This window comes from Lytechinus pictus, chromosome 1, assembly GCF_037042905.1.
Source record: "Lytechinus pictus isolate F3 Inbred chromosome 1, Lp3.0, whole genome shotgun sequence".
NCBI lineage: Eukaryota > Metazoa > Echinodermata > Echinoidea > Temnopleuroida > Toxopneustidae > Lytechinus > Lytechinus pictus.
Genome location: NC_087245.1, coordinates 11,756,526 through 11,828,614, shown reverse-complemented (window position 1 = coordinate 11,828,614; position 72,089 = coordinate 11,756,526). Strand labels below are relative to the sequence as shown.

Sequence of the window (72,089 nt, the reverse complement as noted above, 5' to 3'; positions counted from 1 at the left end):
TTTCGGCTTCATAATAACAGGAAAACCTAATTAGTCTGTGGTGGACTGAGCCAAAAAAAAATGAGGGGCATAGCATGTGGGAAATTTCTACACAAAAATGGTATAGCGAGCGAAAATGTTAGCCTTTTAAATGGAAATATAATTTTGTGATAGATTTTGACACAGTATTAAATACTACATTCCACTGTTTTCCTTCCCCTTTTTTTTGGTAAAACCCTTTTGGGGCTGGGGGCTGCCAACAGTCCCCAACTGTATACGCCAGTTTTATTAATGTAGCCTGTATAATCACCCGAAATGAGGAGAGATTAACCCAATTCTGTATAGACTTCTATTTTTTATGTAACATTTAGATTTAGATTTATTCATACATTAATGTAATGTACGACCGCCTTACAAGCCTGCATCTTTTCATTCTATAAAAAAAAACTATAGTGAAGAAACTTGAGATGGGCCTTGCATTATAATTCTTTAGAAACAACATGAAAAGACTTCACAAACTGATTATTTCCATATTTCCTACATTAACTTTCCCTTTAAGCGAATCGACTGTGTTTTCATCATGCAGTAATTGGTTACAATGAAATCCACGTCATCATTATCATAAAATATGATATTATTATTACTATAATCACGATTGCTATCATCATTATGCAATAATTATGACCATTATCATCATCATTATTCATATTAGTGTAGGTCGTAGCTCTATTTTTATCATTGTCATCAACAACTTAATTATTTTCATTTAATGCAACATAAAATTTTACTCTTAACTCCGTCATTACCAGCCTAATAGCCACCTTTCGCAATCATCACGGACGCTAATATTAGGGTCCCCTAACACAAAATTTAACGCTAAATCATACACTTGATTTTTAAGATTGATTGTACATTATAGTCAATAGAATCAAACGTAGAAAACTGCTCTACAATCAATGCTAAGCTTTTAATACATTGGGGTTACAGGCCCTACAGATCTGCTTTTCGTGTGCAAAATTCTTTCCCGCGACACCCGCACCATACATGTAAGGACATTACGACTGATGGCTGGAGATATTCGAAATGCAGGACCTACAATAGATTATGACATGGATAAGAAAGTGGTTTTTCAAACAAATCGAGTACATATTGAGTGAGGAAAAACTTACTGAATTAAGGCTTAGATATAGATCATTACAGTCCATCGAATCGATATTGCATTTAATGTGGAATATTGGTGGATCTCTGGCAGTTGATTCCATGGGTCAAATCACCTCTCCGGCCGAAACCATTTCGCATGCGTTGATTATGTACACAGCATGTATACGTCTGAACACGTACCAGCCGAATTTGCGGGTTTTTTTCTTTTGTTTACTCCTATATACACAAACGATATGCCCCTAGCAAACAATGTAATGGGCATTATGTTTTACTTTCCCCAGAAATGGGGATTAGATTCGAATTCCCGGGGGGACCACTTCCATTGATGAGTGGATACCAGGCACGACCGTGTGGTTTCGAAAAGCACCCTAAACAAGGGAAGCAAGGCTTTTCCAGATTATAAAAATGCATCTCTTAACAAGTATAGCTTGTGAAACCCTACAAGTATTGAAAACATAATTTTTATCCTCCTTTTCAGTATTTCAAACATCGTTTTTGACACCCTTATAACGTTACATAGGCCTATACGTAATGTACTTGCCCATTCTTTCCCTTTTTATGCGTGGTCGCGCCTGGTATCCACTCTTTTACGACCATGACGACAGGCCCAAAAGTCTCTTCCAAAATCAACTACCGTCGCAAATAAGCGTTCGCGTTCTCCAACGAAAGGTCGGGAATATTCGCTTAAATGCACTCACGTTTTATGTCTATCGTCTATACGTTACGTAATATAGGTCTCATTGAAAAGCGAACCAAATAATGAAGGCCGTGTCTCCATTTCTCTTTTGTAATGTGAATGGATGGACAATTAACAATATACCCGCATTTTGTTAGGACAAGAAAAAAAGGGTGACCTGACCAAACTTTCTGGCGGAATGGGTCGTATTCAGTGACTAAATGAGTCAAACATTAAGGGGTCGATTTATTGGACACTGTGTGCAATGTGCACTATTCTAGAAAATGTGCAAGCTATCAAAACGAGCGAAAATTTTCATCTAAAAATAGCAAACGTTTATTCAATATGTCCAAATCAAATCATACAGATACGTTATCTTTCTATTTACTCTTTATCTTTTCTTTCATTTTCATTATCGGGAGTTGGGGGAGGGGTGCTTCCGATGTTCCGACTCGTATTGATCCAAGGTCTCTTTTCATCGCTCAAGTTTTCGAAAGCATCCCTGGATAAACTACAATTTTCTGATGTATATCAACAGTTATAACTCAGTGGCTCTTTGTATCACGCATCCATTTCCAAATATCATGGATCCTCCTAGATTGAGCTAGCATAGGGTTTGCATGACCTGTAGTGCCTTTCCGAGGGGTTTACCGCCCAAACAAACGAGTGTATACAATGAAGGAAAAAAATATTTAGGGCGTTGCTTTCTGTCTGGTTAATGATACCAGGATTGTGAAGCTGAATAGGATATTAAGAATACCAGGAAGCCTGTCAAATGTTTCGAGTAACACTTCCTCAAAGTCAGGATTGCAACCCTATTCTTCTTGAATTACATATACGTGGGTAGATAAAGATTGATGATTCTTCCTCATTTGAATTTTCAGACAGCGAGCTGGTATAATTTTGTTGGTCATTTCATTTTCAAGAACTCAATTCCATTTCATTCACGTATGTGTTACTTTATTTATTTTCTTACTGTTTAATTAATCATGAATTTGATGAATATGTATGTATTTATAATATTGCATGTATTTATTCTTTCATTTATTTATCAATTATCACTAATACATATATATATATATATATTTATTTATAATTTTTTTTTGTCTATCAGTCATGACCCTCCTTCATGGTATCATCAATCATTATTTTTTTCTTCTTGGTCATTATAAACAATGGAAGGAATACTATTTCTTTTCAAAATGTGTTTTTCCAATTTCATTTAATTGGGGGAAACATAAAATCATTTGCCACGGTGCCTTTATAAGGAAAGGTACGTCCATGGATCTATGAAAGTAATAACAGAAAGTAACATGTTTTAATGACCTCTTTTATTCTGTGTTTGTCATGAAAACTAATCAACGTCGGTTATACCGAGTATCATGACGAGGGATGACTATAATTGCATTGTATTTTCATAGCTTTTACTTTCATGAGGTTTTGTCGGATTCATTTTGTCTTCATTTCTCTCTTCTCCTCTTGTCCCCCTCCTCCTTCATCTTATCCTTCTCCTTCATCTTCTTCTCTCCCTTCTTCTTCTCCTTCTTTTCCTCCTCCTCCTTCATCTTCTTCTCCTTCTTTCCCCCCTCCTTCTTCTTCTCCTCCTTCTTCTTCTCATTCTTCTTCTTCTCCTCCTCCTTATTTTACTTAAAGGGATGATCCAGGCTGGAGATATTTATATCTACATAAATAGAGTAAAATTCAGAGCAAAATGCTGAAAATTTGTTCAAAATCGGATAACAAATGACAAAGTTATTGAATTTAAATATTTGCATTATTCCGGTGAAACAGTTAGGTATGTCTTCATGAATATTCATTAGGTGGGTTGATGATGTCATATCCCCACTTGTTCTTTTGTATTTTATCACTAGTATATGAAATTAGGTTTATTCAAAAAATTTCTACCAAGAACTAAAACAATTGGATTGACAACTGATTAAGTGCATTAGTTATTTATTGCTGCAGCTTATTTCATCACAATGGAGACACATCGTTGACACATGTATGAACAAATGAAGCAATTATGATTTAATGTAATAACATAAGAAAAAGGAAAGGAAACTAATGAATATTCATGACGATGTGCATAACTGTTTTCACAAAATATTGATAAACTTTAAAATTTAATATATCTTCGTTATTTGTTATCCGATTTGGATGACATTTTCAGCATTTTGCTTTGTGAAATTTACTCTATTTATTTAGATATATTTTCAGCCCGGATCATCCCTTTAAAACACCCGCTTAACTCCCAACCCCCGCCAGTGATGGATCCAGGGGCCAAGGAGTGCGATCTATACACACTTTTCAATAGCCTTAAAGAGATGTTTTTTTTTTTCTCGAGAGGGGGGGGGGGGGGTATAGCTGGATATGCCACTGACCACCACCCTAAAGATTATTGCCAATAGTCAGGAATACACGTACATACTATTATTTCTTTCTTGTGAAGGGGGATAGCTAGAAACCAGGTTGGAAGTCTATGACGTCCCAGTAAAAAATGCGACCAAGCATGAAAATCGCCATTTTCTCCAGTTTAACCACATCGTGAATTGCAGCTGATGGGGTGATTGTGTAGAAGAAAGTGCAGCGAGAATATATGTATATATATATATATATAATCATTTCGAGCAGCACGGTATTGGTCTACTTGCTTGTAATTTAGTATTACACCCATACACAGTTTACATACAAGGAAGAAGGAAGTTCCAAGTTCACAAGTCGCATACTTTGGCATGGATACCCTCCAAGCTTCAAAGCTAATCCCCATGCACACAAGTCACTGACAATAATTACCTCAAGGCCTTTGTCATGTCTATGCCTTTACTCAAGTTCCATTTCATTCAATGATGTCAAGGCAATGTTTTATGCAGCCCAATAATAAATTGCTTGCACTGTCTTTAAATTTTTAACCTATGTGAATTTGAATAAACAAAAAGAAAAAAAAAACTGTCTGAAAGAAATTGTTTATTTGATTATAATTTATTTTATTTTATTAAGTTATTGGTATGTTTTATTTATTCATTCATTTGTCTGTTTATTCATTTACACGGAAGGCAACCTCGAATACACAACCTCAAACTCTGCTTTTATGATTGAATTCAAACATCAGACAAGCGCGTGATATAAAGATTAATGTGCAATTATTTTCCGATTCAGCTTTCTGTTTAAACCATGATGTATATAAAACTACGCTATTTTGTCAGTGTGTGGGGTGGGGCAAAGAGGTATTTTAGACAGGTCAGGATTCCCTAAATGGTATCGAGTCTCTTCTTCACAGGAACTCCTGGGCAGCAGAAATTTGATTTACGAACCGCAATTGGTTCAGGCACGCCGAATATCTCATGACTTTTGTCAGAGAGATAGGACACCAAACCAATTAATGATAGATTAAAATGAAATATTTCAGTTTTGGAAAGTTTGAAGAATGAATAATAGACACATTTACGTTGTGGTTGCGGTAATTTATCAAGAATGCGACGTAAAATGAGACGTGCACTCGTGTAACAATTGTGAATCGATGATAGGGAATAATGAACGCTGCATTAATTCACATGATAAATTGCCAATTCGTCCACTCACCACATGGTCTACTTTCATTTGGTCTAATGCCATTCCGTCCATAAACATTTCGTCTACCAACCATTTGGTCCAAACATCACTTCGTCTAATAACCATTTCGTCTATGACCAATTCCTATCATAACCAGTTAGTCTAATATCCATTTCATTTTCATTCATTTTGCACAATTAACACTGAGTCCAATTAGACCAAATGGTATATGGACTAAATGGCTATTGGACCAACTGGATATTAGGCAAAATGGTGAGTGGACGAATTGGCAATTAGACGATGTGGATAGTGGACGAACTGATGGTAGACCAAATGATAGTAGACGAGTTGGCAATTGGACGAATTGAATTAAAGGGGTACTCCAGGCTGAAAATACTATGATTTGAACAGATAAAGAAAAATCAAGCACACAAAAAACTGAAAATTTGATCAAAATCAGACAAAGAATAACAAAGTTATGACATTAATAAAGTTTTGCTTTATTCCGGTGAAACCGTTTTAGGCACGTCTTCAACGAGCAAACTGATGACGTCATATCCTGACTTGTTCTTTTGTATGTATTGGTATGTTCATTCAAATTTCTTCCCCAAGAACTTTAAAAAAAATAGATTGACAACCAATTCAGTGCATTAGATATTCATTGCTGCAACTTATTTCATTATACGGGAGAAATATAATTCACGCATGGCTTGTAAGGGATAATGAAATATGTAATTATCATGTAATAACATAAGAAAAGGAAAATGGGGATGTGACACCAGAGGCCCACCTAATGAATATTCATGACGATGTGAAGATAACTGATTTCACAAATTCGTTGTTTGTTATCAGATTTTGATCTGTGTATGTTACCAATATCTAGATAAATATTTTCAACCCGGAGTATCCCCTTCAACCCTTTTAAAGGGGAACCGTCCTTGGGGGATTAAATCGTTCAGTGGGCATCCTGCCATAGAGTCTACACTGTATTCTTTATTTTTAATTCTTTTATTTTTTTACTACACATTCCAACATGACGATGTGAATATAACCGATTTCACAAATTCGACAACTTCGTTGTTTGTTATCAGATTTTGATCTGTGCATGTTACCAATATCTAGATAAATATTTTCAACCCGGAGTATCCTCTTCAACCCTTTAGAAACCTTTTAAAGGGGAACCGTCCTTGGGGGATTAAATCGTTCAGTGGGCATCCTGCCATAGAGTCTACACTGTATTCTTTATTTTTAATTCTTTTATTTTTTTACTACACATTCCAACATCTATAGACCATGGAAATGTTTGTAACAATATTTGTGGTATTGATGTACCATTTCAGCGGTCAAAATTTTCCCGAAATGCGCATTCTGGGTAAAAAAAATTCGGGAACGGTACATCATGCAGTTCAGGAGGACCACTTTGCCTTTAATAGAATCATCATATTAATTGAAAGGTAACGAGTAGGCCCAGAGGCGTCGATCCTGGGGGGGCAGGGGGGGCGATCGCCCCACCAATGAAAATATTGGGGGGGGGCAAACATATCGTTTTGCCCCCCCCCCAATAATTCCGCATGCATGTGCAAAAATAAAATAAGATTGCAGTGTTACACAGAAATCAGCAAGCGAGATTGAGGTACACAACTCGTTCTTTATTTAAATCGTGCTCAAAATGTCAGTTTTTCAGATAGGAATATAAAAATTTTCAGCTCGCGCTTCGCGCTCGCATCATTTATGTACCAAAGCCCATACTTTTCATGATTAATTAGGTGAACAGAATGTCACGTTCTCAGTTCTAAACCTAAAAAGAACTCCCGCTCCGATTCGCAATAATCTTTTGTTGAATATATATCTTGTTCTTTATTAAAAACGTCCATTAACCTGTCATTTTTTTCAGATCGAAATATCAAAATTTTCAGCTCGCGCTTCGCGCTCGCATCTATTGTTATTTTAGATACCCATCCTAATCATAGTACCAAAAATGAATCTTTCAGGTCAGAATATAAAGAAATTTCAGCTCGCTCTCGGTACTCGCATTATCTGTGTAGTGAGATATGTATCCTCCACATGAGTTACTGGTACAAACAGTCCTAAACAGGTACCATTCCTGTTTTCAGGTCAGCATTCTAAAAAAATTCAGCTCGCGCTTCGCGCTCGCATTAATTTGTTGGTGAGATATGTGTCCGAGTCTCTTTCTCATATATATATATATTTATATATATATATATATATATATATATAATTAGGCCTGTGTGTGTGTGTGGGTGAGTTTGTTTGGTGTGATCGAGCGCCTTTAGAACGAGTCATGATTTTGCCCCCCCAATCTGAAAAATGGATCGACGCCCCTGAGTAGGCCTAAAAATGGAGATACGATTACGAGATAGAAACTCCTTGGGTATGGATTCAGCGGGGGCATGTATTCCTTAGCGTGGGACTGGTAGACAATGGTTTATGTAGGGAGGATACTCCCAATCCATATGGGAATGTGATAAGACGGGACTGAGTGACGATGGAATGTTTGATAGGTCAATTGGGATTGCTTGGTATGAAGAGATAGTGAATCAAGGCAAACATTCAAGGCACTGGCCTACGGATGGGGGATTGTGGGTCATAAAAATGGCCCCAAACAGTTCAATGACCAAAAAAAAAAAAAAAAAGAGGGGAAGGAAAGGGACATATTTCAAGTAGGATCTCATTTTCTCATCTAAGTGTGCTATAATCATAGAGATGATACGTAATTAGTATACATCTCTATGGCTATAATATATCACAAATCATAATTTTGTATTTAAGAACAAAAATAATTTAAAATTTTTGCTCGCCCGCAGCTTTTCAAAATTTGGCCTAATACAACATACCACGCCTGGCCCCCTTAATTTTTGACTCATTACACCAAGTTAATTGATATTGCCATTATATAGTATAATTTATTACTCTGATCATTCTCTTCTGCTGACTTATACATTCTTGTATCACACATGACTTATCCCCCTCCCCCCGTTGTCCCCATAAGTAAGATTTTATCATTTTACTCTGACTTTCAAGACGTTCAGTTGAATGAATTGATCATCTATTTCATTTCTTTTATGGTATGACGGTCAAGATAAATTGAATATCTTTATAACCAAAATATTGACAGGAAGGAAGGAAAACTCTTAGGCCTTGGTGCTTTATATACACACAGGTACATGTACGTGCAAGTGTGTACCACATTGACCAGTCACCATAGAGCTATTATGCTGTAGATCAGAGCATGGTAAATAACACACATAGTTATCAGTCCAGTTCTCTTTTTAGTTTAAAGTATTATGTAACAAAGGTAACTATGTGTTTAGTGGGTAATTAGAAATTCCAAAGTTGACAGGATATCAGACTTGGGGCCTTTTCACATGTGAATCTTGAATCATCATTGTAATGATGAATGCTATTGTAATCGAGACTATGATCAGCGTTCGTGATTCTTAATCATGTTATAGTTTGGTTTCACACGTGCTAAATATTCGTCATTAGCCTTATTTTTCATTGGAATAATCATTCAAATTACGTTTTTTTTTACCATGTGAAAGGGCGGTTAGTCACTCACCACCACTTAAATTTAGAACATTATTCGATAGCTGTAATAGCTGGCAAACTGAATTAAGGAAAACAAATTCAGGATGTAGGCCTACATGTAGATTGTTCATATTCCAGTACATATGAGCATCAATTCAATTACATTTTTGTCCATTTCAATCATCTTGTCTGGTGGTCCTGACTCATGTTTTATTTCAATATTAAGAGGGCCGAGTGTTCGAACCAAAGTAATATTTTTTCCACATTGTACTGCACTTTACTAGAGTGTAGTGAATGGGTACCTGACAGGAAATTCCTTGCAACGCCTGTGCATCTACTGTAGGATTGAAAGTTACATGTGGGCCTACATGTATAGCCAGGGCAGCAAAGTCAATCAGTACCTCGAGTAATTTGCAGAGGTTACATGTACATGTATACAAGTGCTTTATATTTTGCATAATATGTAGGCATATACTATAGTCCTAGAATACGTATTGTAAGAAGAATTAACACATATTACCAAATACAGAAGGTTCTTGGTCCAAAACTTTTTTTCTGAAGGGATATGGGGAAAACCTATCCTTAAAAATATAAGGAATAAATATTAGACATTCTTGATTCTTTTCTGATTTTCTGTGAATAGATCATCATGCCATTTGTCAACTTGAAACATATGAAATAGGCCTACATCAATTATACAAGGGAACAAGAAAAAAAAAACTACATGCACCACCCCCCCCCCCTCCAAGGTAAAAAGCCCTCATAACCAATAATAAAACGTATACACCCTGTACTTTAAAGCAGTTAAAACTAATATAAGGAGGAGGAAATAAGCTGAATTACATGTACACACAAATATAACCCACCTTCATCCACACAGGATACCATGCAGTTGAAGCATGGTGATCAGGTGTTCAAGCAAGGAGTTACTGCTTGGTTAAAGCGAGGTCTACCATACTTGGTATACATGTACATGCACCTGGCAGTCGAGTGAACAGGGAATTAAAGGGGGTAATCTAGTCTTCAGACCTACTACATACATGTATATGCAAGGTCAGTTGTAAAATCTTACAATGAAAACAGAATCAATTCTTGTAAGTCTGACTCTGACGAATAAGCAAGTAATGCAACATTTATACTTAACGCACTGTATATTGTTTCTCAATTTGTATTTAGGCACTCAAGACATTTTGTCCATCTTAGTAGGCCTACTGTACCAGGGTGAAAAGTGAAAACTAGCCAAAGCCCAAAGGATGCGAGTGCTGCAGTAGGATTTGTACCTCAGACCTCATGGGCCCTGAAAGTTAAATGAATTATTAAAATATCAAGGTTTCGGCCTGCAGAAGTTGTATTGTTTGACATATCGAAACACACTATCAACACTGGAAGCAATCTATGTCCCAGTCATCGAGCCCACCAACTTGCATGTTAGCCTACCTCTACATAAAGGCCATATATACACACATCGCCCTAGACATGTCATGTAATGGTATCCTATGCACTCCTTTTAACACACACAGAAAAGCAAAGAACATGTTCAGCGAAGCATACAGGGCCTATTATTATGGACATTTTGAGCGTGAAGTCAAAGAATGCCAAACCTTCACCAACAAACACTACACAGAAAAGAACAATACATACAGATCCTGAGAATTTGCCCTGTCCAGTACATTGTGTAGCTTTTATTTTATATCATTGCATGTATTATTGTTGAAAAGAATAAAAGACATGTTACTGTATTAATAAAACCTAAACAAATGCATACAAGAGTACAATGAATGCTTCAATATGAACGATTCTTATTGTTGGTGACAACCAAGAATGTAAATTGAATACGTTTTGTTGATACTTTATAGAAAAACAAACATCATGCAATTAGTATCCATGGCTATGATATAGGCCTACAGTATACATTCTACTGAACATATGAACAGAAATTGAATCATTCAAATCTCTCGGTATTTCGAAAAGATGTATGCACTAATTTATTAACAAGGATCAAATCACCAAAGTGGCCTATTCAATTGAATGTAAACAATTTTTTTTTTTACTATTAAAGAGATATCTGTAAATGAATGATAACATTTGCTGTCACATGACTGCATTCCCCATGTCTTGCCGAAAAGAAACCTTTATTATTATGTATAAGCTATAAGGGCTTTCAAACCATTGCATTCCTAATGCATGTAGATACAAGTATCATAAACAATTATTTGGATGACTTTCATAAATGACATAACAAAAATACATACAAACTTATCTCTTGTTTACAATACATACATGTGGTGTTGTTGTTTCTAATAACTAAATGTGATTTACCTACAAGGCTACAACAAATAATAAAAATAAAGATGAAAAAAAATATAGCAACACAAAATTGGTGAATAAATAAACAGTAAATAAATTATTAGTATTTGACTAATTGCCCATATTATCCTACTTCTAAATGTACATGCATCATTTATCGAGCAACCTCCATCTTCTTATAAATGGTTTTATTACCAATTCAAACTGCAACTCTCTTATTAGCATTTCAAAAATGTCTTTCAAATACGGTACACACGTATTTACATCATACACTGTTTAGATTAAAGTGCAGTCATTACCCGATGATAACGATGCACACATAAGTTTTAAAACTATTTGAACATCTATCCCTAAAATTAATATTTTAAAGGAAAGTATAAAATTAGGAAACCTATATAAATCACCATCAGTCAATATATTTTTGTCATGTAGGTAGTACATTTTCAATACAGTTCAATTTATATGAAACTTAAATACTTTTCTCTATGCTCGATATCACCAAATAGTCATTTTAATGATAATCTTGTAATCATAAATCTCAGTACACACATTAACGAAAAAATAGTGTGAAGAACTCAAGTCTAAATTTGCAGGATACCAACATTTTGTATGTAAAATACCTACATGTATATTACACAGGTAAAAAAAATCCCATCATTGGCAAATCATTTACTCTAGAATGTGTAATAATACTAAAGAAAAACAGCTTCTTTTATCTTACCCCACTATCCCCTTCACACTTCAGTGTTTGTAATTTTTAGAAAAAAAAAGTTATGTTATCACTTTTGTAAAATAAAATAACATAAACTACAATATGCTGATCAAGAATAAGAAGCAACTGATTCCCTATTTGCAAAATATGCCCTCAATATAAATGTTAGGTTTTTCGTGATGAAAAAAGTTAAAACCAGTGTTTTTGGAGGATCTCTGAAAGGAAGGTCAACCTGGTCCCCGTCTTACAAAGAGTTACGATTGATCCAATCAATCTCAACTGTATGGAAATCCATCCATACCATATTTTTTTCTACATGAAATTTGCACAATCTTCTTATTAAAGAGAATCACATGAATCTTCAATAGAATGATAAATGTACATCGTATCTACAAATTTTGAACAAATTTGCATTTTACATGTTGATGTTGCTGGCCATCCATAGTTCTGGTTGATCAATCATAACTCTTTGTAAGACTGGACCCAGTACTATTGGTCCCCGATTTAATACATACTGGTCAAATTGAATTTGTTTCTACTAACATTCAAATTACTTTCTTTGAAGAGATGTTGTTTTTTGAAGACCTGTAGATTATCTAGATTGCCAAACATGGCAACAATGCAAACTGAATGAGGACATGGTTCTGTACAAGAAATTTATGCCTTGTGACTAGCTCTCAGGGGATTATTAAAAGTTACACACTGAGAAAACGTTCAATATGATTTATGAACTTGAAAAGATTTTTCTTGTTTGAAATGGTAAATGAGCATCTTGCATTTATTCAAACGAATGGCTCAGTTATTGAAAAATAAAGAGAACAGTTGAATTTGACTGCACAAAGGTTAAAGACTGAAACGGAATATACAGTACAAGTTAATGCACTGTGTATAGTATATCGGGCAGGACAATCCTATAAAAAACATAATGGGATGAATGCAATTTTCTCTCCGAGACATTCAAACCTACTTGTATTGTGGGGTTTAGCACAAGTTCAATGTAGCTACTAACTAACAATTTAGCTCAAGTCATGTGCAATTCAAAGCTTATTGGTATCTGTACTGTAATGAAATACAGTCCTCAAGAGAAAATTGCAAACCCCAGAATGGAAAGTCAAAGGAATTCTTGCAATGTTTTTAATGATGGATTCAGAACAAACACCTTGTACAGTATATTTTACTCTACATTTTTAAGCAAGAATTCCAAGGAAGAATCTATCAAGTGCTTTTTAATACTTGAAATGGACAGCTTATCCATCTGTTATGAGTGTTAATATTATACACGGGGAAATAGTCATTTTCTATCTGTTCTTTAATACTACATGTAACAACCATTCACGCTTAGCTTCATATCATCAGATGTAGACTCCAAGCCTCACAGAATTAGCAAATTATGTGTAGCCTAAATGTATACTGTTGTCACACAGCTGTAACATCCCAACACCAATTTCATGCATGTGCACTGTGTGAAAACCGGTGTGGCTCATCAATTACATGTACCTATCCCAAGTTACTTTCCCCTCTGAATTTTATCCCCGAACACCTCAATCAAGAGGGGAGAGAGTTCCCTGCAACCGCAACATGAGTTCTCGGAGACCAGGAAATTTTCCGGTTTGGAGACCAGTGAGAGTACATTATGATGATTCTGTACTGATTTCCCCATATGGATCTTCACTTTCGGCCCTTTGCAGAAAGTGTTGTCAGTAAAAGCGAACTCCGAAATTAAAATGAAATGCAATCAGGGGTGCATGTTTGGGATTCCCCCTTGATTTTATGAGCTGCATTTTTAATGGAACCCCTTCTGCGACAGGCCTGAGGAAACACATACCCAACATAGAACAGACAACTTTACTCAAATGTGTCAAAGGTTGATCTTGACAAGAACCTGTTGATCTTGCAAAGTTTGAAAAGCATGCTGTATTGCCTGTATGGATGCAAACTCACAAACCAGAACACTCTTATTACATGTATGTGCAATCATTTTTGAATGATAATTCAAATTAGATTCGAAAAAACCTCCACTTTCAGTAGGTTCATGTTCTAAAAACACAAATGTCATTTGATCCTTTAATAAAAGATGAATCATTTTACATCAATAGTACATGTGTTCATTACATCTTGTAACATCACTTCATGTTGCACAGATACATGAATCTGCTGACATTTTCTCTTAATTCTGTGTATCAGACTTCGCAAAAACAACAAATCTTTTAATATGTACCCCATATTTCAAAGTCATCCCTCAAAAGGCCTCACTAAACAACATTAAAATTTAGACCAAAATAATTCACCGCTGTAGCTGGTAACATTTCCATTAAATTGATGTAATGATATTCATGAAGAGTGCAACATTATTATTAAACTTGATATCTTTAACCAACCTTTCAAAGATCCAAAGTGATAGAGAAGCCATGTTGGTACTCAAAACAGTCCTTGATTTATCTTTTCTCATGCTCCTCAAATGATCAAAATTCAAGTAAAATCTCCTTTCATTTACAAAATCCTACAGTTGGGCAAACATTACATACCGAGGCTTTCCAAATATTCTGCTATTACTGCAACTCCTTTATTTGTATTCCCTTGCTGACTTCCTTCCGGACAATGAGCGAGTACTATACCTGTAAGGTAATAAAGGCAAAACAGAAAATAATTGTGTGTTAAAATAAGTTTGGGTTTAGTGAGATGGAGGTTTCCAGATGTGCGGGTTGGGTAGGAATGAACAGACCTGTTAAACATAAACATACTAAAGGACAAGTCTACCCCAACAAAAAGTTGATTTGAATAGAAAGAGAAAAATCCAACATTGAAAACATTAACAAGTGGAATGCCTATGACAGTCTCGCCTGCATTACGCAATTCGAAACAGCTGATGAATAATTATTCACAGAAGAAAACACTAATATGATAATAAAATATGTCCAATGACCCAAAATGACCTTTGACCATGATCATGTGACCTAAGACGTGCAAAGCAATCATTCATACTTGATTACCCTTATGCAGACCTGCCAACCTCTGGGAATTAAAAACTGTATTCTGTGATTAAAAAACTTGTATTTTTCCCCCAAAAAGTGTATTTCATAATAAAATGCTTGGCGCACTCGCTCATCGCGGCGCTCAAGCTGCATGCAAGCTAAAATGCGCACTGCTCTTGCAGTTGAAAAAAAAAAAAATTAAAACATGTGTATATCTTCACCCTGGTTTGAACAAAATGATTGAAAAAAAAAACAAGTTACCTGAAATTACATTGATCTAATAACCATATTAGAGACATATAGTGATTATTTTTCTCAATAAATTATGATTTAGTTAAAAAAAAAAAAAAACATATTTTTCAAAGAAAAAACGTACTGCCGTATTTTGGTTGCAAAAACGTACTAAATACGGCTAAAACGTACTGGTTAGCAGGTCTGCTTATGTTGATGTTTCATGAGCTGGATCCATAAACTTCCCAAGTTATGATGCCAATTCAACACTATACTCCCAACATGGCCAGGGTTCATTGACCTTTAAATGACCTTTGATCTTGGCCATAGGCGGTGCTGCACCATCCCGAGTTCGCTCAATCTCGAGATTTTAGCCCGATCGGCCCTCTTCGCGATTAATCTCGAGATTCAAGAAACCCCGTCTCCACCATCGCACGAAGAGCGATTCCTGCTCGAGCGAGGCAACAGGCCCGATATTCCGAGCATGCGCACTTTTGGATCTTGGTGTTTCAACGGCGCGCGCTTTTGAATAACTTCCCGCGATATGCATTCGCCGAATTCGACCGCCGGTGTTATGCAACAATCCTCTCAGCTCAGCCGCGCTCAGCGAGTGAAGACTGAAGTGATGTATTCTTCGTTAAATATGATGGTTTTAATGTCATGGCGGAGAAGGAGGCAACGACCGTGACAGAGAGAGAGGAGGAAAGAAATGCTAATTGCTCACATTTTGCGAAGGGGGGGTTAACAAACGAACAATCACAATTACTGGAATCTGTACAAAAACGAGCAATGTGTATAATCAACCCACAATTATCGTATACTGAGGCACTCAAAGAATTAAACTTAGAATTGTTATCCGACCGCAGGAGAATCATGTGTGAAAAGCAATTCCTCCAATTGCAAAAGTCAGATCATATCTTAAATAACCTCCTTCCATCAAAGAAAGAGTATAAGTATGATTTTAGGAAAAGAAAACAATTTCCCTTGCCAACGTGTAAAACAAAGAGGTACAAACAGAGCTTTATCCCCTGGTGTCTGTACAACCTTTAATAACAAGAATTAGCGCATTAGACAATGGGTTTGTTTATTACCCAGTTGAAAGGATCGAGCAGTCTCTTGATGTTATACATACATTTTTATATTTAAATATTGCGTATTTCCAGATTTGCTATCATGTTAAGTCTGTATACTTGAAAGTGATACAATGTGTAATATCTTCCAGGTTCATTCTTTATGCTCCCTTCCCCTTTTCCTCCTCTTCTCTCTCTCTCTCTCCTTCTTTTCTTTCTTTCTTTCCTCCTTCCTTCTCCTTTTTGACCCCTTATCCTTTTTCATACTCCCCCTCCTCTTTCTACTTCCTTTTTTTCTCTTCTTCTTTTTCTTCTGCTGCTTCTCCTTCATATTCATCTTCTTTTTCTTCTTCCTTTTATTTATTTTCTTCTTTTCCTTTCTTTTTTCTTTCTTACTTTCTCCCCATCTCTTTCTCCTTCCCATCCGAATTACCTATTAACTATCCTAATTTATTCTGAATGATCTGGTTTGACCATTTATAAAGAAATGCGGATCAGGTTATTTGCCCCCCCCCCCCCCCTGTTTCATGTGAGTATTTTTTCAAATTTGAATAGATATTCTTGTTTTCATTCCCTGCTTATTCTTCATATTCCGTTTTCCTTTTTATGCTGGTTATTTCCCTGTTTGTTTTGGTATTAATGTACAGTGTATATTGTCACATATTTCTCACCAGTTTTTAAATATTTCTTTCAAATGTAATTGGGTATTTAATTGTACTACTTTGCATTGTCAATAATCCAACTGTCATGGTTCCAATGAATTAATAAATAAATGAATAAATAAATAAGATGACACTGCTGTCAGTGTTTTGTTATTGACTATGACCATCGTCGATAATGAGCGCCTCCCCCCATCGGTCTGGTCTCTCCCAAAATCCATTCACTGGTGGGACACCATAGTTGCTTATTGGGGAAACGATGAACGCTATAAACTTTGCGATAAGGTCTATTCGCGTGTATAAAGTGCATGTGTTTATGTTTTGACCAAGGCGGAAGTGGAACGCGAATTGCATTATGGACTGACGTCATGAATAAATTACCCCGAGTCCAATCTCGAGTGCGTCTGCACCTACGAATTAGCGGGATAATTCGTAAAATAGCGCGCTATTTTGCAAATAAACACGAGTTGACTTGGGATTGCAATCTCGAGATTAATCCTGCGAACTAGCGCGATAATTGCGTCTCCACTGCAAACAATCTCGAGATTTTTCAGATCAGGATAATTTGCCGGATCAGAAATAGCGCGCTAATTTGAAAACTCGGGATGGTGCAGACGGCCCTCATGTTTCTGAAAAGCATACAGGGTATTCAGGGATACATTGCTGCTCTTAAGTCCAAGTTTCATGAACTAGATCCATAAAATTTATGACTATTCCTCTAATAACCCCAACATGGCCAAAGTTCATTGACCCTAAATGACCTTTGACCTTGGTCATGTGACCTGAAAGTCAAGCAGGATGTTCATTAATACTTGATTACCCTGATGTCCAAGTTTCATGAACTAGGTCCATATGCTTTCTAAGTTATGATGACATTTCAAAAACTTAACCTTGGTTACGATTTCAATGTTGACGACGCCGCCGCCGTCGGAAAAGCGGCGCCTATAGACTCGCTCTGCTATGCAGGCGAGACAAAAATAGGCACATCCTGGTCAGTATGCAAATGGGGAGACTGATGACGTCATTCACTAGGGCTGTTATCAATAGTCTTGTCAATAATCGCTTGTTTTTGCCACTTAACAATGATAACGTTTCTCTGGTTGTCGATAATACCTGCTATTACATGTATGTTGGGACAGTGATTTTCCTCGATTTCACAGAATTCACGGAAACGGCCTTTTGAAAGTGGCTTTTCAAACGGAAAATCATGTATTACATTCAGACCTGCATTTTTTCAAAATTGTCAAATTATTATAACATTTACTTGTTCCCTGCTGTTAAACTGCCTCTAAATATGAGGCTGACAGTCATATTACATTAAGTTTAATTGACATTCTATCATTCACCGCATCCACCTGCTATGGTATTTGTTAAATTTCGTCATATATTTGAAGTAATGCTAAGTCTGTTGAATAACTTTTCCTAAAACCATATTGATAAGAAAAAGAATTTAGAATATTGTATTTGTTGATGAATTTATCGAGTCTTTTGTAAACTATTTTTTCTAGAATTAAATCAAGTCAATGAAATTGACTTGATTTAAATTGTTCTGAGTAGATAAAAATTGTTCTGAGTAGATAAAAATAAAACTGCCACAAACAAAAATAAATGTGATTCATTTTGTACATGTTTCAAATAAATGGAAGTGATTTAAATCAATGATTACAAAAAAAATTGTGATTTAAATCTACCAACACTCATTCTGTTGTATTTTATTACAAGAAATTAGGTTTATTCAAATTTTTTCCTACAACATATGACCTTTGACTTTGGTCATGTGAACTGAAACTCGCACGAGATATTCAGTGATACTTGATTACTCTTACAGTATTGCTCGGAATAAAGTTGACACCCTTCCGAAGGGTCACGCATCTACCGCGAGACAGGCGTGACCCAAAAAATTACCACCAGCCGATTTCGCGCGTGAAATTCACGCGTCAATTTCACGCATGCAGCTGGCAGAAGAGAGGCCCAATGCTCACGTAAAACACGAGATTTTTTCAGATTTGATCTCTATTTGTTCATGTAGTTTGCGCCTCAACTCTAGGCACTTTTTGGTCAAAACACGACGCAATCCCGATGCAATCCCGTCGGTTTACTGACGGATGGTCTATTATCACTTGGTCTAATCATCAGATGGGCTAACAACATTCGGGCTAAACCCACTTAGTCCTATTCTCTTTTAATTCACCATCCCGTCATTTGCACTTCAAGATATTCAACCCGATAGACAGCGGGTTGAAAATCCTAAATTCCCAATAGCTAGACAGCGGGTTGAAAAACTGCCTCAAGCGCGCGCATCAGACGAGTCCCCGCTAGAAATCCATGTGCCCAGCTCCTGACCGAGTGACCCAGTTATAGTTACATCTTTGGCTTAAAGGACGAGTAGATTATCTTTCCACTGTTTATTTGTGGAGCTAGCTCCATGGTTTATTTTTCAGTGTTTATGTTATCAAAGACGTCTTCCGTTTAAAGGACAAGTCTTGCTTTTTATGCAGGTTCCCTCATATTTCACTCTTTTAAATTGTCTTTAATTCCAAATCGCTATTTTCTTTAATTTGAATTAATTGTTGTCTGATTTGTATTCTCATAAGTTTTCTGATATTGTTTTCATAATTTTGTTTGTACTTGTGAAATATGTAAAATAAAGTCAAATCAAATCAAGTAGATAATCTTTTTCTATCTTTTATTTTTTATCTTTTGTTCTTCAATTCTGTAATTTTAATCAGGTACGTATTTCATTCAAAAGAACGAGTATTTTCATCATTTTTCTATTCATCATTCAAAGAAGAAGATTCGCTTTCCATCATTTTCTGTTCATTGTTTTTTTTTTTGTTTTTTTTTAATCAGTAATACATCGTTCATTTAAAGGACGAGTTGATTTGCTAACCATCATTTTCTGTTTATCAATTCTGTTTTTTTTCAATTTCCTCACTTACGTCTTTTAATCAAAGATTCGCTTTCCATCATTTTTCTGTTCATAAATTCTGCATTTTTATTTTATCAGTTACGTCGTTCATTCAAAGGACGAGTAGATTTGCTTACCATCATTTTTCTGTTCATTGATTGACCCTTTTTTCATTTAATCAGTTACGACGTTAATTCAAAGGACGAGTATAATTCAGATTTGAGTTTTATTATGAAGTTATGAAACAGAGATTTAGAATCAAGTTAGAATTAATCATAGTTATAGAACATAAAAAAAAAACACAACCAATGAGATGTGAAATCCATTAAGAATGGAACAGATATTACTAGATTTGCTAACCATCATTTTCTGTTCATCAATATTCTGTGTTTTTTTTTTCGTCACTGACGACTTTTATTCAAAGATTCGCTTTCCATCATTTTCTGTTCATTAATTCTGTATTTTTATTTCATCAGTTACGTCGTTCATTCAAAGGAAAGTAGATTCGTTTTTCCCAATTTCTGTTCATCATTATTCAGTTTTTTTTTAATAATTTCATCATTTACGTCTTTTATTCAAAGAAGATTCGCTTTCAATCATTTTTCTGTTCAATTCTGTATATTTTATCAGTTACATCGTTCATGGCAAGAACGAGTTGATTCCTTTTCCATCATTTTTTGAGTTCCATCAATTCTGTGTTTTGTTTTCATTGTTCATCAGTTACGTCTTTTATCTAAAGAAGAAACGCTGTCCATCATTTTTCTGTTCAACAATTCTGTATTTTTATTTTATCAGTTACATCGTTCATTCCAAGAACGAGTAGATTCACTTTCCATCATTATGACGTTCAGAGCACGAGTAGATTTGCTTTCCATTTTCCTGTTCATCAATTCTGTGTTTTAATTTAATCAGTTTCGTCTGTTTATTCAAAGAACGAGTAGATTTGCTTTCCATCATTTTGTGTTTATCAATTCTGTGTGTTTATTTTATCGGTTACGTCTTTTATTCAAAGATGATTCGCTTCCCATCATTTTTCATTTTTTCGCTATCAATAACAGTTGATTTTATACCCAAAGATATTAATTAACAATATCATCATCATCATTTGTATATATTTATTCTCCTCATTCAATTCTTCTTATGTCTTTCACTTCTTTTTGTTCCTGTTCTTCTTTCTTTACCTTTATCTTTACCATGTTCATTCGTTCATCCACCATATCATCTGTTGCTTCTCTCTTATCCTTATCTTCTTTATCCTTTATTTCTTTCTCTTAGCCGTCGTCTTCTTCCTCTTAATACCCTTTTTACACACGCTAAAATTTCCTTAACCCCGTACTATAGGTGGGGCTAAATTGCCATTTAGCCCCACCTATAGTACGGGGTTAAGCTTAGCCCACTTTCTTTTTACACAGCATTTTTGCAAAGTGGGCTAACCCCACCTTTAGTACGGGATTATTTGGCCCTGCAAAAAAGCAGGGTTATCCCAGCAATTGCGGTGCTAAGAGCGATAGTACGGGGTTAAGATCGCTAGTGTAAAACGAAAGTGGGCTAAGCTTAACCCCGTACTATAGGTGGGGCTAAATGGCAATTTGGCCCCACCTATAGTACGGGGTTAAGGAAATTGTAGCGTGTGTAAAAAGGTACGAGTGAAGTACTTGTACTACGAATGATCGACAAAACCACTAGTCCGGGGTTAGCGAGTTTCGTGTGTGAAAAGCAAGCATTCCTTATCCGGGGTTAGCAATCACAATTTGGCATGTGTAAAAAGGAAAAAAAATAGTACGGGGTTAAGGATAGTACGGGGTTAGCGATAGTCCGGGGCTAAGAAAATCCTGTGTAAAAAGGGTAACTCCGCCCACTTTTCTCTTCGATCGGCTATCTTGAACCCCCCCCCCCTTCCCGGAAAAAGAATACCCGCAAGTGGCCCTGCTTTAAATGCCTAGCATCAGCACTTTCTGAAAAATCTTATTCAGTCCCCCCCCTTGTATCTTCCTTAAATATTTTTTTTTGCATATTGTGTTATTCTGTTCCCTTTCTCTCCGTCCATCATTCCAGCAACAGCCTCCCCCTACAAGTAATATATCGTCTTTTTACGAGACGTAACTTTGTATCACGCTCGGTATCCGTCTGTCCCTCCATTCGTTAACATTTCCTTATAAACATGATAACTCCAGTTTAACTTAACCCGAGGCTTATATTATTTGGTGTGTATATGATACAAGCGTCAAAAGGTCAAGTCACCACCTTCCACTTTTTTTGCTTGACCAATATACTCCATTTTCCGTGTAACCCGAGCGAACACAAAAAACATTGACAAAATATCAAAAAAATGTTTGGTAAAACATGAAAATGTTTAAGGGAAATGTTAAAATCATATAAAATGTATGGTTTTCTCAATGCTATAATACATTTTCCTAACGTTTAGCATTTAAAACGTATTTCCCTAATGTATTTTAGTAATATTAATAAAATGTTGCAATTATATATTTTTACGAATTGACTCGTTTTAATCCATGTGCATATTATCTCTTGCTATAATTTGTTTATTTATATTCATTTTATGTTGCCCTGTGTACTGTTCGTCTATATAGAACAGACAACCTGGACTTATTGTAACTAGGTGGTTTCAGACCGCCTCGAAGTTCGCCAGTTCCAGGTATTCTCTGATCGGGAAATTTACCCCGATCAGAAAATACCAGGTATTTTGGCGGTCTGAAAGCAAACTACGCGTAATATCCCCGAAAGAAAATACCCGATAAATAGTAGGTACTTGGCGAAATTACGAGAACTTTCGCGGGGATTTTTCCAAGGTCGTGGGTATTTTGGCGGTCTGAAAGCAAATTACGGGAACTTTTAGCCCAGCGTGTCGTTGGGTGCGGCGCCGTGCATGGGTTGCTGCTGGGTTAGTGATTTTGAATTTCGCGCCTTGCTGCTTATCAGACCATACTGCGCATGCTCGTAACTTCAGGAACTTATCCCGAAGGGTATGTTTCAGGGCGGTGTGAATGCAGGAATAATTAATGGGTATTTTTCAGCCTAAAAAAGTTCTCGTAATTTAACGGGGATTCTTGTGATCGAGGCGGTTTGAAACCACCTATTGTTTCTCTTTTTATCAAGAACAGGTGATTTTATACAAAAAAATATAATTGATTTTCAATATCAACATCTTCCTCCTTATCATTTTTCTCATGGCCATCATCGTCACTCTCATCACCACTCCGGGCCCCCAAATGCCGACTATATTGGACAATTTGGGGGTGGGCATTGATCATAGACTGGCTTAATCACTGATCAGTGGGCCGGCTTAATACATGTTCTATTCAAACAGTTACACAAAAGATCATTGTGTAACTTACAGTCTTCTCATTGTTAGCTGTTCTATAATCTTCACACCTCTATTCATTGTCCACAAAATGCGCCAGACGGTGTAATTAATTGACCCCAGTCAAGTCCACATATAGCTAGGGTTGTTCAATTCAACCACGTTTCAAGAGTAATTAATATACGAGTAGACATTCCTGATCTTATCTAATATCTGTATAAAATAATGTACACATTAGATAGGGAAGATTGATACTGAAGAAATAAAACAATGTAAGAGTCTTGTACCGTCATATTATACATGTATGACTGATGGAACGATTGAAGTTAAAGAGAAATGCGAGAGAAGAAAGGAAAGAATGATCTGAAGAAATAAAATAATTAAGAGATTGAACAAGAACGGTAGAAGAATAAAAGATAAGACAATAACAATTGATAGTGAATAAAATAAAGGGATAGACGTAGAAGATATTCAACAAAAAATTAAGAGCGATAGATCATAGAAGAAAAGAGGACCGGAACTATTGATATTGAATAATAAAATAAAGGGATTGACTTAATAGAGATTAAGAGAAATTAAGATATATATATATAGCAGGCGTATGTGTACGTGTAGAACAAGAGAGGTTGATACTGACTAAATGAAAGCAAATGATGGATAAATTTGAACGACTGATAAGAAAAGAAATACATGTAACCCACCCCCTCACCCATGCTGATGCCAGGCCGTCCTCGACTATACCCGATGTTCAAACTATAACTATGTTGTGCATTAAATGAATAAGGTAAGTTTGTCTTTCCACATTTCTAGCTGATTGTTTTACTTTAATCATTTTTCATACACATTCATGAAAAACGTACTGCGCAATTTAATGTCATTTAATTGGATATATTTCTTTTTTTGATTTAAGTAAACTGCCACTTCCGGACATATTGTTTCCATTATTGTTTTATTGCTTGGTTTTCCCTCATTCGCTCCCTCAATAATTTTAATCACATCATATCACTACTGAAGTTTAGGGGTGGATCCAGCTTTTTCAACGGGGCCCGGGGGTTGTATGCTTATTCAGTAAAATCTTACAAGTTGATAAAAAATGAGTTTCACTCCCAAATAAAGGTAATATATTCCACGAAAAATCTGAACATAAAAGCAAAAAGAAACCTAAACGAAAAAAAGTCAGTTCATGGCCGTATGCAGCGGGGGGGGGGGGGGGGGGGGGGATATTGAAAACTTAATTTTTTTTTTTTTTTCAAAATTAATTAAAGGCATGCACGAAATGCTTCAATTGCCCTTTACAGAATGGAAAGACGCAATGACAAGCTCGGTCACTTTTCTCACTTCCTTTCAATTTTTTTTTATTTTATGCATCTTGCCCACCCCCCCCCCTACCCGCGAAAAATGTCTGCATACGGCCATGGGTCAGTTCACTTATGTATGTCCGATATTTACCACAACAAATATTTTAATGACTCTCGATTGAAAGGGGAGGGTGCTTATGCCCCCCCCCCCCCATCCTCTACGGCTCAAATTCACATTTTTTTTTAATTTCAAAATTTTGCTTGTTTCGATTTCAAATGGGATTTTCAATTTCAGAAAAATTTTCCTTAGTACTTGTTCCCATTCTTTATAAAGTTCTCGCTATGCCTCTTAGAACTTGTTTTTTGTATTTCTCGTTGATATTAGGCATAATCTATTCATTTTATTTTACTCCTAAATCATACTATAATTAAAAGAAAAAATCCATCTCGTGCGAGTACTCGTTTATGCTTTTGCAGATACCGTACCAGAAATGCACGAGCTCGAAAGAAAATCAGATTGCTTGAACTAAGTTACAACAAAATCACCAAATAGAAAGTATTTCGTGCTTTTTGTGCTATCCCGGTGATTGTTACTGAATCTAAACTCATTCTCTTCGGTAAAATGATACAGGTATTGTAGTTTTTTAATGATGGACGTCCATTTTAGAGACAAAATCGGAAGTATATGCACTGTCACTGTCCTCTCTGCCTCTGCTCACATGTACCGCCTACTGGTACGGTACCGTAGTGTACCGTACGATGACTACCTAGCTTAGCTACCGTATACCAGGGAAGTGTTATAACACTTCCCTGGTGTGATGGTAGCTAGCTAGCTAGTACTTACTACTTAGTAGTACAATTCTTCAAGACTTAAGTTTAGCCCAGGCCTAGCGTTGATCGTATACCCATATATGCTTACTTTGTCTTTGTGGCAATGCAGATATCGACGAGTGAGGGATATGTTAAGCACATTAGTCATTACAATTACAAGCCTTCACAAGGCACAAGCAATTTTAATAATGTTGATTCTACTCGATTGTCATAATGTGAATGTCCAGTCAGATCCTTTTTATGCCCAGTCGCCATATTATTACCAAGTTAGTAAAGATCTAGTACCACTAAAGATCTATTTGAGAATATCGACTAGGAGTAGGATTGTAGATCTAGTCTAACCCATGCTCATGATTATGACAGTGCAGAGCTCCGATTTACCTCTATTCTGGAGCTATCATAAAGAAATACGAAACCTGCATCATTGGACTGAAGAAGAGTAAGTCTACAACATGCACATACTAACGTTAGGTCTACATTTTTTAAAACACAGACAGCAAATTAACAATTACAATGTAAATGTTAATTTGCTGTCTGTATTTTAAAAAGATGTAGACCTGACGTTAGTACGTGCACATGGGCGAATTTGTAAGCAAACATAACCGAAGATATAATACTTACAGTTAATTGACCTGATGTTAATCAGGCCAATGTGATCCATTGTCTGACTTCAGTGGTTCATCTTTGTGCCTTCAGGCTAATCCACCGTTGGGTCTTAGTTAAGACCAAATCTTTACTTATATTGACAAATATACATCTATATATCAAATCAAATGCATGTTTCTAAGGAATGATAAGGGGAAAAAATGAGTCGAGCAAGCATTAGCGTACCTACGGGGGGGGGGGGGGCAGAGGGTACAGACTGCCCCCCCCCTGATGAGTCACCACCCATGCAAGAGACGTATCCCTGCCCCCCCCCCCCTAACGAGCGAGCGAGATACAGATGGCCCGCTCCTTGAACTTGACCTTTTTTTTGGTCAAATTTTTTTCTGATATGATCATATGAAATCCGTAATTTGTGGTTGAAGCCCTTTATTTTTCTTTTTCTTGTCAAAATTTTTCCTGGTATAATATCTTTTATTTCTGGTCGAAGACCTTTCTTTTTTGCTTGTCAATTTTTTTTGACGAATTTGCCCCCCCCCCCCCCCCCCTTTGGAAAATCCTAGGTACGCCACTGCGAGCAAGAGATGACAGCAGAGGTGACGTGATTCAGTGAAAGGAGAGAATATAAAAACAATTATGAAAACTACCATTCGAACAATGAAGATTAATAAATATTGATAAAGATATATATATGGTTATGACAATCGGGTGACAATAAATTGACACTTAAATTTTTTTTTTCTTTGTTAATTCATAAACACCAGATTGAGCGTCGCATAACAAAAAAAAAAAACATACACACAAAAAAAGGGATTCAAAAGGATTGAGAAGAGTGGAGTAGAAAAAAAGGGTAGGGATCGAGGGAGAATTAGTGAGCTGAGATAGCGATAGAGTAGAAATTCAAGAGTGAGACATGGGTCAAATGGAAATATATCAACATAAAAAACGATAAAAAATAAAATATGAGGAAACAAGGGAAAAGAACACTGATTGTAATTAAGCATGAGTCAAGGACATTCGTGTTGCAATCAAATAAAGCCCTGTACGTCCTGTGTTTGTGTGACTGGATCGAGTGGTGGGAGAAAAAAAGGAGTTTATCATTCCTTATATCATAATGGCGGAAGAATGTTTGGCAATAATGCACTGAAAATATGATGAAATTAAATCATTCTGGTTGCAAACAAAGTAAGAGAATGACGATAAAGGAATGTAAGGAAATAAACAATAGGTCTGTTTTTTCCAGCCTCGGCGTCTCTTGCTTAATCTAGCCACCCCGCCCCCCTTTCTCTCCATTTTCTTTTGCTCTCTCTCTCTTGATCATTTCCCCCTCCATCTGTCTTTCGTATCTTTCGCTCTCTCCTTCTCTTGCTCGACTCTGTCCATTCTTATCTTGGATGCTCCATTTTCTTACTTATCCCAGAAAGTACGTGATCTCATCTCGACCCGACTTTCATTCAACGAAGTTCAGAAAGATGTAAATTTGAGGGCGATGACACGAGCGTGCATTAAAATTGTGCACTCGCGCCAAGCTCAACAGCTCTATGATCTTTTTTTGTTTGGGTTTCGAGGAGACCGCATCTTACGGCAATAAGTTGTTGCTGTACATCGTAATTTCGAGAGAGACATCGCGGCAAGTCAGGAGGGCTAATTCGAGCCATGTGAGTTGTCCAAATGGTGACATTTTATTAATTATCAAATCAATATCTCTTCGACAGAAGATCGTCCCTCCTTCTGCGGTATTATCGCGGTAATACACGAGATTTTCAATTAAAAATCTCGTGGTACATTACCGTGGTAATTTCTCTCAGAGCGCGACTCCCGCCGATGGAAATTTGCTGGTGGTAATCGCGCGCGACCCGATTTCACATCGACTTACGCGGTACTGCGCGGTAAAGCGTCAACTTTATTCCGAGCAATACTGTATGTCCAAGTATTATGAACTACATCCATAAACTTTCAAAATTACGATGGCAATTCAACAAATACCCCCAACATGGCCAACGTTCATTGACCCAAAGTGACCTTTGACCTTGGTAATGTGACCTGAAACGCAGGCAGGATCTTTAGTGATACACTATTACCCTTACGTGTACCTTGGTTAAGATTTCGATATTGATTCCCCCAACATGGTCTAAGTTCATTGACCCTAAATGACCTTTGACCTTGGTCATGTGACCTGAACATCTCGCAGAATGTTCAGTAATACTCGATTACCCTTTTGTCCAAGTTTCATGAACTAAGTCCACATGACTTTTCAAAAACTTAACCTTGGTTAAGATTTCAATGTTGACGACGCCGTCGTTGGAAAAGCAGCGCCTATAGACTCACTCTGCTATTCAGTGGAGACAAAAATGGAAAGTGGAGATGTGACATCATCACTCGTCCAACACAATGAATATTCATAATGACAAGCATATATATCTGTTTTCACAATAATAATAACAATAAAAGCTGGATTTATAAAGCGTTTTTTGCCAGAGGATACAAAGCGCTGCTATTATTACCCTGGCTTTAGCTCGAGCTACCATCCCCGGCACTCAGTGCATGCGAGGAATTACTCCTGCCGGGAACCCATTCACCTCACCTGGGTCGAGTGCAGCTGTTTCAAAGGCGAGAGTCAGAACCACTAGACCACGATGCACCCACAATATAGGCTTATTGGCAAACTTTCAAATTTAATAATTCACTATTTGTTCAGATTTTGATGAAATTTTCAGTGTTTTACTGTGTGAATAGTATATAGATATAAATGTTTCCAGCCCAATCTACCCCTTTAAGGTTGGCTTTGAATGATTCTATAGACTTGGCAGGACGCGACAAACCCGCTTGCCCGGGGAAAGTGAAAATGACGTGCGGGCAAGCATTTCTCTAAGTCAATTGCCCGATCGGGCAAGTGGTTGTTTTTGAAATAAAATATCAGTAGACCCTCTAAATTTCAATATCTTTTGGATAATCACAACTATCTCTCAGATTATGTCAAACCAGTAAAAAAAAAAACAGTGGAAACTGATGTAAAATCAGCGCCAAATACCAATAATTTATCGCCAGGTACCTCGTTCGAAAAGCCGTGCCATCGCATCTTACGTTCTATGTGTGCAATGACTGCGCATGCGTTACTTGAGCAATTTGCTGATGCAAAAACCACCGAAAGTGGCTAAAATTTCACATTTTGCAAAAATCCATGAAATGGCCATCTATTTTCCATATTACCTTGAAATTGTTTTGATTTAGTTGGAAACTACTGAAAAAATGAAGAATATTCAGCTCTTTCTTGACTCTGATTTATGATGATGTTAAAGTACACACCCGAAGAATCAAAAGTATTTTATAATGACTTTTTGTGGTCATTGTAAAAGGGAAGTATTACTAATCAGATTATATATTTTTGATGGTGAGACTTTAAATGATGATGTCCAGACTCTTTTTTGGGGTGCCAAGTGTGACATCCAAAATGGTAATTTTCAGTTGAAGATATCTAATTAAAAGATAAACTTAGTCAAATTCAAATGGCCATGATTGATAAAGCAACATTTGTTTAATAACAAAACAGTAATGGGATAGCAAATGAAAAGAGGCTTCATATCATTATTAATTCCTACAACATCGCATACCACCGTTACATGCGATGTCTGCGTTTATTATTTTTTTTCTGTAACGGCGGTAAAGTGGTAAATAAGTCAGAAATCATTCTTTCCAAAGTTATGTGTCAGAAATAAAGGGCAGGCAGTAAGCAACTTTTCATAAAAAGATTAGCTTTGAAAACCAATGTTATTGTCATGTAAATTAATTGAGGGTCGCCGATGTTTTGGGCGATGTCCGGCCTGTCCGGGCCAAATTTGTAACGGTGGATCACATTTCATCGCGTATGTAAAAAGGAGAGACCGGAGAAGAGACCGTCGTTGTATCAGACGGACGGGATGTTAGCCGAAATCCACGTGCACATGAACGGCTATGATATCGGGTGTTTTGCAGCATTGCAATTGGGAATCTTCCCGCAATGTCCGTGTAACGGTGGATTGGATCTCCACGATGTTTTCCCTTTCAAAGCGACGTAAGTATGGAGATTTATCCCGATACTCGTATTTTTAAATCAGTTAAACCTTATCTTAAAAATGTGAAACTATATTATCATGCAGAAAGTGTTTTTAAGTTTGAAAAATCTCGCTAATTTTCCATAATCTTTTACTACAGTCCCACATGTATCTTTTCGTGTAAGTGAAATATGTGATTGAGACATCGCCGTGTTTGGTCCAGATTTGCTAAACGGCCACAAAGAAATAATGTTTTTATTACTGTGATTCCGTGCAAACATGTTTTGAATGTTAGCTGACATGATTCAATCGCAATTTAGTTGATTTTTTTAAACACCGAAATATGTTATTTCAATAGGCCAATGGATACTGAAAACTGCTCTATCACCGATGATCATGCTGACATCTCAGATTTGGTACAAAATCTCGCCTTGTTTAAATTGGCTCCTACTGATTCTACGTAATATGGGTATCAAAGACCTGATGATCAAATTTGAATTTCCCCCCAAAAATGAGAGTTTAGAACCAGTGGCAGCGCCACGGGGGAGGCAGGCCCCCCCCCCCATTTTTTTTTTTTTGCTTGTCAGCTGATCCCAATCCGAAAGAAGGGGGGGGGGGCAAAATAATTTTTCTGTTACTACCCCCTACACATAGTACATGTGCTTTGTGTATGATGAAGCATGGCCATAATCCAATTACTAGTAATTCTTGGCTGTAGGCCTAACCTTCCCAAAACTTTTCATCTTGTTGAATGTTATACTTTTCAGCACATTCTTTTTTTCTCTCAATATTTTTTCAATATTTTGTATTTTGATTTCTATATATTCAATTGTAAGGAGAGGAGGGGGGGGGGGGTTAGTTTTATCAGAAAGCAAAAGCCTGTGTGATTGTTTTCAATGTTATTTTTTTTATTGCAATATAATGAGATTTTTAAAACATGTAAAAGTGAACAAAAGAAAATGTGACACAATCAAGTTTGTTTCACAAGAGTTTATTTGCTGTATCAAAAGGTAAATTGCAGATTTGAATTCCATTAATTAATTTAATTCCAATAAAACATACATATATTATGTAATTGCTTGAACAATTAAACTTCAGCGATGAAAATTGAATAGGATGGTCATAAAAAACTAAATGGAATTGTCTAGATAACCACACTTGATTAGAATGCAGATTAAAATTAGATTAAATTAATCCATTGAGAAATGAAATTGAAGTACAGATAATTTATGAAAAGGTAATGGGCAAGTATTTGTATTGTGAAAACAAAGTAGAACACAACAACACAAATACAAAAACCTTCTATAAAACGTAACTATATTTAATTTATGAACTATGAAATGATGAATTCTATTTGCTATGAAAAAATACAAAGTGAAGGTTCCTGTGTATTTTGCAAGAACAGATCAGATTCATTGTCCCTAGTAATCCACCCCCTTTAATGAGAAAATGTCAAGACATAAATAAGTAAATGATTTGATATAATATAAAAAATATTTGCTTATTGCTTAAAAAATATAGTCAAACTTCCAAATACTATTTTTTCTCAACTACAGGTAGCCTCTGTTCAAGGTGAAAATGTATATCTTCAGTACATGAAGTGTCAATCTGGTGACCTGTACTCCTGACCTGATGGCGAGGCACAATTCTACCTCCATCAACTTTGTGACATTGACAGAATCTAGGGACAGTGATTTTCCGTTTCAAAAAATTGCCTTTTCCGTTTCAGAAAATCTCAAATTCCGTTTCAGCATGTCAGAAAACGGAAATTCCGTTTCCCCATAGACTTTGTACACACGGAAAAGTGACAATTCCGTTTGTAAAATCACAACACGCACTCGCACTGGTCAAAATTTGTATCTGCTACTGTACCAACAACACAATAAAATCCGTTCTAATCCGATCTATGCGGGTGCATAAAATATTTTTACACACCCATTTTGCATGCATACATCCTCACCTTTCATATTATTAGCATTATTTCACGGTGAAATGATATTTCATCGATAATTTTGGGGGTTTTTGGACATCGTTATCATCAGTCAACGGCTTTTCCCCAATCTTGGATTTTAAGACCACGATATCGTGCTGTTACATCTTCAAACGTAGAGGGCAGCAACACACGACCGTGTACATGTAGTTGAACGATATGTGTGCATATGTGAAGCCCAACGTTCCCGGCCGGCCGGGTACGGTGCGCGCGGGGTACAAACGAGTGTGCTGATGTCGAGTGCAGTCACGATGTGTGAATTGTCATGATAGTAGCGAAGTGAGATCGTGTTTTCTGGGGTTTTTTGGCCATTTAATATTCTCATTTTGCTGTGATTTTGGAGTAATTTCTGTTGCTATTCTGTGTATTTTGAGGGAAAATACGTTTTCCGTGATTTTCCGTTTGAAATGCCACTTTCCGTTTCAAAAGGCCCTTTCCGTGAATTCCGTCCGTTTTCCGCGATCGCGGAAAATCACTGTCCCTAAGAATCCTCTTCCAAACTGAAATTTCTTATTGGGTCACCAGTCTTCTTGTAGTTCATAAAATTGTAACCTGAATGCAGAGAGAAATATTGCAAGTTAATTTTAATAGTCAGGTTTAGTGTACAGTGTAATACATTTTTTTGCATTTGCCAGTAAGAAGTTTACCAAAGAGTTCTTGCAGTTTTATTTTTGAACATTAGAATAGCTTAGTACATTTTACTTTCTCGCTTACAACTCTGTTAAAAAAACAGAAGATATAACGGTGGTGAGTTTTTTAAATTAAATTTGTCCACTAAGTACTTTACAATTGTCCTTTTCGCATGTTGGAACTTAATGTTTTATCTAATGTATGTAAGTTCCAGTGATGACATGATTATATTTTACTTAATGTCACTTCTACACTACCATTTTGAGGACATGATGTCCATGTAACTGAGGTAAAACAAATTAGAGTTAACAAATTAATAACAAGTTTATATGTGTAAGGTATAAATGCGTTGTCCATGTCTTCCATGCGAACTTTGTCTTGTTTTGTCTTGAAAAACCATAGCTTAGAAGAACTAAACTAGTACCTTTTCCCTACATATTTTTCACCTGAATATTGTATCAAAGGTATCAAAAAATTTTATAATTGTGTATGAATAAAAAAACATTTTACCTGTTCATTGATATGAATTACAGAAGCTTGCTTGTAGATGTTGTATTTCTACACTTGAGTAAGATGAGTTAACTTGCATTTAGTGTGTTGATACTAGAAAAATATGTCAAAATATTCAAGTAATGCTATTCAATATGACCATTACAAGGACATGATGTCCGTGTAACAGAGGTATCTACATTTGAAAGTAATATCTTGAAGGAGATATTTTCAAAGTAATAAAAGATTTGGAGATCGTAAGACAGAAACATAAATGTTTCCAGAGACAGACGGAAGTGGAACCTTGAGGATTAGTATGATTTTAAATATAATGTCAATAATTTTGTACATTTTTCCTTGTTTAAACTCTAATTTAAAGTGCTTTTACTTGCAAAGAATTTGACATGCAAAATGTTTTTCTTCTAGTATAATCAATTGAACTTGTGCAAATATTCTAAGGCAGAAAGGGTAATTTGGTATGTAATGACCATTAATGGATATTAACTTACAATGCTTCAAATTATACCTCTGTTACAGAGACATGATGTCCATGTAACGGTGGTAACACCAAAAATAGAAGGTTAGGCCAGAGAGAGTAGTTGAGTTTTTCCAAAGAGAATATTCCATTCTGTTGAGGCATGACTTCTCTCAACTATTTAGTTCTACATGCCATCATAAATTGAATTTTCTTGACTGGTGAGAAAAAAGAACGACACATAATTTGTCAATAATTTTGTACATTTTTCTTTGTTTAAACTCTAATTTAAATTTCTTTTATTTGCAAAGAATTTGACATGCAAAATGTTTTTTTCTAATATAATCAATTGATCTTGTGCAAATAATTTAAGGCAGAAAGTGTAATTTGGTATGTGATGACCATTAATGGACCTTAACTTACAATGCTTCAAATTATACCTCTGTTACAGAGACATGATGTCCATGTAACGGTGGTAACACCAAAAATAGAAGGTTAGGCCAGAAAGAGTAGTTGAGTTTTTCCAAAAAGAATATTCCGTTCTGTTGAGGCATGACTTCTGTCAACTATTTAGTTCTACATGCCATTATAAATTGAATTTTCTTGACTGGTGAGAAAAAAGAACGACACAGAACATGGCACTGGTATACACACAGAGCATCAAGTTCCATTTATTGATACTAAATCTTTCAAAATATATATGCCATGTTGGAAAATGTGGAATAAAGTGACTAACAAGTGGAACGCCTCTGGCAGTCTCGCCTGCATTACGCAATTTAATATAGCAGCAGTGCTAACTTTGAAAACTACTATAAAATAATCATTCACAAAAACATCATTCATATAATGACATAATACCACGTTCATTGACCATAAATGACATTTGAACGGAGACTTAAGACTGTCAACTACACCCATGTCCACATTTCATTCACTCTATCCATACTCTTTCAAAGTTATGATGGCACTTCAACAATTACCCCAACATGGCCTAAGTTTATTGACCTTAACTGACCTTTGACTTGGTTTTGTGACCTGAAACTCACAGGGGATGTTCAGTGATGCTTGATTACTCTTATATCCCAAGTTTTATGAACTAGATCCATAAACTTTCAGAGTTAGGATGGTAATTCAACAAATACCCCCAACACGGCCAAAGTTAATTGACCTTTAATGACCTTTGACCATGGTCATGTGACCTGAAACTCGTACAGGATGTTCAGTGATACTTGATTACTCTTATGTCCAAGTTTTATGAACTAGATCCATAAACTTTCAGAGTTAGGATGGTAATTTAACATATACACCCAACACGGCCAAAGTTCAATGACCCTAAATGACCATTGACCATGGTCATGTGACCTGAAACTCGCACAGGATATTCAGTGGTACTTGATTAACCTAATGTCCAAGTTTCATGAACTAAATCCATAAATTTTCAAAGTTATGATGGTAATTCAACAAATACTCCCAACTTGGCCAAAGTTCATTGACCCTAAATGACCTTTGACCTTGGTCATGTGACCTGAAACTCGAGCAGGATGTTCACTAAAACTTGATTAACCTTATGCCCAAGTTTCATGAACTAGGTCCATATACTTTCTAAATTATGATGTCATTTCAAAAACTTAACCTTCGGTTAAGATTTTGAAAATAATTTTCCCAACATGGTCTAAGTTCATTGACCCTAAATGACCTTTGACCTTGGTCATGTGACCTGAAACTCAGGCAGGATGTTCAGTAATACTTGATTAACCTTATGTCCAAGTTTCATGAACTAGGTCCATATACTTTCTAAGTTATGATGTCATTTCAAAAACTTAACCTTAGGTTAAGATTTGATGTTGACGCCGCCGTCGGAAAAGCGGCGCCTATAGTCTCGCTCTGCTATGCAGGCGAGACAAAAATGTTGTTAGCAAAATATTTATTAAGAATAATTGAGATCAACCCTTTTATTTTGACAATGGGAGAGTATAGTCTAAGTAAGGATGATAAATGATGTCCGTGTAATGGTGGTATTTTGTCAAATCTTGTTTCGCAATTTACTCAAATATGCAGGGTGGTATGAAATGCCTGTAAGTGGATTTAGTTGAAGAATTGTCCCATGAAACATAAGAAAAAAAACTTTTCATTTATTACATTTCTATTTTTTGACCCTGATGTCACAATTTTTGCCCCAACCCCATGGAATGACCCAGAAGTGTGTTTATTATGTAAACATGTGTTGGTATGCATATCCATACCCAGCGTTCTGCTTCGGTACCCGGCCCGAGGCCCCAGCCCCTGGATGTGAACGTGCATACACACCCAGTCATAGTCATACGCCGGTTTATAAGACAACTTACTATCTACCGTAGACAAAATGGAACGTTCCTAGTACTAACACACAACGTCTTCGTGTAGAATTTGACACAGGGAGCGATTAGGCATGCCTTCAAATTTTTCAATAAAACTTAATTTCTATTTGGAATTATTCAAAATGATTCCGTGTGATTCGTAAGGTATACTTCTGTTAAGATGGTAAAATATTTAATTTAGTTTCTCTGAAAAAAACAATGCAACTCACCAATAAAATTTGACAAAGCTCGGGCTGCAGCATAAGGTTCGATCACCGAGCTGCAACTGTTACACACACACGCATATTATGCATGGGTTGTCCTTGGCAACCACAGGTACGGGTTTACTCTGACCGGGCAAAATGTCAACATTTTTAAACGAACAAAGAGATTGGATTAAAAAATGACAGTACTTTTTTTAACTAATCAAAATGGATGTTATATCATTGTAATCACATTGATCTGAACTTTCAGATGTTTCACTTTCTTACTTAGCTTGATTTGGCGCGAAGTTATCAGAGCAAAAGATGTGTGAAGTCCTTGATTTGTAGCCCTCTCTCACACAAAATTGGGGGAAACTTGAAAAATGTAAGTCTAAAATGACGGTATCTTAAATTCTACATATTTGATATGATTAATATGATAACAAGGCAAACGCCAAGCGTTGTCTCGCCTGCATATTGCAGTCATGAAGAGACTGCATGTCAAAACTACATGTATGCTATATGACTTAGATGGACCTCTGTTACGAGTTTGGCGATCCCACCTCGAAGCTATAGAAAGTTATTGTGTGTACAACACAGCAGTGCCAGTCATGGAAAGTTCATTGACCTTTGACCTTAATCAAATTCGACTCACATTCGAACTTGACCTGCACCTTCAAGAGATGGACCTCTTGTTTGAATTTGGCAATCCTACCTCGAAGATATAACAAGTTATTATGTGTACAACAAAGCACAGTGCCAGTCATGGAAAGTTCATTGACCTTTGACCTTAATCAAATTCAACTCACATTTGAACTTGACCTGCACCTTCAAAAGATGGACCTCTTGTATGAATTTGGCAATCCTAACTCGAAGATATAGAAAGTTATTGTGTGTACAGCACAGCACAGTGCCAGTCATGGAAAGTTCATTGACCTTTGACCTTATTCAAATTCGGCTCACATTTGAACTTGGCCTGCACCTTCAAGAGATGGCCCTCTTGAATGAATTTGGCGATCTCACCTCGAAGCTATAGAAAGTTATTGTGTGTAAAACACAGCACAGTGCCAGTCATGGAAAGTTAATTGACCTTTGACCTTATTCAAATTCGACTCATATTTGAACTTGACCTGTACCTTCAAGAGATGGACGTCTGTTATGAATTTGGCGATCTCACCTCGAAGCTATAGAAAGTTATTGTGTGTAAAACACAGCAGTGCCAGTCATGGAAAGTTCATTGACCTTTGACCTTATTCAAATTCGACTCATATCCGAACTTGACCTGTGCCTTCAGGAGATGGACCTCTGGTATGAATTTGGTGATCCCACCTCGAAGATATAGAAAGTTATTATGTGTACAACACAGCACAGTGCCAGTCATGGAAAGTTCATTGATCTTTGACCTTATTCAAATTCAACTCATATTCGAACTTGACCTGTGCCTTCAGGAGATGGACCTCTGTTATGAATTTGGTGATCCCACCTCGAAGCTATAGAAAGTTATTGGGTGTACAAAGTTATTATGTGTACAACACAGCACAGTGCCAATCATGGAAAGTTCATTGACCTTTGACCTTATTCCAATTTGACTCATATTCGAACTTGACCTGTGCCTTCAGGAGATGGACCTCTGGTATGAATTTGGTGATCCCACCTCGAAGCTATAGAACAGCCATTCTCAATTACTTTTTTTGAAGCGCCACATTTCTTGTTGAGAATCTGTAATGCTCCACTATCCCCCACACTATCCATTACGCAAACCAGCAATGTATCAGCGGAGGGGGTCCAGAGGCCCCTGGTGGGGGTCAAGGGGGCAGAGCCCCCAGAAGTTTTGGAATATGAGGCCTTTTAAATTGCCCAGAGGGGCTCTAATTAATATCAACAGAAGAAATACAAATGCCAACAAACTACACAATATGAATATTAAAAGAAAAATTACCAGTGACTTTTTCACAACATACCAATTAATGATACCACTAGTTCAAACTGTTTTGCACCAGACCTATTGGCTGAAGAAAGTGGCGTAATGAGTAAAAAAAAATGAGGGGGCAAGATATGGCAGCTGAAGCAAAAATATTGAACTTTTCAATACAAAAATCTATATTTTGACATAATATTAAGAAAATAATACAATGTTCCTTTTCTTTCCTTTTCTCCTTTTTTTTCTTGGCCGTGAAACACTTGGGGGGGGGGCCCCAATCCCCACCCCCATCTGTACGCCAGTGGCTGAAGTTACGTTCCCCGATTTTGCAAGGGCTGAAAATTAGGCGTTGCACTGCACTAACGCCCCAAACTGCCCCTCTCTATAGATCTCTCTCTCTACAACTCATGTTAAGCAAGAGTGCATGCATGCAATCACGGCAGGCAATACATCTGACCATACATGTATTTCACTTTTACAACTTCGGATTTTAATCGGCTCCGGAAACAAAGTTTCTGCTTGTTATGTCCCAAATTCATAATCTTTTATGATCAGGATGTACTTTGAATATCATATTATTTGATGTTTAACTCTTAACCAAAACGTATACTCTGGAAATGGAAAATTAGTTTGAAAGAGAAATCCTACAAACGGGGTTTTCAAATCACTTGTGTGGAACATTAACTTTGTACAGCATAGAATAAATAAAAAGGAGAACACCATCGACCCTCCATAATAGGGGTTATCGAGTTCTAAATTGGACAAAATTTGAGGAAATCAATTAGCAATTAAGGACGTTCCACAGTTAAAGTGAAATCCATGTAATTTTCACCAAACTTTGCACATAGATACTTTAGAACCTTAATATTCCAAATATGCAAAAATCAACATAGGTCCATGTGCTTGATTTGTTGCTATAGAGCTTCAAAGTTCACCCAAATTGATGTTTGCGCATTCAAAAGAATTTGGCATTTTTAGACCGCCCAAGATTACTACAATGAGTTTAAACCTCTATTACTCAGTCAAAATACATGAAAAAGTCATCAAATTTCGCAAGAGAGTTAATAATTGTATCGTTAGAATGGTGAATCTATTTATAGTGCTATTTGTTTGCAATTTTAAGTTTAACAGCACTGTCAGTTCTTAAGAAAAGCGTAAACGATAACAAAATCCCAATCTAAAAAATGTAAAATTTCAGTAACAAACTACAAACGTACAATAAATGCTGCACTTTATTCAAAATCCATGTCATTTTCACCAAAATTTGCAGAGTTGTACAGGAAGGTATACCTAAGAGGTACAAACATTAAAAAATAGGGGTTCATGTGCTTGTTTTTAAACTATCAGCATTTTTATTAGAGCAAATGTGCTTTTTAAAACACCAAAAATGCGCCGAATGCTTTGTATCTATGTGAAGAAAAAATCAAAACCACTCTACCATTTATTCAAACTCGGGCTAATATTCGTGATTTTTGGCAGCAATGCAGAGTAATGTATTTTGAAATTGTAGAATTTTTTTTTTGAATGGTCCATGGAATAATTCCATTTTTTAGCTTCATAAAATAACGCATCGGATCTGCAGTTAAAGTGCAGAAGATGAGAAAAATCAGTGCATACCCGCAGCTAATTAATCACCTGTTCATCCATTGTGACGTCAGCGCGCAGCGTGTAAATTATGCGCAGATCATAATGCGCACAAACATAACTGTGGAACGTCCTTAAGTGTCAAGTAAAGAGTTTTTGTTTTCTCTTTGTATTAAAATGATCACCAAATCCTTATTTCCAAGTTACTGGTAGATACATTTTTTCTCACCAATTTTCCTTATTTTTACGTTTTTTTTTTATACCTGCTCCCAAGCGCCACTCCGCAAGGCTCGGTGCGCCACAAGTGGCGCGCGCGCCACCATTTGAGAATCCCTGCTATAGAAAGTTATTGGGTGTACAACACAATTGTTGACGACGACGCCGACACCGACACCGGAAATAGTGATACCTATGTCTCGCTCCGCTACGCAGGTGAGACAATAAAGCTGAAAATCTAAATTTTCTAGATCTGCTTCACTTTTTGATATTGACCCAATATTAAAAAAACGACAACGAGTTGAAGTGCGAAAACAACGGGGTTTTGCGCGTTTTTTAGCAAAATCTGAGTGGAAATCAGAGGGATGGCTTAAGTGTACATCACGTTTTCATATGTTCCCTTTTCCATTCCATCTATCTTTATTTCCTAGCTTTCCTTCCTTCCTTTCTGTGTTCATTTATGTTCTTAATTCTTTCCTTATTTACATGTCCCTCATTGTTTTGTTTTTCTTTCTTTCTCTTACTTAACTTCTTTTTTTTATTTCATTCTTTCTTTCCTTAAATTTCTCTTTGCTTCCTGTCCCTTTTCTTTTTGGTCTATCTCTCCTTCCATTATTTCCTTTCTTTCATTCTTTATTTTCTTTTTTCCCTTTTTGCTATTCCCTTCCTTCCTTCCTTCCTTCCTGCCTGTTTTTCTTCTTTCTTTTTTCTCAAAGAATGAAGGAAACATTTTTCTTTCCTTCATTCATTCTCCGTTTTTTCTAACTCTTTTTTTTTTCTTTCTCTCTTTTTTTTTCTTTCAAACATTCATCCATCATCCCTTTCTTTTTCTGTCCTTTTTTCTTTATTTATTTCAAAGAATGAAGGAAACTTTTCTTTCTTTCATCCTTCTTTTATTCTAACTTTCTTTCTTTTTCAGTTTTCTTTTTTTCCTTCATTTTCTTTACTTCATTTTCCCCTTCATTTTTTCTTTCTTTCTTCTCCATTCATTTCTTTCTCTCCTTCATTCTTTATTTCACTCCTTTGTTCACCCTCCATTCCTTTCCTTTTCTATCCTTTTTTTCCTTTTTTTTTTATATTTTCTTTCTTTCTTCATTTCTTTCTTTCTTCTATAATTATTTTCAGTGATTCTCTTTTTTATTTTGTGCCACGGTCACAAAAGTACATGAAAATATATGAGAGAGGATATCATTCAAATGGCATATCAACACACTAATTTCGGTCATGGCGGTAAGATAATATCACTTTGAAAAAAAATACAATCTTACAAAATTAATACAAGGTACATCAGTTCATGTTTAAGAGAGGAAAGGGGCAATGGTACATGTCCATAGAACAGCACTTCTTTCCTTTAAACAGTAAAATCTTGTTTTGAAATATTTTTTTGGGGGGGGGCAAGTGAAATATATATTCGGGCAAGTATTTTCCAACTATTTAGAAATACAAAAAGTTATGTAGCACCCTGTACAAGATTAAGTACATTTGACATCTAAAAAAAAGGATCCCGAAAAAAATGGCCTTTGATGCCCTACTTAGAAAAAGATTTTGGCCTTGGTGCCCTTTGTAGTGGCCTTGGTGCCCTAAAAAATACGAGGTATTTCAAAGCCAAACTGGCCTTGCCCTAAAAATGACAAAATTTAAGGTCTGATGACCAGAAATATCGCAATTTGCAAGGGCATGCAACAAAATTGTATCAAAATTTCATTGTGAAATAGCTGGGATGGAATAACATTTGTCATAAGTCTTGCATGTACCCTGACCTTTGACCTTACCATGTGACCTCTGAACACACTAACATGCAGGTCTCCTAAGTACAGCACAACCCAAGTTCGATTTGAAATAGACTTAAAGGAGAATGAAACCTTTGAAACAAAAAAGCATGTGTGAAAACAGAAAATTAAAGAAACAGATCAACGAAAGTTTGAGAAAATTCGGACACATAATGAGAAAGTTATGAGCATTTGAATATTGCGATCACTAATGCTATGGAGATCCTCATATTGGCAATGCGACTTTAGTATATATTTCACTTAAACTGCCTCATAAAAACGTTGCTGAAGAAAACTGAGACCAGACTAATTCATCCTCATGACTAACTGAAATCTTGTTGAAATTTGTTATTTGATTAATTATCTATTTTGCATCCACAATTTACTATATCAGAGCTGCCAACATTGGGATGATAGAATCCAGAAGATTTCGCGGAGGTATGATTTTGTGAGGGAGCGCGCGGCGAAATGTCCCACGGACGGGAGTTTTGGGTAGCAAAACTCATTAAGAAACAACATTTGATAGTATCCGACAGCTGTCTTAAGTAAAACATCAAAACTTTTGGCACATAGTCTAGATTAAATGCACATTAGAGAGATATCATGAATTGTCATTGACTAAAAAATAAGTTCAAGCTTCAGGCAATACAGTAGAACATATTAAAATGATTCATAAAAGAATGCATTCAACATGAAAATACCTTTATTGCCCAGAGGGGGAAAGGGCTGCAGTAGTGGAAGATGAGCTTGCCTGGCCCTGTAAAGAGGGCCGAGGGCCGAGGGATTCCTGTGAAAATTGCCTTTTTGTAGCAAGCACGCACAGCCAGCCAGCGCCAGGCTAGCTCACTCACGAAAGAGAAAATGTTCGAATCCGATCTACCCAAGTAAAAGTAGGCAAAAAAATCTCCACTTTGCTACTGTTCTTCAGGATTGTCAATAAAATTATTCCTAAACGTCAGGGTGTAATCATAATAGTAACCCATCGTTGATCCACAGTTTCAGCTCGAATAAAGCGCAGACAAGCTTCCGAAAAATGCATCGGACTTCCCTTCTCGCATAGCCTCCTGCCGCGGCGCAGTCTGCCGGAGACCAGGCAGTGCCGCACCGGGGCGCGTCGGGGGCATGTGCATGGAGTGCCGCTGAAGTGTTTCCCTCACGCACATTGCAGAACCAGAAAAAAAAATTTCTTGTTAGACTAATTCACCAGTCGTTCGGTAAAATTATCTTCATTTACATAGGAAATCAATGTACGATTATACAAAAACTGGTAAAAGTAACTGGGTAAAATGAAAATGTGATAAGGAGTTTCCACGTGGGTGTAAAGGGAGTTGAACATGCTAGACTCGTAAAACAGTCGTTTTTATGAATTTTACAATTTAACAGCTAAAAATCACAATTATCCGGGAGATTTTGGCATGGGGTCGGGAGAACGGGAGATTGGATCGAAATCCAGTATTCTCCCGCAGGATCCGGGAGACTTGGTAGCTCTGCTATATAACGACTATCTTTCTATGACATTATATATACTGGTAACTTTTAATTGAAGTGTTTCCTAAGTAGGACATTCATTTTTTTCATACTTACAGTATATGTTTGTTGTTATTTCATTTGAAAAAAAAGGAAATAAATAAACTGGAAGTCAGCAAATGTCAGGCCAACCTGCAATCATTAAACAAAATTCAAGGACATACCTGTCTTACTAGCCTGCAGAGTGACTGCTCCAGACCCTTTCTTTTTTGCGAACACTATCTTCTTATCTTCTTCTCTTAAGAACTGGTATTTCTCTCCACCTACACGGACTCCAGAGGACATGAATGCAGTAAAATTCTTGCTCTTGAAAGAGTCAGCAATATTTTTTCCCTCTTGATCTATGAGCTGAAAGAGAGAAGAGAAAAGAGCAATTAACATTTTACAAAACAAGTGGAATGCCTCTGGCAGTCTCGCCTACTTTACTTGGGGCCCTTTACATGTGAATCTTAAATCATCACTGTAATGATGATTGCTATTGTTATCGTGACTGTGATTAGCGTTTGTGATTCTAATCATGTTCTAGTTAGGTTTCACACGTGCTAAATATTTGTTCATTAGCCGTAATTTTCACTGGAATCATCATTCAAATTACAATATTTTTTACCGTGTGAAATGGTGGTTGATTCAATATCGCAGCAGTGATGACTTTGAATTGAAAACAAACTAGAATTTTAATTCGTCATGAGGACGAATTAGGTGATCTGTCTCTGATTTCATGATCAGGAAGACAATCAGCATGTTTATTGAGATCAATATGATCATCATGATGAAAACTGAACTTCTCTTACGAAAAGAACGTGTTGAATACTCTTGAAAAAGAGGGAAATGAAAAAGTTGTGTGAAAAAGTGTAGGTCATACACATATTGTACAGGAACATTGTACATTAAAAGGGATTTTAAAATTTTTAAAGTAATTTTTTTTCATGCTTAGAATCTTGGATGTGGGTGTGTTTGTGTGGGTGTGACTATGAGTTGAACTTGGATATAAATGAATTCAATATCTAATTTCTACTCCATCTAATTCCAGTACTTGGCCATGTAATAAAGGCCCACATACCCTAACTTTTCCTGATGTTCTTTGAAAACGCAGATCTCCACGAAAATTGCATTTCTCTATGGGGGAGTCTAAATTTGGTGAGAATGAACTCATTAATAACTTAAATATACATGACAATGAAGAAATCATCTAACTTTATTGGCAGTTTTGAATAATATTCCCGAAATATAAACTCTGTCTGAAACATAAAATCACCATCATTGAGGCCTTTACAGAGCGAATTGTCCCCCAGAGCTCTGGCAGAGAGACAGAGCTCAGACTGGCTAGCTAGTACAAGCGCCAATGCGTACGTGCGTGAGCCTCCCGTCGGCCTTGTAAAACAGATTGAGTTTTGTTTGATGATTTTTTTGTCTGATATGCCGTATGACAACTCACCAATGCGAGGTTACTAGACTATGGGATTTATTGAGGTAGCTCGACCAAACCTCGAGCGATGTTCGTGCAGGCTCCACTCCACTTCACTACCGCTACATCGGGTAGGTAGAGCGTAGTGTAGCAGAAGTGAAGTTGAGTGGAGCCTGCACGAACATCGCTCGAGGTGTGGTTGAGCATGCAGTGTCATTCCATTCACAAGAAAAAAACAAGAGAAGAATTACAGGTATTTACATGATATACAAGTAATTGTGACTGAAAAGCTTATATTAATGTTTTATATCAGTTCTGAATCTAGATCTATGTCAAAATAGTAAAATAATGAATTATTTTCAGAATTTGATTTTTAAACGCGGTCCAAATTTCATAACGCGGGCGGGCGACGGGAAACTGAACATCGAATTTCAGCGGCCATATCGAATGAAATGCAAAAACAGAAAGAAATAATAACGAGATATACGAGAAGAAAAAATTGACTGTATTATTATCAAGGTATTTATTTCAATTTTGATTACTTTATAGACGAGGTCCCATAGAATTGAATATTGTAATTATGATTGTTGTGAGTCGCCGTGTCGACTGTCCTGGACTGAAAAACAACATTGCCGATCTTTGCTGGGCAGCCTGGGCTACATGTAGCTAGCGCGCGCTGAGCTGCGGCTCCGATCCGAGGAGTTAATTGCGCAATGCTTTCGATTACGAGATCAGAGCCGACCCATTTCGGGTACAAAGTAACCCCCAAAAACATTTTCTCTCCGGAATAAAAGGCGAATTTGCAAATTGTAAGTAAATTCACTCTAGGCTAGGTTAGTAGTTGGCATATATTTTCGTGATTTGAGCCTGTATAGTGTGGGGATTGCAGAAATAATTTTCATTTTTCAAAGATAAATTTACTTGCGGGTTAAAACCCGACGGGTCAGCGGGTCCCGCTTGCAAATTATTGGATTATACGGGACGGTACGGTTCGGGTTTTCACTTGCGGGTTACAACATTACAACAAATACCCCAACTTGGTCAAAGTTCATTTAAACTCTAAATGACCTTTGACCTTGGTCATGTGACTTGAAACTTGGGTAGGATGTTCAGTAATACTTGATTACCCTTATGGCCAAGTTTCATGAACTAGACCAATAAAATTTCAAAGTTATGATGGTAATTCAACAGATTCCCCCACATGGCCAAAGTTCATTGACCTTTGACATTGGTCATGTGACCTGAAATTCGTATGGGATGTTCAGTGATACTTGACTAAGTTGACTACTCTTATGTCCAAGTTTTATGAACTAGACCAATACACTTTCAAAGTTATGAAGGTAATTCAACAGATACCCCCAATTTGGCCAAAGCTCATTGACCCTAAATGACCTTTGACCTTGGTCATGTGATGTGAAACTCAAGCAGAATGTTCAGTAATACTAGATTAACCTCATGTTTAAGTTTCATGAACTAGGTCCATACATTTTTTAAGTTATGATGACATTTCAAAAACTTAACCTTAGGTTAAGATTTTGAAGTTGATTCCCCCAACATGGTCTAAGTTGACCATAAATGACCTTTGACCTTGGTCATGTGACCTAAAACTCGGGCAGGATGTTCAATAATACTTGATTAACCTTATGGCCAAGTTTCATGAACTAGGTCCATATACTTTCTAAGTTATGCTGTCATTTCAATAACTTAACCTTCGGTTAAGATTTGGTGTTGACGCTGCCGCCGTCGGAAAAGCGGCGCCTATAGTCTCACTCTGCTATGCAGGTGAGACAAAAATTGCTTCTGTCGTTTTATATATTTTCCATCTTACGTTTCCTTTCGACTTTAAAGGAGAATGAAACCCTTGAAACCAGCTGAATCCATATCAAAGAGAAAAATCAAAAAACATATTGTTGAAAGTTTGAGGAAGATTGAATGAATAATAAGAAAGTTATGAGCATTTGAATATTGAGATCATTAATGCCATGTAGATCCTCCCATTGGCAATGCGACCAAGATCTGTGATGTCACACACGTACAACTCCTTCATTACTTTAGTACTTATTTCACTTATACCCCTTTCATAAACCCAATAAAACACAATTATGCGGCTAATAGCAGCATAATTTGGTCGTAAAATCAGAGGAGGACAAGAGTTATCCGCATTATTCTGATGCTGCTATTATCCGCATAATAGCGGCATCGGGACAAGATTTTGAGTTTATGAACGTATTTCCAAATAATGCGGATAATTGCCATGGTGCGGTCACAAGGTCACCCTTTTCCAACACAACCGCATTGGAGGGGGCGTGTCCAGTTGTCATGACGATTATCCGCCTTTTTCAGGACGGGCGCTCGTAAAAATAATTTATGGAGTTTGTGAACACAATTTTTATTGAATTATCCGCATTACTCTTAGGCGGCTAATTGGAGGATATGTTTTATTGGGTTTATGAAAGGGGTATAATATTCTCACTTTTATAGAGTCTATCACAAGGTGAGGTGTTCTCTTTATGAGAGGACAAGTACAGAGGTTTCACAACATTATATCATTGATAAATCGTTTGTCATATGATTAGAAAGAGCAAAAAGAGATGTTTTGGGGTATATTTTCAGTGTCCAAAAGGGGAGAGTTGTTCATCTGTGACATCATAGATCTTGGTCGCATTGCCAATGGGAGGATCTCCATAGCATTAGTGATCTCGACATTAAAATGCTCATAACTCTTCTATTGCTAGTCCTATTTTACTCAAACTTTTGTTGATCTTATTCTTTGATTTTTCTGCTTTCACAAAAGCTAACTTGCTCCAAGAGTTTCATTCTCCTTTAAGTTAACATGATAACATGAACCATGGACAATTGTTGTTGCTGCATTTATATTTTGCCCCCACTGATACATTTGTTGAGCACTCCCCGCTTACGTCTCCCTCTCTTGTTCCCTTTCCTTCTCTACTTTTCTCTGCCCTTACCTTTGAATTGTTTATTGTATTGTATTTTTATCTATAGGCATATCCCGCCACAAGCCTCAGCTTTTAGGGTATACGCCTTCTTCTTTAAACCCAACATATACATAATTATATTTTTCCTAACAACCCCCGGGCGGGGTTGGATTGGGCTTATCGGAAACATTCACATGCACATGCTTGATTTCAACAACACGGTCGTGTGTTGCTGCCCTCTATGTTCAAAGATGTAACAGCACGATATCGGGGTCTTGAAATCCAAAATGGCGGATACATGTAGGCAAAACTCGTTGACTGCTGGAAACGATGTCCAAACCCCCCAAATTATCGATGAATTTTTATTTAACCGCAAAATAATGCTAATAATTCGAAAGGTGAGGATGTATTTATGTTAAATATGTTTGACAAAATATTTTGTGTATCCGCATAGATCCCATTAGAATGGATTCTACTGCATTGCTGGTACAGTGGCAGATACAAATTTTGACCAGCGCGAGTGTCAATGGGTAAACAGAATTCTATTTTTTATGTACACAAAGTCTATTGGGAAACAGAATTTCCGTTTTCTGACATGCTGAAACGGAAAAGGCAATTTTTGGAAACGGAAAATCACTGTCCCTAGGCCTAGCAACAACATCAACATCAAGAAATTAAAAAAACAATTTTTTTTTCTCACATTCCCAGCCAAGGTAAATAGGGGTAAAAAGGGACTTTATATTGTTCATTAATTTACAAATGATAGAATAATTTCAATCAACTTTACAAGTTATGCCTAGTATAACAATTAACATGAGATCTAACGTTAGGAATGTCGCGCAAAAGTGTTGCATGTGTCATGCCTGTGTGTGTGAGATTTTCATGTGCACGGCACGGCATATGAATTATGTTCCGATGGGTGCACAGCACTCATACCCCGTCTTAACAGACACTTTTCTGACTGCCCTACCCGATAAAAGCAGGGCGAAAGAAATCCCCCATTCCTGTTAAGACGCTCCCACTGGGAGAAAAGCAGGACTGTGTCGGGAAGGATTTTTCCAAATCTCGGCCTGCTCAGACCTGGGTGGAAGCGAGGTAGAAAAACAACTCTACCCCACTAACGCCCGGACGCATGTTCTGTTAAGACGCGATCAGGGTGCAGTCTGGCTGAAAAGCTCTCCCTCTCCTATTCCTTTCTCCTTTTCTCTCTATTCCTCTTTTTCTCTCCTTCATTTCCCTTCTCTTTCTTTTCCTCTCTTGATTCTTCTTTTCTCTCTATTTTCTTCCTTTTCTCTCCTCTCTTTCATTTCTCTTTATCTTTTTACCCCTCTTTTCTCTCCTTTCCCTTCTCTCCCCATTTTATCTTTCCTTTTTTTTCATATCTCCCTTTCCCCTAATTCCTTTTTCTTTCTCATTTCCTCTTCCCTTCCTTATCATTTTTCTTTCCTTTCCCCACCTTTTCTTTCCTCTTTTCTTCCATTCCTATTCACTCCCCTTTCTATTCCCTTCTCCTTTTCTTTCCCTTTGTTTTGTCCTCTCTTCTTTCTCTCTCTCTCCCCCGTCCTTTCTCTCCCTCTCGTTTGCCATTTCTTCTATATCTCCCTTTCTCTTCTCCTTTTCTCACTCTCTTATCTTCCTTTCTTTTCCCTCCCCCTTTCATGTCTATATTCTCATTTTTCTTTTTCTTTCCTTTTCTTTTCCATCTTCCATTCCTTCCTTTTCCTGATCTTTTTCTATATCCCCCTTTCCTTCATTTTTTCTTTTTTCCTTTCCCCCTCTCCTCTTCTTTCTTTTACTTTTCCCCTTTTCCTTCCTTTAGTTCTCCTTCTGTCTCTCTCTTTTTTTTTGGGGGGGGGAGGGGGCATTCATTACCATGGATTCAAACTTTACCAGGCCAGGGTAGGATTTTAAGTGAGTGTCTGTTAAGACGGAGCAAGGAGGCTACCACCTGTGATTTTTTATCGCCTCATTGAGGAATTTCATCCCCCTTTTTCTACCCGCCCTCTACCAGGGGCCGGGCACTGTCTATTAAAACGGGGCTTTAGACTTTAGCCTGGCTCATGGACCCGGGGGGGGGGGGGGGGGGGGGCCACTTACATTGACGAGTGGATACCATGCGCGACCAAAAAAACATGTAAAAATGATGTCTTTTTCAAGATAGGGCACGTTACATGTACGTACGTAACGTAATTAGGGTGTCAAAAACACTAAAATAATGAAAAAAGGGTATTTATTTTCGCTACGAAAGCTACATGTTTAGGGTCAAATTTGGGAGGGTATAAAAATTTAAGACTAAAATGTTTTATAAAGGATGTACTTTTTGCCCGAAGAGTCAACACTACGTGTTTAGAGTACGATTTGCGCGAGGTGTGGCTGAACCATAACCGACGACCGACGTATGTGACATAACAATAGAAATATCGCTGTACTTGTTTAGGGGTTCAATTCAGGCCTCAGGGAATACTTGCCAAGACAAGAGTATCGTTTTGTTTCCAATATTACTTGTTAAGGGTAGGGTTTTACGCGCCAATACTTGTTAAGGGGTGCATTTTTAGTATATGGAACATACGTGTTTAGGTTGCCCCGGGGACCTCGACACGTCTTAAGACAGTGTCGAGGTCCTGAATGCTACCACTCATTATCACCGGAGTACAAAACTTTGCGATGTTTGGCATTAGAAAACCGATGATCATAATGAATTGAAAATCTAACGAGTAATATCAATCTTACCTAAACAAACTATTCCTAAATCAGCTTACCTTTGAAATAAGAATAATGAATATAATTCCATGAAATCCTTCAAAAGAGCATCAATTTTCGGACTTTTGTTCCAATCGCGAGATCGCCATGTTTGAAGAACGTGAAAAAAAAGTTTCTGCGCATGCGCATATGAATATTTATAAGATGACATCACTGTCTTTACAACACAGTTTAATGAATATGCATGTAAAGTCAAAACTTTCGGCAAGTCGCCTCGATTATTTATACCATATTTATAGGCATATAATTCAATACCATATTTTCATTTTCATTTTTAAAAAAATCTGTATTTATGAAAAAATAATTTATTTCATTGATATTTTTATTTTGTTGCATTCTGTGTTTCTGTTATATTTTTTTTTTATTTTGTAATTTGTTATATCTCTCTCCTTTTCATATTGTTTATGCTTTGTTCTCTTGGTGTGTGTGTGTGTGTTTTTTATATAACTTCCTGAACAAAATAAAATTTATCAACAGTATGATTGTGTTTTATAATTATATTAAGAGATTTCTAGATCATGTAGAAATTTTTAGTCTGTATTATGATTATTCCCTTTGTGATTACGAAATATTAAAGAAATATTTACAGATTCTAATTTTACATGTAGAAAAATCAATTTACGATTTTCTTAAATACGAATTCTGATTTTATAAATTTTATACATCTTTTTCACTTGTTATAACAACGAGGAAGGATTGAATATGATTTTAAAACGAAAGGAAATACTTAAAAACAACGTTGCCTCCTTTAAAAAGAAATATCAAGATATTGTAAAGAATAATTATAATTACAAAAAAGAAACTGCCGCTTTGATAATCTCTAATTACCATTTGTTGTTTAATTCACCTCATGGCAGTAGCATAGGTTTTTTTAGTCATCCGCCTCCCCCCCCCTCTAAAGAAAATTAATACAAAACGACCTCCAATTTTATGTTAAAGACCTTTTTTTTTTTTTGCTTGTCAAATTCAAATTAAAAACATGGAACTCACTGCCGGATCCAGGGGGAGGCCAAAGCCGGCTCGTGCTCCCCCCTCCCCTTGAGAACCAAAATGAAAATTTGTGATGTAAAAAATGGTGTTAAAACCGAACTGTGCCCCCTCCCCTTTGAAAGTGAAGATCTTTTTTTTTTTCTTGTCATTTTTTTTCGGGGCCGAATTATTCTTTTTTTTTTTTGTTAACAAAAATTTATTTCTTTTTTTTTTTGGCGAGTCAATTTTTTCAGGGACGAAATTTTCTTAATTTTTGGTTGAAAAACTTTTCTTCTTTTTTTTGCTCGTCAAAGTTTTCATTGGAAAAAAATGTGCCCCCCCTTGAAAATCATGGTTCCGCTACTAATTGAACTCATTTATACGAAGCGCTTACACTGTCAAAAATAATCATAACAACGCTGTTTATTGTGTGAATTGCGCAGTATATAGTTCAAACATTTTAAACAAGTGTTTAAAGTCTTAAAAATCATGCTTTGATTATCAAATATTTGAATTTAAACTGCGTTGTTTAAGAATTTAAACACTTGTTTAAACTGTTTAAACAATTGTGTGATTCATGTCGTAAACAGCGTTTTTTTTCCAATCATTTTTAACAGTGTACTTGAATGATTAGAAACTTAAATGACATGCAAAATATCAAATTAATGGCGCAAAATAGGCGAAAGGAGATTGATGACATATGAACTTCCATCTAGTAATATTGTACTTTCTTTTTTTCACATATATATTGTACGGCACAATTTTTATAACTGCCCCTTTTAAATGCTCAGGATAAGGCCGTCCGCGGCCCTAAATAAATAAGTAAAGAGCTGAAAAGCGAAAGAAGTAGCCTTTGTGGGTATGTAATTGACAGCATTGTTTTTATAAAGTTTACTGCCCTTACCTAAGGATCGGGAAAGTTGGTATTCAATTTAAAGAAAAATATTATTTTGACATAGAATCTTAATACTAGTTCCGTTCCCAAATATTATTTTTTTAAACTTGATGCCGCCACGAAACACACTAGCATTAAGCCGAGATGGGAAAACGGGGTAGTATAGAAAGGTAAATAAAGGAGAAAAACAATATTATCATAATTTCCTCGCAAACTTGCGCGGAAGCAAATATTTAGAGAGAAAGAAAATGAGAAAGAAAATCCTGCAAAGCTATCTTTTTCGCCATTGCTTTCCCCTTTGCTCTCACCGTGTATACTGTCCTGGGGGGGGGGCGTTAGGATGGGGAAGGCCACCCCACCACCTCCTTGCGACGCACTTGTTATAGAAAAAATTGAAAAGGTGCATGATAAAGCCCTAACTTTTATTGGGATGTTATGACAAAATCTATCACAAAATTGGATTTCTGCATCAATTCTTCAGTGGTACAGTAGTAGAAGTATATAGATAAGCTGATTTAGTGTCACCATTATTATTAATTAATTCTTAAGTAAAAACAATTAAGATAAAGAACGAGACGTCTTTAGAAGAAAAAAAAACGCCTCTTGGATGCCAAGAAAACAATCAGACAAGCAAGATTCGCGGCGACTTTATGCGTCCTATATATAATGAGCAATTCAATTCTTTGTGATTGTAGGCCTATACTTATCCTGCAGAGATTTATATACTCGATGATTGAATCTTACAGAATGCAAAAAAGATGAAAGATAACATAGTAATCTATAAACAAACATATGAATTTTAATCATATTTCATGATTCCATAATCTCCGTTCAAAAATATTACAAATTAATATTGATATAGGCATCAATAATGAAAATGGTTGTTGGATGATAATGAGATTTGCATATATTTTCATTTCATTTATTTATTTCAAATTCTCATTAAAACGTACAACATACAATTCAAATTGAAAGAAGGATGCATGCACAGTATACAAAATAAACAAAATGTAAAACATAACAAGAGAGAAAGAAAAAAATCAAAATATATGGGAGCCAGCATTGTATGATGTCTTTAAAAAAAATTCACATCACGGAGTCCTCTAGATTCTAGGCTAAGTCAGCACAGGCCTATCAGAGGCAGGGTTCCAGAAAATAGGCATCAATATCTTAAAGAGGTGATTTGCTGATCACTCAATAATTTTGATCAACGAATATATTCACTAGCGTACCTAATGGGGGGGGGCAGACTGCCCCCCCTGACGAGTCACAACTCATGCAAGGGACGTACCCCTGCCCCCCCCCCCCCCCGACGAATCACAACTGATCCCAACCAGCCACAAATGGCCCCCTCTTTTGAACTTGTAGACCTTTTTTTTTTTGTTATTTGCTAGTCATTTTTTTCTGGTACGAAATCCTTTATTTGTGGTTGAAGACCATTTCTTTTTTTTTTGCTTGTCAATTTTTTGGGCGGACGAATTTGCCCGCCCCCCTCGAAAATCCTGGGTACACCACTGAAAATATTCCTTTAATATATGAGTATTCATTTATTTCTTCGCTTGTTTATTTACCTATATCTGTAGAGTTTCCAATAGTAATAATAATAAAAAAATTGTATGACACCATGAGTACAATCTATCGAAAACAAAGAAGAAACAAAGAAAAAAAAGAGGATAAAGACAAGAAGAAAATTAGAGACAAAAAAATAAAAGAAGAAAAATGACGAAGAATAAAAAAAAAAACGAGAAAAAAGCAAAAGGCAAAAGAATAAAAAAAGGGAAGAAAGAAAAAGAAAACCGACCCCAAAAAATGAAAAGGTAAGGGAAAAGCATAAGAATAAAAAAAGGAAAGGGAAAATAAACTAGAACAGAAGAAAAGAAAAAAAATGAAGGAGAAAGAAAGAAAAATAATAATTCATACGAAAATATGTTTATTTCTTTAAAAAAAAAAAAAAACAAACAAACCCGTATCTTGACTGGTTACCAGGCAAAAGGGAGCAAGAATTTACGGAACTAGACTCATGAATATTCATAACAATCTTTCTCCGACGCATCGACTGGTAGCCTTTTGTCGGGAACGTTTGTTGTATTTTCTATATGGACTTTAGTGGTATTGGCAGGATTTGATGAAAATACGAACATACTAAAATCGCATATTCAATTATCATTTTATTTTTTAAGTATTTTTTCTCTTTTATTGTTTGTTTTTTATTTTTTCGCCGTTTTGTGAAAAAAATATTTATCTCGTTGCCTCGTCAAAAGGCTATATCGATCCTCCATTGCTTCCTGTACAAACGACTTCTATTAATACACACCGAAAAAAATTCCCTCCCTTTTTGCCTAGTTTTGGGGCATTATTTCATAGTTTTGATAATCGTGTATATTGCGGCTTAAGTTGTGAGTATGTATGGATTTCCTTAATTACAATTTTGTCCAATCTTATTCCTTTTCCTGTGATTCCCGATGCTCATCTGATTTCATCTGGTGAGCCGGGGTGAATCACAACGCAGCCCGTACACAGTACGTGTTCGGGCTGCCGCAGTAAGTGTTTAGGTAGACAGCTGGCAGCCGTCTGTTTCGGGGAGTTTTTTAACATTTTTTTATTTTTTAAATTTCTCCTCATACACAGACGGCTCGCTATCGTGCAGCCACCATTAGGGGACTTACAATGCAAAATCCCCCCGTCGGGGCTCTTCAATTTTTGTCTTTAATGAATCTAACTTTTGAAAATTCACGCGACCGAAATGCAAATTAATATTCCCTCTTGACATTAATTGCCAAAAAACGGGAAAAATCAAGTTAAAAAGAACAAAAACAGTGACTTACCTCGGCTGTCGCGCAACTTCACCTCCCTGTTTTATCCGAACTTATACACATAAACATATGGCCATCGAGTCCCCTCAGACCCCTGTACAGATCGCGCTAGAACTTCGGTCTCTGTATTTGGTGAGTGAAGCCAACGGAGTTCAGCTGAACAACCAACATAACAGAGACCGAAGCTTTTGGTCTAGTGTTTAGGGTGCTTTTCAAGACCCCATGCCATGGTCGCGCATGGTATCCACTCGTTAATGGAAGTGCCCCCCCCCCCCTAGCCAGGCGGCTTCTAGAGAGTAAAAATCATTTACTAACGTAAGGTCACTCTCATGAAGCCAGGGCTTCCGTCATATACTTTTGCGTGTACCACCAAAAAACCTGAAACTTTCGCCCCCGAAATTTCTACTTTCTTTCTAAAAGATCTAGCCCTAAATCATGTACATGGGATAAAACTTCATTTCCGACATTTCTACGCTCTCGTTGTTATTTTTGAACAAGAATTCATCAAAAAAATGAGAGAAATATTGTGTAAAGACGGAAGAGACTTGCCCGATGTTTACGCCGCCATCTTGTTTCCTATTGTTCTTCGCCAACGTTACAGACGCGTGCGTCGGGTAACGTTGGGGATTTAGGGCTAGATCTTTTAGAAAGAAAGTAGAAATCTCGGGGGTGAAAGTTTCAGGTTTTGGCTTCCATTGTGTGGCCTATGGGATAGAAGGCCTGGCTTCATGAGAGTGACCTTACGTTAGTAAATGATTTTTACTCTCTAGAAGCCGCCTGGCTACCCCCCCCCCCCCCCCCCCCGGGCTCATAGCTCATGGAGTCATATTAAGCTCATGGGTGTTACCTCATACTCATAGTCATACCTTAAATGCACACGCATGTCCGTCCGTTGTCCACGGTGCTCCACCATCCATACCGATGATACAAGCCTTATCACAATGAGCATTACCCGACGCATCTTTGGTCTGGGCAACGAGGTTATCGATGTAAGAATCCCAAGACATGTTTCCAGTAGTTCAAATGGGATATGATAAAAAAAAATGTGGCTTTGGTCTCCAAGAAGTTAACTGCAATTATTATATAGTTAAGAAATGTCGAGCGGTAGATTCACACCTTCTATCACTTCCGCATATTCACGTCACGTGTACGTGTACGTGTGCGCGCGCATGCGATATGCGTGCATATATTCTATCCAAACGAACGTAGAGGTCAGCAACACACGGCAGTGTTGCTTGGTCTATCGGTGTCACGCGCGTAAAACATTCCCCATAGACTTGTGTGTTAAAATGACACTTTTGACAAATTCATAAAAAATGAATGTGAAATTAGAAGGTGGAATGATTACTACCATTGGATAGGATATATATCCGAAATTCCATATCTGACCAGGAAAGGGTGCCGTAGCCAGCTCATTTTAAAAATAAATCGCCATTTATGAAGATAACTATGAATCGATCAAATTCATCAAATGAAACAGTAAAATAGCCCTAATTCTTCCGCCAGTAAAAAAATAATTCCAATTCACTTATCTATCTTCCCAATTTGGGCGAAGGAAGTTCAGTAGTTACCATCCCAAGAATCAGTGTTAGATTTTCAATCATAATCATGCACTTTTGTCAATCAGCTATATCAAATTAAAAAAATTGAATGGGTCGGGTCGAATGAATATCTTATGCCTTCCTGTTGTAATTAGGCTCATGCAACCTATCCCTTCTTGCACGCTGAAGCGTGACATGAAAGGACTTGTCTGCAGCACTGAACTGGAAATACCAGTTCAGTGGTCTGCAGGCACATGCAGACCCCGATTGAAACGTTGATCAGCAAGTGTGTCTCCACGCAAAGACTAGCACATACAAAATTTGCTGTTTCAATTCAGGAGCGAGAGGACCTTCAGTACACAAGGTATGAGTAGGCTGCACATTCAGACCCGGGCCTTAAGGGTTTGCACAGCAGTTCGACAAATCCCATTTTATCCGACAGTTACCATATCAATAGTGTTTCTCAGCCAATCAGAATCAAGGAAAGATGTCAAATCTGACAACTTGTTGGAGAAAAATATTGATGAAACGCTCCTTCGGGTAGGGTCTCATATCGGTTCACCCCCACACTCATGGTTCATAGGCAAATCCAGGGGGGCCGAGGCGGAGCAAAAAAAAAAGGAAAAGAGAGGAGGAAAGAGAAGAGGAGGAAGACGATTGAATTAAAAAATATTAAAATGAGGGGAAGACTTGGAAAATAAAATGAATCTTTCATGTCACTATTCGCTCGCGCTTCGCGCTCGCATTGCCTGTTAGGTGATTTACATAACTTGTTCAACTATGGATGTTAAATATCAAGTTTGGAAGTCAATATACTAAAACATATTTCAGCTCGGAAATCGAACTTTCATTATTTTGTGTGATTTACAAATTGATTTTTATAAAGTGCTCTGTAAAATTGTCAGTTTTATGGTCTTAATATTAACATTTTCTGCTTGCACTGCGCGCTCGCAAATTTTGATTTATCAGGTACTTATTATTTTCGTGTATTTCATAAAGTTGTCAAAATATCCCTTTTCAGGCCTGATTGTCAAAACATATCAGCTAGCGCTGCACGCTCGCATTTTGATTGGCGAGTTATGTATGTGCCGATATTGATTACACAACAAACTACTTAAAATCCCCTTTTCATGACAGTTTATCAAAAATTTCGGCTTGCGATTTGCACTCGCATTAATTCCGCGCCCTCATTATGCATTGATAAATAAGATATTAATTTAATAATTGAATTGTCCCTTTTATTTCATCTCGCGCTTAATTAGCAAGAGGAATATAGTCATCATTGCCATGATGCATGTCCTAACTATGTCCCGGTCCATATATTTCAAAACTCAAAGTAATACTAATGAAACATATCAGCTCTTTATTAAGTGCGATCCATATCCCCCTCACAATTTTCCTACAAAATGCTTGAAATATAGAGCTGAACGTGACCCTTTTTTAGATCGAAATATCAAATATTTTAAGCTCGTGCTTTGATTTTCATGATAAAAGATGTATTTAGAACAGTGGCGTAGCTACGGGGGGCATGGGGGGGGGGGGCACGTGTCCCCCCCCCCCAATCGGCTGACCAAAATAAAGGGGGGAGGAAAAAAGGAGAAAGGAAGAGAAATGTAATGGGAAAGAAAAAATTATTGTTCAATACGATGTTATATTAAATTATATTTATGTTATGTTATATTACATAAGAAATATTTTTTTCATAACTTTATGAAACATAATTCACTCAGGGCCTATGTCTTCATTGCTCCTGGTGCTCGCATTGTCTGTTTAATGAGATATGTAATTCTGTTGTACTAAAATCTCCCGTTTTCAAGTCAATATACACCAAATATATTTCCTCGCACTTCGAGTTATTATTGTTTTAAGTACAATAGTATGCTTCTTTTTCATGACGACTTAAAGTGATTGCCCCATTTTAAGGTCTTAATATAAAACATTTCCTGTCCGTGCCTACGTTCGCATTAGTGGATTGGTGAGATATGTCTGCTCTCCATGAATTCCTAGAATCAGTCCTTAGAATGCCCCTCTTCAGGATTGAATTTCCTAAATTTTCACCTCGCGCTCGCAATATTTCATTAATGAGATGCGTATATAATGATGATTACAATTACTACAACTTAAGTGCTTAATGCGTTTAGATAACAATTCTAACAAAATCAGCAAGAGCTTGGCACTCGCATTAGATGGCTATGGTGAGATATGTATACTCTTAATGGATTCCTAGTCCTTAAAATCTCCCTGTTTTGAGGTAAAAATATACAAAAATTTCAGCTCGCGCTTCGCGCTCGCATTGCTTAGTGAGACAGGTACGTATCATGATTACAAAAATTTGATTAGAATGTCTCTTTTTAGGTCTGAATATCCAAAATTTTCAGCTCGCGCTTCGCGCTCGCATTATTTGATCACTGAGATACATATCCGTTTAATGATACTGTCTTTAAAATGTCTCTATTAGGTCAGTATACCTTGCAACTGAGTTCGATTCGCGCGCTCACTAAGTGGCTCAAAATTTTTGCTGGTGCCCCCCAATGCCGTGACCCACGGTACGCCACTGATTTAGAATGCCTATAGATTCTATAGGATTAAATCTAAAACACGCGCGCGCATCTGCTCGCGCTTTAATCGTGCTCGCATTATTAATGTAGGAAGATCCCCTTTTACTCATCCTTTTCATGAATAGAGTGTTCCGTTTTTAATTTTAAATCTCGAAATTTTCCGCTCACGCTTCGCGCTCGCATCAATTGTTTAGTTATATAGATATCCTGCACGATTACAAATATTGATTACAATTTTTCATTCTTTATGTAGAAATGTCAACATTTTCTGGCTCGCGCTTCGCGCTCGTATTATTTGATTGTTGAAATATTTACGTCTCCATGGCTAAGTGCAAGCAGTCCTTAACAGGCCTACCTTTTCGATCAGTTCAAAACGTGTATCAAAAATTTCTGCTCGCGCTTCGCGTTCGTAGTAGTTATTTAGTTGCATACACATCTTTTTCAGGGTATCAAACATTGCCTATAGAATGTTCAAATTTTAGGAAAAATACATAAAGTTTCAACAACAACAAAATGGCTCGCGCTTCGCGCTCGCATTATATAAATAAGGATTATGATATTTCATATTTATGTTGATATATAAGAATAAAGATAAGAAGTAACTATTAGGACTACCCCTCAAAGAAACAAACAAAAATCATGTTCGAGCGGCCGATCGGGGAAAATAAGGCTGAAAAAAAATTCCGCCCCCTCTATTGGCGAAGGCTGGATCCGCCCCTGATGGTTTCTAATAATTTTTATTTACGGAATTATTATTATTTTTATTATAATTATTATCATTATCATAATTATTATTATAATTATTATTATTATCATCATCATTGTTATTATTATTAAAAAATATTATTACTATTATTATCATAATCCTTTTTTTTCTCGAGTGTGTGCGCTACTGGGTGGCCCTAAAGAGCTCTCTCCAATTTCTTCTTTTTATTGTTGTTACTGTTGCCGGTGATATAATGGTCTATCATGTCCTGGAATATAAACCACTGACTCATCAGGACTAATTTGGAGTTATTCTTGTGCATTTCAAGTGGGATTTCTGCAGTATATATCTCTTGAACTGTCATATGTTCTACAAGTAGACAGCCATGCATGTAGTATATAGCCCTACTGTAGTATATGTGGTGCACTTCTTCTATATACTGCTTCTAAAGGCTTATTCACCGGATTAAAGTGATTTAAAGTGATTATCTGAGCTGAGGCATCAAACCTGACAATGGAGGGGTGTGCTCCAATCTTTCTTATCTTTGGTATGTGGGTTGGTTCTACTACTGTGAATATATCTTAACTCAACATGGAGTCCGCATGATGTCAAAAGCAAAGATGTCAAAGCCAAGTATGTTGGAGTTAGAGTTAACTATATACTACCCTAATTCAGTCTCAAGTTTTAGATCTACATTGCTACAAGCAGGTGACATCGATCCGAATCCTGGCCAAAATGTGTCAGAAAACAGTGTCTCCCTAGCCACCCGCCAAACTCCAATATATCCCAAAGTGTAATACTTGATAACGGAGTGTGCTTAAAATACAGTGTAGATGATTTATTGAAACTTGATGTTCGCTCATCATTGACACAACCTACAAGGCAATTATGGATAGTCATCAATAACCTTGGCATTGCTCGAACTTCGAAGACGAAGAACCCACAGAGGGAAGCGTCGACCTCGGAATCCTCGGATGTCTTATGATAGAACGCCCTCTACTGTTGAGTTACTACAACCTAGATGTATCACAGGCCTAATTAATTTCCCATAGACTCGTGTGTTGAAGTGGCACTTATAAAAAATCATAAAAAATAAGGAGGAAATTCGAGGGTTGAATGTTTACTACCAGTGGATAGGATATATGTCTGACATTCCATATCTGACCAGAAAAAGGGTACCTCGACTGGCTCATTTTAAAAATAAATCGGCATTTATGAAGACTACACCTGACAGGATCAAACTGGGCGTTGTGGAGTGCGCCTGTAATCCAAGCTATATATGTGGGGAAGTGACAAATTGATGCAAAGGTTCGAGCCCTGGTCACGTCTTTCGGATGGTGACGTTAAAGGTCGGTCCCAGACGTAAATAATCATATCTGATTGATACACGTCTGACAAAACTCAAATACACACACACATACAAATTCATCACTTGAGAGAGTAAAATGGCCCTAATTCTTCCGCCAGTAAAAAAATAGTTCCAAAGTAGTGATATATCTTTCCAATTTGGAAAAAGGAAGTTCAGTAGGTACCCTCCCTAGAATCAGTGTTAGATTGTCAATCATATTCATTCATTTTTGTCAATCAGCACTATATCAAATTTCAAAATTGAGCAATGAGTTGGCTCGAATGAATATCTATGGCCTGCCAGTTGTAGTTAGGCCCGTGTGACCTAGAGGGTCCGCCTAATTTTGGCGCCACTGTGAACTTTTGGAAAATGGCGCCCCCTCCACGCCGCCAACGTAGTTTTTATTTACACCACTGCTCCGCCAAAATTCTCAGAAATACGAAAGAAACGGCTCGCGGGCAAGTCTAATCTGTGCGCTCAAGCAAAGCTGCTTGAGATGAAGTTGAATGAATATATCCAAAACCACCTGAAGTCATCCCGTTACCACATTATTTTCTTAGGGTTATTGTTGATATTACGGAAAAGAGTTCTAAAACTGAAACCATTTGAGTTTGTAACAGAGCTGATATGTGATTTTGTATTGAAAATGAATATGTAAAAAATGTTGTCTAGTGACGAATTGATGTTTAGCCAATAAGTGCTGAGAGAAAGTGTGATGGCATTTTATAGTATTTTTCCTACAGTATATAGGCTTTCTAGTATTGACTTGTTCTGAGGTTTTCCCAACCTGAAATACTTTTCAAAATCACAGAGTAGTATACATTTGCAGCAATGGTAGTGCACCTGTTGGACAAAGTTCAGTAGTAGCTGTGATGAAAAGAGCCCGAAAGGAGAGGGGAAGGGGGTGGGGAGTGCGAATCAGTGGGGTAACAGGCGGGGGGGGCAGGGGGGCAAGCTGCCCCCCCTGACGGAGCTCACCGGGAAAATAAAAAAAAACGGGTAAAAGAAGAAAAAAAGGGGGAAAGGGAAAGGGAAAGGAAAGAAAAAAAGGGAAAGGGGAAAGGAAAAGGGAAAAGAAAACCAAGACAAAACATTAAAAAAAAAGGAAAACGGAAAGATAACGGGAAAAGTGAGAAAGAACAGTTCGCCCCGATATACAAATACATTAGCATGATTAGTAAGACAGGGAAATAAATTAAAGATGACAAAAAGGCAAACAAAAGCGGGAAATAAAGGCAAAATGGAATTAGCCAAAATCTAAATTGGAAAATAAAGAACAGGGACAAGATAACGTACACTACCGGGCTGCCGAGGATTGAGATAACGAGCGGGAAGAAAAATGGATGGTATATAGCATAATGTCGTATGAAAGTCTATCATAAACTTGCTAAATCTCCAAATAAGAGTCAAGACCCCGTGCAGTGGGGGCTCTTCATCTGTAACCTTTAATGGGTTCTATAACGGGCCCCTATATGGACCCTTCCTGCATTAAGCTTTACGTTGAAGCACTGGCGTACCGGGGGTGGTTCCACAGCCAAGGGGAAATAAAAGAAAATAAAGGAGGCAGCGAAATGAGATGAATGAAAAAAAAATATATGACATGATATTTGCTAAAATGATGTAAAAATCTATCACATAATTAGAATTTCATTTTAACAGGGCTTTTTTTTCTGGCTCGCTTCGCTCGCTGGTGACTTTTTACAAATTTTCCCACATTTGCTATGGTGTGCCCCTCACAATATTTGGATGATTACGATACACAACTGCATTGAATTTATGTGTTGTGTTAAATCTATATAAATATACACGCAATTTGATTAAAATAAGTGGCCATCTGTAAGGTTTAAAATGGCTTTGATATCAAGAGGTTCCGGGGCTCTGCCCTGGACCCCACCCATAAAGCACTGTTATATGGATGAGTTTGGACCATGGCCCCCAAAAGTTCTACAACAACAAAAAAAAAATGAGGAAAGAAAGGAAAGTGTATTATATTTTTCTGAATATCACGTTAAAATCTATCTTCATGTTAGATTCTCATGAAAAGGTGATTTTTTTATCTCGCTCGCTTCGCTCGCTCGGGACCTATATTAAGCTACTTCTTGCCAGAAGCGCCATACTCAGCCCCCTCGAGCATATAGAGCTTCGCCCTGATGCTCACAATCATAACAAAAATCCTGCTCACCGTGGCGTACAAAAACAGAGAAAAAAGGAAAGAGAGGAGGGTGAATAAGATATCATCTTTTTAACATTATGTCAAAATCTATCACAAAATTTGATTTTTGCAATAAAAATGTCAAAAAAATTTTGCTCGCTCGCTCGCTTATATATATATATATTTGCCCGATACGCCATATCGCCCCCTCAAAATTTTTGCCTTAAGACGCCATTGCCTGTTCCATGATATGACCGGGAAAATTTTGGCTCTTGCCCCCCCTGCCCACCGACCCCTGTTACGCCGCTGGTGCGAATAGGAATAGAGAGAAAGGGTGAGATGAGATACAAGGAGATTGATTTGGAAAAAAATCATATTGTGAAGAAAACAATTTAAAGAAATGGGCCTTAAGCAAGAGGGGAGAATAAAAAAAGAGTCTACCCAAGCAGAAAATATCAGATGAATAAAACAAAAAACGATTGAGGAAAATTGGACAACTAAAAGAAAGTTATGACATTTTTATCATATGAAAAATTTGGGAAATCACGACAAATTGCCGATTTTATGAAGTCATGGATGCACCACTAACCATTTATTTTGTTTACAAATGTATTTATACTGCACAAAATCATTATTTGACTAATCGCATGATTTTTTTTCAGAACTCGAATCAAGTTTACATTTCATTGTTAGGCCTCCTTAAAATATCCAATGAATTCTAAATATTGAACTTCAATTTGACTATATTTATATACCTTTAATCACTCAATTATTATAAATATTGAATAATAAATTCATATTTTCAAGGTTGTTACATAGAACTATAAAGTCTGTAATAATGGAAACATGAAAAACATATAATCTATCATCTAGATATCCTGGAAAAGGTTTTGAGGAAATCAAAAATAATAAATTTTGTAGTAATGAACTATAGTAGATAAAATAAATGGTAAGTCGTGCACCTTTATGATGTCAGCAAGTCAGTGGCAATTGCCTGGTGATATTCATTTCATTAGAAATTCATAACATTCTTATTAGGTTTCCGATTTCCCTCAAACTTTTTAGTTCTGTCAATCTGATTGTTCTTGTCCTGTTGAAAAAAAAAGTTATTTTGGGGTAGACTTTCCTTTATAAAAAATAAAGAAAGAATAGAGAGGTAGAGAGAAGATCTTATCTGCATGCCAAATAAAAATAATGATAAAAATTAAAAAAAAAAAATAATAATTATTATTATCATATGGTCATGGTAATAATAATGATAATAATAATAATATAAAATCATATTTCTAGAGAGCATATCACTGCAGAAGCACGGTCCCTAAGTGTTTTGTCAATAGTCAGAGAAAAGCAAAAGTATCGGTGTGCATATCAATAAATACAGACAAAATTCATCGACAAAATGTGCTGAATTTAATGACACTTTGAGTTGGGCAAAAAGCAAGAAGAGGTACCAGACCAGCACATGCCTGTTGTAAAAGATGTGGTGGCCGGAAGAGAAGCCTTCAATTCCAGTTCCGGTTCAACCCATGCAGATGATCAGAAAGGAGCTGCGAATCTGCGGCCAAGTGGGTGATTCAAGTCACAAGGACAGGCTATAACTCTATCTAGCCTCAACCACCAGATAGATGCAGCCCTTTTGAAAGGATATTCAGAAGCTGAGGTGGTGGAGAGTGTTTTAAAGGCCATTCACCCCAGCCTAATTAAGGCTTCGATCGTATTTGGAAAGCTGCTCCAACCTCAATCTCGGGACTCTCAAGGTATTCTTGAAATCGCATTATCAGGAGCAGGATGCAACTGAATTATATCAAGAGCTTTCGCAGGCAACCCAGGGGAAGACTGAATCAGCGCAGAGCTACGTGATGCGGGCTCTGGATCTGCGTCAGCGGATAATCCGGGCCTCCGAGGACACAACCACTGGGCTGAAATATGACGTCAGCCTTGTGCAGAATATGTTCATCCACACGATCATTACTGGGCTGTGCAATGACCAGATCAGACAAGATCTTAAATCATCTTTGTCTGTCACAACCAGTGATGAGGAACTCCTGGAAAAATTGCACACTGCAGTTGCCCTGGAATCAAAGCGGCAACTGAAAGCTGGGATCCGACCCGCAGCACGGGTGAATGTCATCACTGAGGACAACGCAGAACAACCTGCAAAACAAAAAAATAAGAGCCAGCACCCGGAGTTCGAGATGATGAAGGGCTTTGCATTGGATGGATTCCAATTGATTTGCAGTTGTCCTCTCGGAGCCCAACGTTATCGGTGCCATTCCTTGTTGCGACAGATGACCTCCGGGAACCCATCATCGGCTCCAACGTCATTGGAGAGGTAATTAACAACTTCAATGGTGATCAAATCCCACTCAGTACTCTACAAGCAACAATCCCAAATCTATCCCAAGACAAGGCCCTAAAGTTGTTGAACGTCATCGGCAAAGCAAGGGAGACTGAAGAGATCTGCTGTGTGCGTACTGGAAGATCAGTTGCGAAAGTTCCAGCCAACTCAACAATCAACCTAGCCACCAGAGTACGAGCCAGGCCTAACACTGAAGACACCCAAGTCTTATTTGAGCCCAACTGTGATGGCGAGTGGCCCGAGGGACTGGAGATCGAGCCGTATCTACTGCGACTTTCTCGAGGGAACTCCTGCCGGATCCACATTCCTATTTCAAATCATTCCGACCGACCACTTGTCATTCCAAGCCGCACTATACTAGGCCAGGTACTCCATATGTCCGGTCTGTTTTGCCTGGCTACCCTCCACCTGCACATGATGAGATGTTCATCAACTCTAGTTCATTGTCTGCAGAGTCTGCCGACTCTTCAAAAAATGACCAGACATTTCAACTCCCCCATTTGCCTGAGGAGCAGAGATCATCAGTACAGGAGTTACTCAGACAGGAAGAGGCGAGTTTCTCCAAGGGCGACAAAGATATATGTTCAATTCCTGAATTGCAGATGACTCTGAGACTAAGCGACGATACTCCAGTGCAGCGTACTTACCAGTCGATACCACGCCCATTGTATCAGGAAGTAAAACTGTACCTGCAGGATCTTCTGGATAGAGGGTGGATCACAAAGTCAGAGTCCCCATATGCCTCTCCGGTAGTCTGCGTGAGAAAGAAAGATGGAGGATTACGTCTCTACATTGACTATCGTGAGCTGAACCGGAAGACGATTCCTGATAGACAACCGATCCTCGTATGCAGGATATCCTCGACAGTCTCGGAGGAAATCGCTGGTTTACTACACTGGACCAGGGTAAGGCATATCACCAAGGCTACATGGCAGAAGAGAGTCAACCAATGACAGCATTCGTAACTCCATGGGGACTTCATGAATGGAAACGGATTCCATTTGGGTTACGGAATGCACCAGCAACCTACCAGAGATGCATGGAATTCTTGATGGCTTGAATCACAACATCTGTGAGGTATATCTTGACGATATAATTGTGTATAGCCAGAGCTTTGAAGAACATCTCACCCATCTCAGAACTGTTCTGCGACGCCTAAGTGAGCATGGGGTGAAGCTGAAACCATCAAAATGTAGCCTCTTCCAGAGCGAAGTCAAGTTCCTGGGAAGAATTATCTCAGCAGATGGATATCGAGCGGATCCCAAGGAGACACAGGCCCTCACAACCATCAGATATAAGAGGCCAGAGACGGTAGGTGATCTGAGGAAACTTCTCGGTCTCACAGGCTACTACCGAATGTATCTCCAGGACTATGCCAAACGGGCGAGGCCACTATACGAGCTTCTAAAATCACATAACCCACCAAGTACCCCGAACCCTAGAGCAAAGTCTAAGAAGGCGGGAAAGAAGCAGCAACATGGCCAAGCTCCATCCAGTACCAGAATTATATGGACTCAGAAACATCAAGCTGTTATCGACTCTATGATTGAGGAACTTATCAACCCACCTGTCATGACCTACCCAGATTTCGACCAGGAATTCATAATTCACACAGATGCTTCACAGGAAGGTCTTGGTGCCGTGCTTTATCAGAAGAGAGAAGGAATGTTGCGGGTAATAGCATATGGATCCCGTACCTTGACCCCAGCAGAGAGGAACTATCATCTCCATTCTGGGAAGTTGGAATTTCTTGCTCTGAAATGGGCCATAACAGATCATTTCAGGAGCTACCTCCTCTATGCCAAGAACTTTGTGGTCTACACCGACAACAACCCACTCACGTACATCCTTTCAACAGCCAAGTTGAATGCGATAGGGCACAGATGGGTAGGTGAGTTGGCAGACTTTAACTTCACCATTCGCTATAGACCTGGCAAGCAGAATGGAGATGCGGACGCTCTCTCCAGGATGCCAAATGACCCTGAAGATGCTAACCAGACCTTCTCGGAAGAGATCTCGCCGGATGTCATGGGAGCAGCCATTCAGGGGGTTCAAATTAACAGAGCATCCATATTTCTCCTTTGCCCAGTCTCTACCTCTTGATGTCGGAATTACAGGGATAGATGCAGAGATGCAACCGGCTATCTTCAGTCCAGCCGAAATCAGAAGAGCCCAAGCGGAAGATCCTGCTATCTCTAGAATTCTATCTTACAAAAAGAAAGATAGATGGCCTAAGACTCAGGAGAGAAATGGTGAATCCAAGAACACCACCACAATGATGCATGAATGGAGAAATCTGAGGATGGGAGACGACGGGATTCTCCGACGGCACACTAAAACCAAGACACAACTAGTTGTACCTGAAAAGTGGTGGTCCCTAATTTGTGGTGAACTCCACGGGAAGATGGGACATCTGGCCACAGACAGGACACTCCCATCTCGCTAGGGATCGTTTCTACTGGCCCCACATGGAGAGCTACATTAGCAACCATATCGCTAGCAGGTGTAGCTGTGTCAAGCAGAAAGTACCAACCAGACAACCCAAGGCTCCACTCGTTCCAATCGTCACCACTGAACCATTTGAACTTGTCAGCATTGACTTCCTTCATCTTGAGAAAAGTAAAGGAGGGTTCGAATATATTCTCGTCGTCATGGATCATTTCACGAGATTTGCTCAAGCATATCCAACTTCAAACAAGTCTGGGCGAACTGCTGCTGACAAAATCTTCAATGATTTTGTACTGAAGTTTGGCTATCCGATCGAGGCGTCTCCACCATGATCAAGGCCGGGAATTCGAAAACAATCTCTTCGCCAGGCTGAGGGAACTGACATGTGTTGGGCACTCGAGAACTACTCCGTACCATCCCCAGGGAAATGGACAAGTGGAACGCTTCAATCGCACCCTGCTGTCTATGCTGAGAACTCTCACTGAAGAACAGAAGCAAGATTGGAGACAGCATCTGAACAAAGTAATCCATGCCTATAACAACACCAGGCATGAGACTACTGGGTTTTCTCCACACTACCTTCTCTTTAGGCACTCTCCTCGACTGCCGATTGACTTGGTCTTCGGTTTGACCCCTACTCAGTCCATTCCGCCTCGTGACCTCGGAGAGTATGTGCGGAAATGGAAAGACAGACTAAACGAGGCTTATACTATTGCCAGGAAGAACGCCCAGAAGTCATCAGAGAAAGCAAAGCATCATCATGGCCGGAAGGCTACTGCCAACATCATCTTCTCTTCCCCTGTGACTCTTTGGACAGCAGCCAGCCGACACAACTTCCTACTACAACTAATAAGGTTAACAGACGCTCTGTTACGAAGGAAGAACGACATGACCAATTCCATCAAGCAGAAATAGACAGCTCAGATGACGAAGATGCATAATTGACTGAGTATTATCGTCGAGCAGCTTCTGATGCACTAGAAGAGACATCCAGGGTAGACTCGCCGGTGGCAGAGCAGGCACCTTTAGACTGCTCTGATCCCGTTGAGGACATTCATCTGCGAATCCCTGAACCTGCGGACCTTGAGGGCACCAGGCTTGATGAAGGACTACTTCTGAAGGAGGCCAACCTCTACCAAACCCGACAGCGACTGTAGATGGAAACCAGCATCTGGATATCGCAGAGATGATGCTTATCTTGATATGCAGCGAACCGGACTGGATGAGATGCAGCCTGTCGACAACCCAACAGACCAGGTCCTTACACCGGATGAGGTTAACTTGCCTCGATGGCCTGCAAGGGATCGACGACCTCCTAACCAATTCACCTACAGTGGACTTGGAGAACCAGACATGCAAAGTGTGAACTCGAATATAGGTGGAATGTATGTCCACATGCCCCCACAACAGACGGTGTATTCCCCAGAATATGTGCCAAGCAGTAATAGCATTTACTCTTACCCCAACCAAGGTGGAGTATATCTAAACCAACCGTCCCAGTATTCCACGCTGAATCAGCATGTGTACCTGAATTTCGTGTGCTGAAGAACTCTGATTGAAAATCATTTTCGAAATTAATAGTTTGGAAGAACTTTTTAATGATCAGATAGAGATTTGTTTTGGGAGATGAGATGCACAGAGACTTAAATTAGACACTGCGCAGTTGACATAGGCATTTCTAAATTTCATTTTTTTATAGTCATATAGCTATGAAATGTAGAATGCATTAGTTATCAGGCATCTCTCTCAAGTTTTTTTTGTTTAATGGACTAGCTGCTCAAGCACACTAATGTGTTGTATGAATTATTTTTTTTTTCGTATAAAGATCTAATTGATCGAGAGTTGTATACTATCAGGAAAGGCCGCCTGGTATGTTTACACTTTTCACGCAATGTTCTTGAACTTGCGATATTTAGGATATTATTCTTCTGCGAAAATTCATTTGAGTATAGACATGTGTTTATACACGACCATTTTGCATACAAATTGTAGATCAGAATTTTGTGTCAGGAGTAATCCCCTTGATAAATTGGACAGCCATTTTGTATCGATATTTTCTTTTCGTTGATTAGCATATATGTATTCGTTACTTGTAAATATTGTTGTAAATGTCAAGGACGACATTTCTTTGAGGAGGGAAAGATGTGAGGCCCCTCCAAAGATAGGGCACCCCTACAAAAATTCACTACCCCTACAAAATTCACTCAGCTTTACTTATTCATATATACCATCCATTCATTTTCAGTGTATTATATAACCCGCAATTAGAACACTTGCACACCCCTATTTTATAGTGGAGCAACCCAAAACCTCCATCTCAGTTGTCAAGCATGTGGTTGGTCATCATTACCTTGTTGTTGATGCCCATACAAACTACATGTGACTGACAATTGTTTCTCTCTTCATTATTATTTACAGGTAAGAAAAGATACATTTTTATTGTTATTACTACCCAAAACTGTTGTAGAGATATATGCTGTTGATATGATTGTGATGGTACTTTTGTTGTATATGTCTTCCTTAAAGTATATAGACTGATTGGATAGGATGAACATTATAATTGAGAGTATACTGTTATATATCACTGACATCTCAATACAGAGATATTCACCAATAGTTAGAACATATATATTATTAGCTATAGTTGTTACTGAGGCTTTTGGTATAGAAATAGAAATAGGCATTGATCAGTATATTATTTTGATATTTCTTTCTAAATGTGTACTTGAACTGTATATGATATTAGATTCGGTACTAAGAGGTGCATGGGCATATATATACCTGTACTGCATACTCTTGTTCTTTGTTCTTCTCAAGAAAGTATCTGATATCAACGTGTTATGTAAATAGGCTCTTCAACTTTCAGCTTGTTACCTTGACTCCTGGAACTTGTGTTTACTTTTAAGATATGTTAGGAGTTAGTGGTAGATTAGGAGTTATTAAGCCATATAGCATGCTGGAAGACAGTGGTAGTATGTTAGTGTATATTGGTTAGTGATTCCAAGAGTGAGAGAGTTAACTCAGAAATGGCAAGGGATTCTTTTTGGATGTCAGAACAAAGAAAGTTCTCAACTTGTACATAAAAGTTCCATAAGAATCAGGGACCATCTTAACAGTTTAGATCTGAGGCTTTAGGATGTATTCCCCTGTATCCATTGGCCATGTGTTCTCTTATCATTTAGTCTAGTAGTTCAGACTTTATTTCTTTAATGTTTGGTTATTAGAATTAGATATTATTAATAAGAATTAGGAGATATTCTAACATGTAATTTAGACTGATTGTTAGACGTTTTAGTTGTATTGATTAGTAGTTACATTCGTTTATTATCTAAGTATGATAAGGAACAAGTAAATATAATCATAAGTTGAGAAATTAGTTTGATAGATAATGTATTTCCTTGATATTGATTGTTATTTGACATGGTTCTTGTGACATTCTTTTTAATAAACGTATGATCATTACCTTGTTGATGCCCATACAAACTACATGTGACTGACAATTGTTTCTCTCTTCATTATTATTTACAGTTTTAACGCCCATCCCATCCAGGGAGGGGTAACAAATCTTATGTATTTTCCCTAAAATTTGAACATTCTGGGCAATGTTTGTTATCCTGAAAAAGATGTGTATATGCAGCTCAATAATTACTACGAACGCGAAGCGCGACCAGAAATGAACTGATGGAAAAGGTACCTGTTAAAGATTGCATGCAGTTAGTCATGAAGACGTTACATATTTTAAAAATCAAATAATGCGAGCGCGAAGCGCGAGCTGAAATTTTTTGACATTTTTACCCGAATAATAGAAATTCTAAGCACTTTTTGTAACTTAAACAGAATTAAACAGGTATATAACTAAACAATTAATGCGAGCGCGAAGCGCGAGCGGAAAATTTCGACCTACTGAACGAGACACTCTATTCATGTTTTGTAAATCATGAAAAGGATGAGTAATTGGGGATCTTCCTTACATTAATAATGCGAGCGCAAAGCGCGAGCAGAAAATTCACATATGCGATTTGAACTGATCGAAAAGGTACCTGCCACTTAGCCATGAAGATGTTACCTATTTCAACAATCAAATCATGCGAGCGCGAAGCGCGAGCTTAAAAGAAATTGACATTTCTACATAAAGAATGGAAAATTTTAATCAATTTTTATAATCGTGAACAAGATCTATATAACTAAACAATTGATGCGA

General features: G+C 37.4%; 1 protein-coding gene across 1 annotated transcript; it reads right to left on the bottom strand.

Annotated features, from left to right (window-relative positions):
* Positions 1–32,329: 32,329 nt before the first annotated feature.
* Positions 32,330–55,783, bottom strand: LOC135153561 (profilin-like). The gene is made up of 3 exons (XM_064096756.1): positions 55,643–55,783; positions 43,163–43,346; positions 32,330–32,400 (listed from the first exon to the last, which is right to left on the bottom strand). Exons 1-3 carry the CDS (start codon positions 55,781–55,783, stop codon positions 32,330–32,332), a joined length of 396 nt encoding a protein of 131 aa, XP_063952826.1.
* Positions 55,784–72,089: the final 16,306 nt, after the last annotated feature.

Excerpts from the sequence above, each read along its gene's own strand:
- LOC135153561 (XM_064096756.1), bottom strand. The coding sequence starts at position 55,783 with ATGTCTTGGGATTCTTACATCGATAACCTCGTTGCCCAGACCAAAGAT. Across the intron at positions 43,347-55,642 it reads GACATGCGTGTGCATTTAAG|CTCATAGATCAAGAGGGAAA; the intron begins GTATGACTATGA and ends TCTCTCTTTCAG. Across the intron at positions 32,401-43,162 it reads TCTGCAGGCTAGTAAGACAG|GTTACAATTTTATGAACTAC; the intron begins GTATGTCCTTGA and ends CTCTGCATTCAG.